Source organism: Panthera leo, chromosome B2 (assembly GCF_018350215.1).
Source record: "Panthera leo isolate Ple1 chromosome B2, P.leo_Ple1_pat1.1, whole genome shotgun sequence".
NCBI lineage: Eukaryota > Metazoa > Chordata > Mammalia > Carnivora > Felidae > Panthera > Panthera leo.
The window spans coordinates 109,310,720-109,382,808 of record NC_056683.1 but is presented as its reverse complement, the minus strand read 5'-3'; the positions used below and the strand labels follow the sequence as shown (position 1 = coordinate 109,382,808).

Here is a 72,089-nt window from a genome sequence, read left to right as displayed (position 1 = left end):
AGGTTAATATCACCTTCTCTAAACAGTAAAATGATCATACAGGCTTAGAGATTGAGGAGAAGATTGTAGGGAGGGGGTGATATTGTGATTTTATTCAACCTATCCTGGATTCCACATGAGTGAACTTTAAAGGGAACAGTGAAATCAGAAAGAATTTAAAGCTAAGGCTTTTATTTATCAAATGTGAAAGAGACAAAATGTTCTGTTTAGACCAATGGCTCTTGCTGATAGGTAATCAAAATATCCAATCTAAAACATGAAAAAAAACCACCCTCTGGTTCATTGCAGCTGTCTTAATGTAGTAGTTCTCCACCCCTCTGTTCCCTGCCTGGCTGCCAATGTACTCCACTGACTGTGGCACCCCTGGGATCGGAGGGGGTCAAGGATACAGGTGGAAGAGAGAACTCATCTTTCTCGACCATCATATGATTAATTATATGAAATGTTGCTATGGCAGCTCATAACACATCTATTTTGGGGGTTAGACTTGTTCTTAAATATTTAAACATTTTTATTTAGAGCACTGGGAGTTTTATGAATGGGAATGATTAACCACATCTAAGCCCCTGCGTCTGTACCTAGAGGAACCAGAACCAGCTTTTCTGACTGTCACTGATAAAACACTCGTTCTGTGTCTCTTCAGTGGGAACTTGCAAACACTCTGACCCAGGTGGGACACATTGCTCAGAAAGACTTCCCATACCTGGTCCTGCCTGAAGGAGGAATTCACATGACAATGAGTTGGGTGAATGAGAGGATCCATCACCTCCATAATATCCTTGTAGCACTGTACCCTAAGGAATTTATTCTTAACTAGCAGCTAAGGTGTTCAATTTAGACTTGGTCTAGAAAAAGAGGATGATGAAGGTGAGGACGAGAGGAGAAAGAGGAAGTGGGGAGAGAGAGGGAAGCAGGAAAAGGAGGACGATTCTAGAAATCAATGCTATGCAAAGGCCAGCTAAGTACTTCTCAGGGTGACTTTCCCATCTTCTGTATTCTGGTGACTGTCGAGATAAGCATCTTAGAATTATGCTCTGTTAGAAGTCAAGCAAAGGTGCAACCTTGGAGCCTGAAGTGCCTCCAAAATCCTCTGCCATTACCCCCTCATTAGTTGTATAAGGAAAGTCCATTCATTTTCCTGAACCTCAGTTTTCTCAACCCACAAAGTGGGATAACTACAGAATTATTGAGAGGATCAAATGCTATATTACTTATAAAAATGATTCACAATCCAAAAAAGCATTGACTGCATGTAATTATAATAATAACATATTGGGAAGGATTCACATTGATGACTTTCATGCATTTGGTAAAAGCACTTTGAGGATATATTTCAACTTCCTAGAAAAATGCAATGACATGACATTGTCTTCCTGTGGTGTGTGACCTAAGAGACTTGGAGGCATTGCTCAAAATAAAGAATAATTCTTGCCACGAGATTGGGCCTCCAGGGTAGAAATCTAAAGGTACTTCCAAATTGAAGTTGATAGGTACTGGAAAGAGAAATTAATCCCATTTTAGATTTATAGCCCCATAATAACAATATTATGACTGAAGTACCAAAGTTTTGAAGGTGAAATGTTTATGCTCTTGAAATGCTTAATGATCTTTCCTGAATAAAATGGAAAGGGGAGCAGCTTAGAGAAAAATAACAAAATGTCCAAAAAGGGATGTGTTAAATATCTCTTGCAGGTGCAATGTTCATGATGTTTCCTGTCATTCATTCAAATATTTCTTATGGAGAAATAATCAGAGAATAAGAGATGACAGTGAAGAATAATAAATGACAATGGGATTCCCAGTCACAGCTTCTTTACTTTACCCTGGATCGGGAAGAAGTTGAATCTTTATTAAAGTTTACAGAGAAAGAAAATAGTATAGGAAATTTTTAAAAGGTATAACTGACACTTCTTTCTTTTAAGACTTCTTGAACAAGCCCAAGACTCAGAGATATTCATGCAGTCCCAAAGTGTTACATGTTTTTTTTTTTATTCAAATGGTTTTAAAGTGTTATGAATACTCTCATTTCCTATTGATTATACTTTTCTGAAGAGGTCTTGAGAGCATCAGCTAATCTCTTTTCTTGAGAGTTTTCTCTTACCCTCAAAAAAATCAGTCTGACCCACTGAAAGCCACAGCAGTCACCCCCTCTATGGTCAGGAGATCAGGGAGCAGCAGGAACATGGAAGTTGTCTTCTGTCAGTGTGGACTCAGAATAAGGCAAGCTAGTCTTACGTGTCTTTGTATCTTCCCTCGAGTCTTTTCAGAAGCAGCTTTGGTTGATAGTCAATTCAGATATCCAAACTAAAGTATGAAAAAGTCACCCACCTGGTTAATTGCGGCTGTCTTGATGTAGCTAGCATCACCACCCCTCTGTTCCCTACCTTTCTGCCAACACACCCCATTGGCTATTGCACCCTGGGATCTTAAGGATGCAGTTGGAAGAGAGAACTCATCTTTTGGGCCCATCTTACTCCACACCTCCCAGAACTGGTAGCCATATCACTCTGGCTGCCCATTCCCTCATGCCCATCCTGTCTTTATCTACCCTGGGCTCTGGACTTACATTGTTCCCCCATCAGCTGTGACCTGGACTGCCTCCCACCCACTCCTGTATTCTCCCCTGTTCAGTAAACTGAAAAGTCAATCATTGCTTTTCAGCAATTTTTGAAAAAAAAAATTATTGAAAAATTACTGGATAATTTTTTGCACTTGGACAAAGGAAATGTTAAGAGAAAGCTCCTTACTATGTAGGAATAAATCTTGCTTAGAAGAATTGCAGGAAGTTTGAGAGTTAGGAGAGATACTGAGTCCTTGAAGTGACACTTTTCGGTGACCATGGAGGCAGGAAGGGCTACCAGAGCCCGGAATTGGAGACAGATTGTGCATGTTCTGGCCTGTGCCACTTCGTCCAGTTTTAAAGGAGAGCTCTCCCTGGTGTGGGAAGGACTAAAAATGAGGAAGGAAAAAATATCAAATTTAACTTCCTATTTGTAGTCCCAGATCATATATGATGTGAACAGTGGTGGCTGATAAACAGACCTCCTACACAGAAGTCTCAGGCTCAGAAAACAACCCTCCGGTGCATGGGCTCTAGTGGCCATTCTCAAAGATGGTCCCAGACCAGCAACATCAGCATCACCTGCAAAGCTGCGAGATGCAGATTCTTGGGCCTTAGCTCAGACCTCTTGTAGCAGAGACTTTGGGGATGGAGCCCAGCAATCTTGTGTTTTGATAAGGCTTCCAGGTTAGCCTGGGAACCACTGACAAAGAGGTAAAGCCCTGTACTTTGCATAGGAAGATATGGTGAAAATCACAGCTGCACCACAATTTATACCCTGAGTTGTTTTAGAAAGATTTTAAGGTGGCTGTCCTGATTTTGAATTACCTTAGGTTACATTTTGAATCTCTTTATTTAGTTATAAAATAGGCTCATGATATCAGATGCAGAGCTGTGAGGGAATGTGAGGTAATATAGGCAGAAAGACTGACATTGAAAAGCAATATTGAAATGATAAATGTTTCCTTCCTAGCTTCCTTCCTTCCTTTCCCCTCTCTTTTCTTACACTTCTCTCTCCCTTCCTTTCTCCATTCTTTGATTCATTCCATCTTCTCTTTTCCCCTTTCTTCCTTACTTCTGTGATTTTGCTATACATGTCTGTTACCTGTAGTTCCTTGGTTTTAAATTAACCCTAAACCCTCCAAGTATTGAATTTATATTCCATTAATGTATTCATGAAAAAAAAATTTAATGTATTCAGTCTTCAAAATATGTTTATTCACAATAACCCTTAGCAAAGAATATTTTTAATTTTTTAAAATATTTTATTTATTCTTGGGGGGGAAGGCGCATGAGTGGGAGTGGGGGAGGGGCAGAGAGAGAGGGAGACACAGAATAGGAAACAGGCTCCAGGCTCTGAGCTGTCATCACAGAGCCCAACACGGGGCTCGAACTCACAAGCCGTGAGATTATAACCTGAGCCAAAGTTGGATGCTCAACCGACTGAACTACCCAGGCGTCCCACCAAAGAATTTTAATAAGCTTGAGTGTAAGTGAGTCAGAAATATTTGGATTAAATTGCCCTATTATCTTTTAAACAAAACATGGTTTTTAAATTATGGGAAAAATTCCTTGGAAAAATAAATTTTAGGTTTGGGGGAAAATGTTGGATGTTCCAATTCCAAACACTGCGGAGTTTATATCACTGTGCTTTTTTGATTTCAGAATACAAATAATATAAGAGAATATCCATAAACTGCTTTTTTTGGTTTATGAAATAGGTAATGCCTGTTTGATACCTTAAAATTTAATGTTATGCCTAACCAAAAAAGAAGAGACGGAACACCAATGATAAATGAATCCCATAAATAACTTATACATATATATGTGTATGTGTGTGTTTATATATAAAACACTACAATTTGACAATTAGTGTCTCACTTCACAAGCCTTTCTTTTCTTTCAGAAAGACACTGTAATATAAGGGAAAGAATATGTAGTTTGGAATTTAATAGGCTCTCATTTGAGTAGCAGCCATGCTTGTGGGCAACTAGCTTGTGGGGAAATTAATTTACCTTAATGATCATCAGTTTTCTCATAAATAATACGGCTGGTAATATGACTCTATAAAACTATAGTAAAAATTAAATTAAAAGTATGTGAATTCTTGTGGCAGCCACATATTAATTTATAGCTTCCTTTTATAGTGATGCAAGTCACTTCTCCCCCCATGAGTAAATGGAATAAATGTAGGTTCAGATACAATCCCAATATATTTCAGAGCAGTGGAGTCACACATATGAAATACAATTCCTGTATTAATAAATATTTATAGATTAGTTATGATTCCTAGTTAATAATAAAAATGTTCATAGAAAAAGGATAATACTGCTTAGAAAATTGGGACTTCCAATTCTATAAAATGCCAAGAAATTTACCTCTCTGAATAAACAAATTATTTAGTAGAGTACAGACATCACTCATATACATTTCATGAATGAAGCAGTAATGACCCATTGGGATATTGCTTGCTCAGTTAGGTTACATTTTAAATTATTACATATACAGAAAAGAAAGTATTCAGTTTCAAAAATACGTAAAGCAATAAAATCAGTTCTAAGTAATGCCATTAACTTATATTGATGTTGAATGCTTCACTGAACTGAGTTAAGGAGCTGCATCCAGTCATGTGAAAGAGATTTTCATTTTTAATTGTTAATGAGCAGTTGTAATCATGGCAAAGCAAGCTTGCTCCTCGTTTAATTGGCTCAAGTCTTGTTTGAGAAATGAAAGTACGACGTCTCTAATTCTATTTCTTATCCTTAGCTTGCCATTAAATTCTCAGCCCCTGAGACCTCTTCATCCTGAGTTTCCCGCCTCAACTTCTATACTCTCACCACCAGTTGAAATCCCCTATAGTCTTGAGAGACTCCTTCAAGAAATCCTTTTATCTCCTCACCCCCTTAAGTTGGGCAGAATGTCTCTGATCTTTGAATCCCCATGAATTTCATAAATGATGCTTTACTCTATTTTGTTTTGTAACTCCTTATGCCTGCTGCCCCGCGAGCCCTCTGAGGAATCTTTCTTTGGCGTCACCTGCAGTGTCTAGAACAGAGCCTCGCATAGTACCAGCTACGTGGAAGTGTGCAGGGTTAAACTGCTCTAGCGAAGTTGGGAGGTGTTGTGAGCAATATGACATGGTTGGGATAATTTCTAGAGCAAGAGCCAGATTCAGCTCACATGTTTGACTGAGTAAGCCATTTTGGCTATAAAGATAAAGCCACACATGCAAACAATTTGCTTCATCACAGATCTATTTCATTTGTTCCATGTATATTTATGCAAAACCTACGCACTTCCTCCTCTATTTTATTTTTTTAATGTTAGGGCCAAATATACATTGGCCTGGGAAGTATATCTTTCATGTGATTTTTTTTTCTGGTACGGACACACTGCTACTGATACGTTACAAAAAAGGCAATTGATAAGATACAAACCATGAAATATAGCATGTTTAAAATGCTGAAATAGAACAATACCACTGTTAATGTGCACCCTTATTATTTTAGTTTTTTCATTTCTATACTTATGAGACAGTTCTAGAATGAAATACTTAATATGATAATCTAATATTTCTCACAATACACACATATATGTTACTTCATTATAACACAAAGTTGAAATAGTTTGATGAGTAATGGTCTTCACAGAACAAATGTTGATTTGAATTGATCCCAGTTTATTATCTGAATAACTAAGTTTTCATTGCTTTCAACCAAGAAAGTCTGAATAAAATTCTTATCTAATGGCTATAAATTCCTCAAAAACATCATCAGAGAAATTCTCAAATTTGATGCAAGTATGTAGTTGAGTGATATTACTTAACCACTCATGAATGCAACCAAACAGTAAAGAAAAAAAAAAAAAACCTTTCCAGTCAGTGTTTTCATTTTCCTTGGGTAGGGGCACCTGGGTGGCTCAGTCGGTTAAGTGTCCGATTTTGGATCAGGTCATGATCTCCCTGTGAGTGGGAGCCCCGCCCATCAGGCTCTATGCTGACAGCTCATGGAGCCTGCTTCGGATTCTGTCTCCCTCGCTCTCTGGCCCTCCAGCACCTGCTCTGTCTCCATCTCTCTCTCTCTCTCTGTCTCTCTCTCTCCAAAATAGATAAATATTTAAAAAATGTTTTTAAATTATAGAAGGTGAATAAAAATTATTTTTAAGTATGAATTGCATTTAATAAAATTACCAGACACTCTTTTAAAATATCTTTTTTCTTTCTTTCTTTTCTTTTCTTTTTTTTTTTAGTTTTTCTTTTAATATTCCAGTCTCGGTTATCCTGATACTAAAGCATTATGATAATTAATTCCAGGAAGATACTGTGGGGTTTTAGATGAGATGCTCTTTTAAAAACGTCTAACATAGAGAAAATTCTGAGTAGTAAAGGGGAGGGCTGTGACCTGATTTTTTATGCTACTAAAATATGGTTTGCTGCTGAGAGATTTACGAGAGTGAACAAGAGATCAAAGATTCCTTCTGAATGTTTGAGGTTCAGTAAACACCAAATTATTACTTTCCAAACAAATTTCTATTTTTAAAAAAGCCCTTAAGATTAGAAAGTGAAATTTAATCTATGTTTGAATTATTGTCATTTGTGTCAGCAAAACATTATTTTACAAAGCTAGTTCATGTTCTTGAAGCAATTTGGGTTGCAGTTTGGGGAAAGGAAAAAGGATGAAAGGAGAGACAACACTGAAATTTTTAAAATAATGTTTAATCTCAGTTTAACAAATGAAAACCAAAAAAAAAACCCATAATAATTTGGTATTATTCTTAATGTCATTCCTTTATTAAAAATGCAAGTAATATTAACTACATTTTATACTACCTTATTTCACCAAGTGTAAATTTATCAACTAGGTGAAAACTTTAAGCATATGTTCTCCCTTTCTGTAAATTGATGATAAAATGCTAAGTATTTAGAATTATATAAAGGAATTAGTCTTCATGTATTTCTTGAATACTTTGGAATCAGTGATAACGGCATATTGACTTGGGATAATAAACTTTAATTTTTGGTGTATTTGAGATATATTGATGAATATTTTTTCTTTTCTTAAAAAAAATGTTTATTTATTTTGAGAGAGGGAGAGAGAGAGTGAGCAGGAAAAAGGCAGAGAAATAGGGAGAGAGGATCCCAAGCCAATTCCGCACTGTCAGCACAGAGCCCCGCGCGGGTCTCCATCCCACAAACCATGAAATCATGACCTGAGCTGTAAGAGTTAGACCCTTAACCCACTAAGCCACCCGGGGTGCCCCTTGATGAATATTTTTTTTCATTCCTCATCTTTATTTACCAGGTGAACAGCTATGTCTATGCATTTAACAACTGCAGAGATGTGATATTGGCATATCAACGTAGATAGTTATGTTTTTATACTGCCTGCAAAATCAAGAACGTCATTTCACCATCTAATTTTTAAAAAAAAAACTTTACTGAAACTAAACAGTGAATCACTCAGTGAATCAGTAACTTCAGTTAAATTAAGACTACTGGATATCTTGATGTACCTTGCTCTGCTTTATAACTGTTCTTGTTAGATAATGTCAGCCACATATATTATGCCTATTTTAATACACATCTGGATGAGTATTCTTTTTTAAAAAAATTTTTTTTTAACGTTTATTTATTTTTTGGGACAGAGAGAGACAGAGCATGAACAGGGGAGGGGCAGAGAGAGAGGGAGACACAGAATCGGAAGCAGGCTCCAGGCTCTGAGCCATCAGCCCAGAGCCGGACACGGGGCTCGAACTCAACGGACCGCGAGATCGTGACCTGAGCTGAGGTCGGACGCTTAACCGACTGAGCCACCCAGGCGCCCCTGGATGAGTATTTTTCTTACTAAACAAAGGTTTTTTCTTTTCTTTTCTTTTCTTTTCTTTTCTTTTCTTTTCTTTTCTTTTCTTTTCTTTTCTCTTTTCTTTTCCTCTCTTCTCTTTTCTTTTTTTGGCAGGAAAACTGGACAGTTCTTTTGAAATAGCTGTTCTTCTGAGTTGGCACTACCATTTTGGATTTATGGCACCCAAAGTAAACACATGTGATCTTCATATTTTTACATTTCACTTCTCGAAATGTTACTGGGACTGCTGTCAAATTTGACTCACTCTGTAGGTGCAAATCTTAGAATTATTGATTTTCAAGAACCACAGTGAGAGTCAACTATAGAGCTGGGATTAGAACGATGGAATATCTTGGCTCCAGTCTGGCCCTCAGACCACATTATCTTCCTTGTAAGTTAATGAATTTACAAGAGTTTCATGAAAGTTCAGACTGAAACCAATAAAAGCAAGGAAATGCCAATTATATCAGTGGGTAATGTAGTACATGTGTCATATAACACATACTGTTTCCAGAAGACATTTTGTACATGATGAGCTGCAGGTTTCATCTCAGCCTTTGTTTTAAAACCATGTTCTGAATATAATAATGCATTTGATTTCATACTTAAATATTAGGAATTTAAGAAGTATTTAAAGTTTCCAGATTAGGGTAAGTAGCATGTGAATGATAGTAAAATTATATTTTGCTAATGAAATATTTATATGCAGAATCAGTGGAGAGCCTTTAAACAAAAATGATGCTTGTGGCCCATCCTTTTATTAATTCAAAGAGAATCTCTTGTTAAGAAGCTTCCAAGGTGATTTTAAGGTTTGGAAAGCATTTGGTACACCTGATATGTCTTACTAGCTTGTTAAAGACTATTAAATAAGATACATTATTCACACACTTGGGTGACTCAGTTGGTTAAGTGCTTGACTTTTGATTTCAGTTCAGGTCATGGTCTCATGGTCATGAGAGAGAGCCCTGTGTTGGGCTCTGAAGTGAGTGTGGAGCCTCCTTGGGATTCTCTCTCTCTCTCTCTCTCTCTCTCTCTCTCTGCCCTTCCCCCACTTGTGCTCTCTTTCTCTCTCTCTCAAAATAAATAAATAAACATTGAAAAAAGATTTATTATTTATATTCAAAGCACTTATTGTAGTGTCCAGCACATAGTAGTTGTTCAGTAAAAGTTCTTTATTGATTTTTATGGTATGTTGTTGAGAATACCTATGTTCTCTCAATGAGAACTGTAACCAAGTTTCTGGCATACAAGACAAAATTACTGTACAAATAAGTAGAATTCAAACAAGCATTGATCCTTAGAGTACTAACCCGACTTCAACCATGCCAGTATACTCAATGCTAGAGGGTCCAAACATTGAAATTACAGATTCGACCTTTGACCTTTAAAAATTCATTATCAGTTGGGCAGACAGTGCATTTTGATTAGAATGAGCTTGAATTAACTCAGAATTTGTGGTAATGAAGGTAACTATTCATGCTGTTTTCACTAGTTTTTTATTTTATTTTATTTTATTTTATTTTATTTTATTTTATTTTATTTTATTTTTATTTATTTATTTATTTATTTATTTATTTGAGAGAGAGAGAGAGCACAAGCAGGGGAGAGGGAGAGGGAGAGAGAGAATATTAAGCAGGCTCCATGCCAAGCACAGACCCTGACACTGGGCTCGATCTCACAAAATGACCTGAGCCGAAGTCAAAAGAGTTACATGCTTAACTGACTGATCCACCAAGGCATCCCTCACTAGTTTTTTTAAAAACTCTTTAGATAATGATTCTTTTAAGATTTTTAAATTTATTTTAAATTGTTCTAATAATACATTCCCATTACAAGTCAAATAATACTAAAAACAATTATATCCTTTTCCCTATGACCAATCTATTTCCCTCCCCAGATGTGTACCCTTTCAGGCTCTTTCAGACCCTCTTCAATGCATATACATACACATGGGTATAATTTTGCTTTTGCTAAATTTATACATAAATTATAAAATATATGGTATGCTCTGTAACTTGCTTTCTTCATTGTGTCATTGACAGTTCAGATGGAGCTACCTTATTCTTCTTAACTTCTGCATAGTATTCCATATATGCATAAGCTATAGTTTGTTTATTTAATTGCTGTCTGATTGATGACCATTTGTGTTGTTACCATGGATTATAATTCTTAGGAAAAGGTAGCAAGAAGGCTGGTCAAAGTGTTAACATATTTTGCATGTAAAAATAGGAAAAATGGAAAAGTTAAATGAGAACATCAAATTAGGTTAATATTTTTTCTTAAAATAATATAAAGTAACTCTTCTAGTAAGGTTGTATGAGTCCATTATTTTAACTCACATGAAGCTAATAAAAACAGAACTTTGAAAAGTTCTGGGTCAGGGTGGAGTGACTGATGGCACTTGATTTCCCTAGTGGCTTTCAATGAGGAGTTTGCAAATGCATCCCATGTGTTATTTGCCTTTGAGGAAAACTGAAGATGGTCCTCTTTTAATGAACTCTGTAGTGATGAAGAAAAATCTTCACTAAATGACCTACTGTTTATTGTTGCCATTAACCCACTGTAAGTATTAAGTTTGGGGTTGTAAAACATGTAAAAGGGGAAAAATAGATACAGACTACACAATGAAAGAGTGTTACCAAAAGTAAGTTTCAAGAGTATTTTCCATGACACAAAGTCATACTTCAATGTTTTCTTTCAAAAAACAATAGATATATGATTTTTATTTTCTTTGTTTCAAATAGTTGTGTGCCAGGAATTTGTAGCAGTGCCTTGAGCTACAAACTAAACATATTTTGAATTTCTTGACATTTCAAATTATTCATTTTCTCTCTCTCGTCTTCCCTCCCCCTGCTTCACAACCTCCTTTTCTCTGTTGCACTTCGTTTGTTATCATGATAGAAAACATAAGCAGTTTTGGAAGTGTCAGCTCCCAAATTATAATGTGTTCATCTGTTTTTGATCTTCTTGATATCCGTTCTTTTGGTGTATGTCTGACCCTCTCCAACACCACCTGAATTTCCTGGGATGGTAATTGTAGGAATCCCTCCCCCTTCATTCCCATCCCTCAGCCCACCCTACAGAAGTTGATGTGTTATTCAGGCTACACCATTCACACTTTCAATGTAGAGATCAGTGTCCTTAGGGGAGAGGAATGAAGGAAAGTAATTGGATTGGGGTCTCCCATCATGCGATCGTAGCACTCTAAAGAGATGGTCTCTGAGATCTTGAAACTATATCCAAAGATTTGGGTTCCTAGGTTTCCCAAAGTTTGTCTATCTTCTGTTAATGTCCTCAGTATCTTTCTGATAAATTTCGTTCTTTACTTAATAGAACCATGTCAGTTTTTTTTGTTTTTTTTTTTTGCACAGAACTCTTAATGATACATGAATTTTGCATTTTATAGACCAGGAACTGAAAGAAGAGTCTTGTTTATTTCTCCACTCTCATCCAAAAATTTTAGCATAAGAACTCAGCTCATCTTAGAGCAGGAAGAGATGACTGGATTTATCAACTGGGACCAAGGAGCGGAGTTACACTGCAACCATGTTGAAAAGAGAAAAATATACAAAATACTTGTCATCCACACCAAGTCTCCTTGCCTCTACCCTAGACCACCTAAACCTCCTCCTCTTTCACCATATTCCCAACACCACCACATACCCATTGTTTCCCAACAAAAACTATTTAGTGTGTACTTCATCCTCTTGTCTTTTCTTCTGATTGGCATATCTACTTCCTACCCATCTATCAAATTTACATCATCTTTGAGTCCTGTATTCCAATGAAGTTGTTCTTCACTCAACAGGCCATTTCATTGTCTCATTTATTTACCCTAACCTGTTAGCATCTTAGCTAACATAGAAGACCAGAGACAAATAAAGATTTAGGAGTAGGATGCAAGTACAAAGTCAAATAAGAAAGGAACACATGGAAAGCAAGAGAAATAGAAATTTAGGATTTCTGACATCCAGTTATACTGTTGTCTTGGTTACATGCTCTGAACTTTTAATTCCATTTGAGTCCATGCAAAGCTCTTTTGGCCCCAGTCATTCATTTCTTGGCTGTGGATGGATGGAGTGTCATTCTAAGTCCTATATTCTTCTTCTCCTTGCAGGGCAGCTGCTGAAGACTACTGCCTTTACATGAACCCCAACTATTCTCCAGCTCATCTCAGGGCCCTTGAGTGTATATCAAAGGGGACTTACTCTGCCCTCAAAGACAGATAAGTTTTCTATTCTTCTCTTTATGGAAGAGAGATGGGGAGAGAACAGTGTTACAGTGCATACTTTACCAACTTTCAGGGAGACGAATATATTGGTTGGTAAGAAATTATGTCCAGTTTTTAATTCATTTCAACCTCATGTAATATTCCCCTCATTTTCTACTGCTTTCCTTATCTCTAGTTAAATGAGAGTGAGTCTAAGTTTCCATTAGCCTTGGTGTAGATTCTGAAAGCAAAACATGAGAAGGAGTCACCATCTTTCTGGGGGCTATCAGGAAAATTGAATACTCAGTTGTGTACTCAGATGCTGAAGAAGCTGTTCCAGCTGAGGTTGGCTCATGTTTGCTCTTGTTGTGCTGCTATAGGTATTGGGGGCTGGGTGTTGGACTCTGCAATTCAGTGGGTTAGTTTTCTCTGGGCCCTGAGGCTACCTGATCTCACCCCATCCTCAGTCCTTGCTTCTCTTGACTAATCCAAGTTGAAGATTACAAAGTTGATCTTGTTTGCCTATCTCTTTTGTGATGCATAATGGCTTACATATGTTAAAGTAGAATATTTATGAATATAAAGCCACCTGGTTTCTCTAAAAATACTAGGAAGAATGCCTCATTTCCACCCCTGATTAGAATGCATAGCATGGCCTTTTTTTGTTTGGGTTTTGTTTAGCCATAGTTCTGCTATTGTGACAAATTTTATGGGGTATTGTGTACCAGGCTAATGTTACATCTATCTCAAATAACCAATACTAAGAATATAAAGAAAAAGCAAGTAAAACTAAAACTTCTTAAAAGAGGAGAAATCCTCCAAGGAAAGGAAAATGAGATGTAAAATATTAATTCAGCACACAGATGCATCTAAAACCTCTCTCAGGAAAGTGGAAAACAGCAAACATCTGGGAGATTTCAGCTGTTGAAATAAAATTACAACCATTGGTTACAGAGACTTTTCTTGCCCCTTGCTTGTAAACAGCCAAATAAGTCCATGGAACAACATATAAATAGGAGAAATCATCAAATCCCAAACTAAATATCCCATGTCAGGATAAAAGACTAACTTTTGGGCAGAAAGTCAGAAAAGTACTGAAAAAACTCGTAAGTTTCCAAAGTTTGAGCTTTAGAATACAACTCATAAATCAGCCCCCACCTACTTCACTGATCTCATACCCTACCCCCCTCCCACGTGGGCCCCCCTGCTGCTGCATGAATTCACTAGCACTTCCCATTTGATGCTCCTTCTCCTGGTGGACTCTTTGTCCAAATACATACGTGACTTTCTCCCTGACTTCCTTCAGATGTCAGCTAAAATACCACTTAACCTGAAGTATTTCTCCTTATAACATTTACAATTTCCTAAGTTACTATACGTGTTTAGCTTCCCTTTCTAGAATGTTGGCCCCTGGAGGTTAAGGGCTCTGTTTTGTTCATTGTTAAATTCCCAGAACTTGCGATGGTGCCTGGCACATAGAAAACACACAGTAAGGTTTTTGAATGATAGAGTGAAAAGTCTAAAAGAAAGAATGAGAAAGACAGAGTGAGAGGTGCAAGATGCAACACCCAGATTTCTCTTTCAGCCTTGAGCCTGTCCAGGATCCCCTCAGCTGCAGACAGCCCCCTTGCCAAGGTCATGCCCTTTTGTGTGTGATCCACAGACAATGGCTGACTGAGGCAGATGTATAAAGTCATGGCTGTTTCAATACAACACGGGAAAACTGATGAGCCATTTCAGTTCCAAAGCTCACATGAGTTGGCTGGGGCTCCCGGGGCCCACATCACAGCTGCGTTTCTCTCTTGGGCAATCCTATGTCTCCCCTCCATCTCCACAGGTATCGATTCCAAAGACACTCCCTGAAAAAAAACCCAAACACAAAGTCTACTTCCTGGAAAACCCAAAGTCCTACAAGATGGAAAAATGGGGAATATCTCTTCTTTACAAGCAACTGCTGTATTTCACAAAACTTCATGTCTACCCAAAAATAAATTTCTTGATTTGGCAGATATTTGTGGAGAAACTAGCATGTGCTTAGCACTGTTTTGTGATGATATAGCAAAGAAAACATGGACAAGTTTTATGAGTTCCATGATCCTTGTATTTTAGTATTATAGTAAGTAAACAAAGGAAAAGATAATTTGCTGTATTGATAAGAGATGTGAGGAAAGTAAAGTAGATTCTGGGCTAAGAGTGGTAAGTGAGGAGCTGCTTGTAACTGGTTCCGGGAGGAGCTCTGGGGCAAACGCTTGAGGCTGAGATTGGATGGTGAGAGGAGTTAGGCATGCCTAAGGCTTGGGGAGGATCACTCATACGTATTCATCATGTGAGGACAATATGCCAGGCACTAATAAAGGTACCAGGGTGACAAAGATTGATCTGGCACAGCCCTGCCTCTGAGAAGGTCATGCTCTAATTCATAGTCATAAATAATTCTAATGTTTTCAGGTAAGGGAATCTGCGTATTTATTGCTCTCTTGATTCGACTAATTATTAAGTCATCATTACCTGATAACAGCTTTATTGAGTACTTATGTGCCAAGTCTTCTTGTAAACAGTTTTCACATGCAGAAGCCTTATTAGGCCGTTATGTTGTTGTTTCTATTATTATTATTATTATTATTATTATTAGATGATTAAAACCAAGGCATAGAGTAAATAATTTCCCCAAATCATAGTTATCAGGCAGGAGAGGCAGAAACAAAACCCCAATAATCTGATGTCAAATCTAACACTCTTGACTTTTTGTGTTGTATTGAAATTGTCCCTTAGTGTGTTAGTAGATATTCCTTCCTATATGGAGTTCAGAATAGGTATATGTAAAAAAATAATAATAATAAAGTAGATGTTTTCATTCTGAGCAACAAGTATTTTTCTATGCCAATATTCAGTTCAACTGTTTTGCAAATGGAAAGTAGTATAGTCCTCATTAAAATAATGTATAACTCAATGATACCATGTGTTTTTTACATTGTTTCTATTAACAATCTCAGAAATTTGAAACCATCATAATCAGTTATTCCTGAAGGCACAAAAGAGATTTTCCTAGATTTTATTCCATCTCTAAAACTTGAGGATGGAGCAAAAAATTGAGCAGTATTTGCCAGGATAAAAACCAAAGTACAAGAAAACATAAAATGCACCATTTTTAAATTTAAAAGTAGAGTACACAACACATAGTGAAATATATGTACAAATGTTCACTTAATCCACAGGGAAGTGAAATGTTCTCATGGTCATGGTTCATGGTTCTCCAGTGTCAGAGTGACTGGTATAATTTTCCATTGGATGAGATACTGTATCATTTGCAATTTAAAGAGCGGTTTTTACATTTTCATCCTCACTCATCACTGATTGAATCACATGGCAACTGGACACTAAAGTTTCAGTCTCATTAACAAACATTTGCTTGCTTCCCTATGCCTGCCTGAAATCTATTGCTAGAGGAAAGACGCATCAAGCTATGGCAGCCTGCATCTGATGTTTTTAAAAGTAGGGGTAATAAAAACAGCAAATTTGGTGATTATATGCCAAGAGCATTTCTGTTATACAACAACAACTTACAAAGTGCATATTATTTTAGAGATGATGAGACTGGGGCTTGGAGAGGTGAAGTACATTGCCTTGGGTCGCACAGCTATTAAATTACAGAGGATTCAAACCCAAACTGCTTTAAATCTTGCACTCATAAATACTATCTTAAATTGAGGTAACACTAAGTGCATATGTGAATACTCATTAGCAGCTATTATATTTTTCAACTATTATTTCTGCCTTTTGGCTTAATGGACAATCTCTGTCAAGAATAAATCTAGTAGGGTTTGCCCAGTTATAATAATACATCAGAGTTCTGGCAATTTATCTTCCTATCACCACTCAAGTGGGATTTTATTTTTTATTATTTTTTTAAATTTTTCAATATATGAAATTTATTGTCAAATTGGTTTCCATACAACACCCAGTGCTCATCCCAAAAGGTGCCCTCCTCAATACCCATCACCCACCCTCCCCTCCCTCCCACCCCCCATCAACCCTCAGTTTGTTCTCAGTTTTTAAGAGTCTCTTATGCTTTGTCTCTTTCCCACTCTAACCTTTTTTTTTTTTCCTTCCCCTCCCCCATGGGTTTCTGTTAAGTTTCTCAGGATCCACATAAGAGTGAAACCATATGGTATCTGTCTTTCTCTGTATGGCTTATTTCATTTAGCATCACACTCTCCAGTTCTATCCACGTTGCTACAAAGGGCCATATTTCATTCTTTCTCATTGCCACGTAGTACTCCATTGTGTATATAAACCACAATTTCTTTTTTTTTTTTTTTTTTTAATTTTTTTTTTAATGTTTATTTATTTTTGAGACAGAGAGAGACAGAGCATGAATGGGGGAGGGGCAGAGAGAGAGGGAGACACAGAATCGGAAGCAGGCTCCAGGCTCTGAGCCATCAGCCCAGAGCCTGACGCGGGGCTCGAACTCACGAACCGTGAGATCGTGACCTGAGCTGAAGTCGGATGCTCAACCGACTGAGCCACCCAGGCGCCCCAAACCACAATTTCTTTATCCATTCATCAGTTGATGGACATTTAGGCTCTTTCCATAATTTGGCTATTGTTGAGAGTGCTGCTATAAACATTGGGGTACAAGTGCCCCTATGCATCAGTACTCCTGTATCCCTTGGGTAAATTCCTAGCAGTGCTATTGCTGGGTCATAGGGTAGGTCTATTTTTAATTTTCTGAGGAACCTCCACACTGCTTTCCAGAGCGGCTGCACCAATTTGCATTCCCACCAACAGTGCAAGAGGGTTCCCGTTTCTCCATATCCTCTCCAGCATCTATAGTCTCCTGATTTGTTCATTTTGGCCACTCTGACTGGCGTGAGGTGATATCTGAGTGTGGTTTTGATTTGTATTTCCCTGATAAGGAGCGACGTTGAGCATCTTTTCATGTGCCTGTTGGCCATCCGGATGTCTTCTTTAGAGAAGTGTCTATTCATGTTTTCTGCCCATTTCTTCTCTGGATTATTTGTTTTTTAGGTGTGGAGTTTGGTGAGCTCTTTATAGATTTTGGATACTAGCCCTTTGTCCGATATGTCATTTGCAAATATTTTTTCCCATTCCGTTGGGTGCCTTTTAGTTTTGTTGGTTGTTTCCTATGCTGTGCAGAAGCGTTTTATCTTCATAAGGTCCCAGTAATTCATTTTTGCTTTTAATTCCCTTGCCTTTGGGGATGTGTCGAGTAAGAAATTGCTACGGCTGAGAGCAATTAGAGAGGTCTTTTCCTGCTTTCTCCTCTAGGGTTTTGATGGTTTCCTGTCTCCCATTCAGGTCCTTTATCCATTTTGAGTTTATGTTTGTGAATGGTGTGAGAAAGTGGTCTAGTTTCAACCTTCTGCATGTTGCTGTCCAGTTCTCCCAGCACCATTTGTTAAAGAGACTGTCTTTTTTCCATTGGATGTTCTTTCCTGCTTTGTCAAAGATTAGTTGGCCATAGGTTTTGGGTCTAGTTCTGGGGTTTCTATTCTATTCCATTGGTCTATGTGTCTGTCAAGTGGGATTTTAAATTCTAAGAACTGGGCCATTCTTTCTATCTGGGTCTTTTAGAAATCACCCCATACTGGGTTTATGTTTCATGATTTAATTAGTAATTGGCTTAACTGCCTATGCACTTCTATTTTAATTTTATGTCATTTTTGGTACACATCTTTTAATCATGATTATATCCTTGACATATTATTCTGCAAGACCAAATATTTTAGCTACCTTATTCTAAAACAACTTTATTTAGATATAATTCATATATCATATAAACCACTGGCTTTTAGTATATAATTTACTGGCTTTCAAAGTACACAAGTCACTGGCTCTTAGTATATTCAGAGTCATGCATCCATTACCACAATCAACTTTAGAACGTTTTCTTTACCCCAAAAAGTAATCTGTACTCCTTAATAGCCATTCCCTAACCTCCCCACACCCTCAGTCCAAGGCAACCATGAATCTGCTTTTTGTTTGCATGTATTTGCTTGTCTGCACATTTCATATAAATGTGTTTTTTGGTGACTCTCTTCTTTCATTTAGCACCGTGCTTTCAAGGTTCATATGTGTTGTAGCATATATCAATACTTTATTTTCTTTTATTGCCAAATATTATTCCACCTTATGTATGTATGCGTGTGTGTGTGTGTGTGTGTGTGTGTGTGTGTATATATATATATATATATATATATATATATATATATATATATAGCTAGATCAAATGGTAACTCTATGTTTAACTTTTTGAGTAACTACCAGACCATGTTCCAAACTAGATGCACAATTTTACTTTCCTACAAGCAGTATATGAGGTTTTTAATTACTCCACATTCTTGTCAACACTTGTTATTATCTGTCTTTTTGATTATAGCCATCTTCATAGGTGTGAAGTGGTATCTCATTGTGGTTTTGATTTTCATTTCTTTGTTAAAACATAACCTCCTAAGATGATAAAAGTACTTATTAAAAGAAGTTCAAAATGTCGTTGTAAGTGGCAACAAACCATTACAAACTAAAGAAAAAATTGCACAGTGGAAAATGTAGCCATATTTTTACATTTTATTTATTTTTATTTTTAAAATATTGTTTGTGGGGCGCCTGGGTGGCGCAGTCGGTTAAGCGTCCGACTTCAGCCAGGTCACGATCTCACGGTCTGTGAGTTCGAGCCCCGCGTCGGGCTCTGGGCTGATGGCTCGGAGCCTGGAGCCTGTTTCCGATTCTGTGTCTCCCTCTCTCTCTGTCCCTCCCCCGTTCATGCTCTGTCTCTCTCTGTCCCAATAAATAAATAAATAAATAAATAAATAAATAAATAAATAAATAAAATATTGTTTGTTTGTTTAGTTTGAGACAGAGAGAGCATGTGCACACATGCACAATAGGGAAAAGGCAGACAGAGAGAGAAAAAGAGAGAATCTCAAGCGGGCTCCACACTGTCAGCACAGAGCCCCTTGCAGGGCTCAATCCCACAAACCAGGAGATCATGATCTGGGCTGAAATTGGATGTTTAACTGACTGAACCACCCAGGCACCCCCAAAATTGACCGTTTAAAAATTAGAATGGAAAATATTAGAGTAGATTTATATTTGAAATACAGTCAAGCCCAAAGAAACAAATACCACATGGTAAACTGGAGTGATAATGATGATAATTCTCTGAATGAACCACATGCTAATCATTCATTAGTTTGTATAAGACACTTTGCCAGAAAGATTACAAGGGACACTGTCAAATAAATTGTGATAATAATTCCAAGCAAACTTGACCTTGGTCAATGTTTTGAATTTATATTACTCTGGCAAATCAGCAGTATCACTCTATTGTTCATTTATTCCTGTTATGTCTTCCCACTCTGTATAAGATAGTATATGTATAATGTACATGTGGTAAATGTAAGATAAATGTATTGCAAAGCTGAGAACTGGCAAGAACTTTGCCAGGGAGCATTTGAAATAAAAGGTAAGGAACAATCATAAAGGAATGAGCTTTAAGTATTGGTAAAGTGTCCACCAAACAGCACTGGACCCAACAGTAAACTTCTTTTCTTTTTTTTCCCTAAAACCCTAGAGGCTTATAATAGGACACTCATACACATTAATTGGCTCATCCAGTCTTTGTTTATGCCTGGTATCCTGGTGTTGTCATTAGTATCTTTCATTTTCACTCTCAAAAGGCTCAGAAGAAAGATGCTAAAATATATTTTCACCCTACTTATAAAGGACCTCCTATTGCAATGAGAGATATATGAAGGAGATACAGCCCCTTTCAAGAATTAAGCAGCTCTTCAAACCAGGGCTCTGTTTCAGATGGAACGACTAAAGAACTAAGGAGAGAAAAACTGCTGATGCCCTCTCCTGAATGCTGTCAGATTTTTCCCAGAATGGGCTTCCCTTGCGTGTCTCTGACTCTATTCGAGGTGTGCTTGGAAACACAGGTGCAGCCACCTGATGGGTAGCATGGAGGTGGTACATGGGAGCATAGCCATCCTAATTGGATCACTGACTCCTGTATGTTGAAACTTATTTCCAAGCTCTGCCTATCATAATTGAAGGCATTGTTAATATCTACCTACCTCTATCAAGATCTGCTCAAAACTGTGGCTGGACCCGGATATATGGGTAAGTCAGTGGATTGGGCTCTAAAGAACTAGAATGGCTGACGTAGCAGCTGACCTTGTTCTTTCCTCCTCGTGACACTAGAAAAGCACTTACTTAGAAGGGGTTTGCTGGTGGGCAGAACACTGATTTTTCTTTTCCCTAATCAGTGGGGATTAGAACTAATGGGTCCAGGGGCACCCGGGTGGCTCAGTCAGTTGAGCTTCTGACTTCGGGTCAGGTCAGGATCTCGCAGTTCACGAGTTCAAGCCTCACGTCAGACTCTGTGCTGACATCTCAGAGCCTGGAGCCTGTTTTGGATTCTGAGTCTCCCTCTCTCTCTGCCCCTCCCCCACTTGCACTCTGTCTCTTTCTCAAAAAATAAATAAACATTAAAAAAAAAAACTAATGGATCCATAGGACTGCTTCTTGACCATATTTAGTGGCAAGTTCTTAGTTGTAATTTTGAACACCTTGCAACATTTCGTCTAAAAAGTGAGTCTTCTAAAAGTTGAGGCACAGGAATCAAATGGAGAATTTACATTTTAGAGCTTTGCTGTCTGCTGCTTAGATAATTGGCTAGAGCCCATTATATGTCACAAATTTAGTCACCTGGTATACAAACAGAAAATAATTGTACATATTTTAACTTCACTTTGAGTTTCCTTCATGGGTTGCATTTGCTAATTTCAGGCATGACCCTGAACAATTACAGAGAATTTGTCTAATAAAGAAGTTATTCCATAAGGAAAAACAAGCATATTAAGAATCCCATCTCTCTCAAAATTTTCACCTGTGTGAAGTTAAACAGAGTCCTCCATATATTTGACTTTGGATTTAGTAAAAGTCATCTTTTAGGAGTAATATCAAATAGGAAAAATAGGACTTCTCTTTCTCAGTCAACGTGATTTTAAAACCATGAGTGATTGTGTACCACATGAAATGGATCGTTGGTATTGCTACTCTTTCTGGAATGACATAGGCACACTCTTTGGTGACATTTTTTCACTAATGGGGCAAGATTTTCCAAATATATACTAAGTTTTCACCTGTTATTTTAAGAAAAAGTCAGAGCTTTAATGGTGGAAAAACGCTTCTGCCTGTATATTAGAGAGCTACTGTCTGAATGTGAAAATGGATTTCTTCAGCCCTGGTGTCAAGTCCCAGAAAACGGCAAATGCTCTGCTTTTATGGAAAATTGTATCTTGTATTCTAAATTTTAAATTTTCCTGGCAAACCATTTGTGCTTAAAAACAAAACAACAAGCTAATCAGTGAAATGTCTTACTTTCTCAGAGTGAATATTCTGCATTGGTTGTCGCTGTTGTTTCTATAAATGCATGTATGATCCAATCTCTCTTTGTTTTTCTCTTTTACTCTCCTTTACCCTTTCTCTCTCTCTCTTTCCCTAAAATTTAGAACCGATCAAATCTAAAGTCAATTTATTAACTCCCAGACTTATAGGAAGCAGTTTATAAATAGCCCACAGATATTGGTTAATCACATAGTAAATGTCTCAGTTTGGGATGCCTGAGGATTGGAAAAGTTCTTGTAGTAGAGAGAATGCAGGAAGAACTGGGAGCATTTTCATACTGGATTATTCTGATTTCACCAGTCACCTGCAAGTGGATAGCATCTAAATGGGTCTAAAACTTCTCACAGTATGTGGTTAAAAAAAAAAGGCCACAGAGCATAAATGCAACCACATAGATGGCAAATAGAGCATTAAACTTAATTCTGAGGTGAAGAGAAAAATGAAGCAGAAAGAGTCATGCTTTCCAAGTCTTCTGATCAAATAATGGAAAGAGAAGGGGTCATCAAATAAGATCCTGGAAACAGAAGATGCTGAGTGTGAACTATTTTGAAATCCGATCCAAACCCCAATATACATGTACAGAGAACAAGTATCTGTGTGTTCTGTTGAATGGTAGTGTGGTTTCGGGATTTGCTCCAGTTGCTGCAGTCAGCTTCTCTGGGATCTATCCTGACTTTGTGCCAAGAGGACATCTCTGTGGAGGCTAGCACTATGCCCTCAGCACGGGTTTCTGTCTTCAGTCCCCAAATCACTTTCAGTGCCATGTACATCCTGAGCACAGCACAACACTTATGAAAGCTCTTTTCTCTGGTGTTTTTGTTATGTTATTACCATTGACATCTTAGCGCTGGTGGATTCTGCTTCCTTAGAACACTAGTTTGACTCATGGAAAAGTGTTGGGGGTATGAGTAGCAGAGAAAACAAGCCATGTTCTGAAACCCTATATGCTCTCATGGTCTCAAGTTAAAGTCAAAGTTGGGTTTTCAGTGCTTTTAGTTTTTTTCCAATTTTAGAAGATGGGAGATGTCAGGACAAAATTTGAGTATGATGATTGGAAATATTTTCCAAAGTGATTTATTTTACTACTGGTTAACACTAAGGTTCTTATTTTGATGTATATTTTTAATATTCTCATATATTTTGTATGAGCTTGTATTATCCTAAAATCAACAACAGTAAAATACCTGGGTCCATTGTAATAATCAAAAGTATCAACCTGACAACTTCCTGCCTTAAATAAGAAGATAGAATGCTCGGGACCATCCCATAAATATTTGAATCCTTTGCTTGCGTAGGACATACTGCACTAAAATGCTACAAAGAATGCAACTATAAACCCATTTGAAAGTAGTATTTAGATGTGATCTAATAGTTGTAGATACACTTTATGTCTTGGGCACAGATACAAACCAACCATGCCTCAGTTCTTAATAATGAAAAAATGAAATAATGAAAAATAATGAAAAAATGAAACAATTAAAAAACTCATTTTCATTGAGTTGACTCTGTTTCATCCTAATTGCCATAAAGCTAAAGATTACATATAATATGGATATATTTCTTTTAGTTCTTGATCCAAAAGTTGGCATTGATGGGAGACATCTTAAAGCAAAATGAGTTGATTTTATATATCATACATTTTTGAGAACAAATCAAGCTTCTGTAACAATCCACAAATAGTTTCAACCTTCTGTTAAAAAGAGAAGAACAAAATAACCTTAATTTAGTATTTCTTCTTTCATTTTTTTAACTTAAAACTATATGTTAGCATTTCCTTCTCCTAAAACTTTACATCAGCTATTTCTCAACTTGCCTTGCTATATGGATTTCATACTTTGTCATTAATCATATTTGTCACATATTTTCCCCAATGGATGGACAACTTTACAGATTGATTTCCACCTCCAAAGTGTTAAATTTCTTTCTATTCCCAGGGTTTAGTTCATGGTGGTGCTCACTGAAAAACACCTGTCAAAATTTTGGGCAAATTGATTGATCTTTTTGGATCTCAACCTTCTCATCTGTAAAACAAAAACAAAAAACAGGAAGATCAAGATAGATGATATATACATTCCTGGTAGCTTTAAATAAGTATAATATAACACGTGACTCATGTAAACACAGATAACAAATATGAGTATTTACTATTCTGAGAAGTCAATTATAGAATTTAGTCAGTAGATGGCACTGTTTATTGTAGTATTAGCATTAAGAAAGCAATCACAGAATGCCAATTACCTTGCCTGATCAGGATGGAGGTAAGAGAGAAGGAGGCTCTGTTCTTACTGAAGAGAAGACATAGATTCCTTAGAGGTTAGAGTGACCTTGAGAAGGAATCCAGCCCATTTTCCTGGCTAATTAGACCTATAAAAGGAAAATTCTATTTCAAGTATTTTTCAGAGTGGTGGATATTTTTAACACACTTCGTCTATCCCTTTCAAATTTGAAGCATTTAAGAAATCTTCTATCCAAATAGCGTCTTTTCTTTCATGTCTCTGTATTCAGTCCTGAGTGGAATTAGAAACAATTCTTCCCATTATTTTCCTGTAAAATCCCTCCAGGTCTATAGAGAGTACTTTATGCATGTACTTTTATTTTTTTTTCTTGGAGTCTTCAGTTCTGGGAAACACTATCAAATTTATGAGAAATGACCATTCATATTCTCATACATGAATTCTAATATTAGGATACTATGTCACATTTTAATGTGTGACTATATTAGCTCACACGTACAGTCTGGAATTTATACAGTATTTAATTATTAAATAATGGAAATATGTAAATATTTATAGTATACAACAGATATACATAGCATTTCCATTAGCCAGAACCAAATCAAACCTTTTGGATTAATTAATAGAGCGAAAATAAATAATACAATTCATAACTATTAGGTACAGAATGTTGCTATAAACTCTCATCTTTTCATCTCTCTCCCATTTTTCTATGTAATTTTCATGAATTTGAAATTTCTAAGTGAAAATAAATTAGAAATTAAAGTGCTATGTAAGTAAATTCTATCAAATAAGTATTCAGAATAGTTTTATTGTAAGTTCAGAGAGTTAACTATCTTGGACCATAAGATCTCATTCCTTTTTCTTTTAGCATTTCAAGGAAATATTAGTGCACTTAAGCTTTTTGTAATTCTGTTTCTCCCTACTATATTTTAAGCCTCTTAAAATCAGAGAATATTTATTTCCCATGAATTCCAAGAGCCTTACACAGTACTTGCTTAATAAAGGTAAACAGTTGGTGCTTAATAAATGTTGGTAGAATGAATATTTTCACCCAAGTAAATTCAATGATTCAGGAGAATTATCAACTGCATTCAAAATATAGCTTCAATAACTATCATGTCGACATTTATTTCCCCTGTGATAAGTCTACTTATCATATAATACCAAGACTTTTTGGTAGCTTTCCTTGTGTTGTTAAGAAGTAAAAACAAGTGTAAAGAAAGCTACTTAAAAAATAATCCTATTTAGAAATATATATTAACTAATTATCCTTTCTCACCTTCTGATTATTATGAATATGTACATTATATCATATCATTCTGTACAAATGCTTTTTTTTCAGACAAAGCATCATTATAAGCCTTTCCTTTGTTCTCTTACAATTATAAGCTTATGTACTGTTTTTAAATTATTTTGAAAACATTGAGTATTTGATTATTTTCTTTGATTCATTTTGTTTGGGGATTTTATATTTTTGTACTTTTTTACTGCTTTGAAAGTATTTTTAAACATTAATTAATGTTTATTAATTATAGGATGGTATATGCACTGTAATTTTATTCTATACAATACCTTGGATTATGTCACAAAGGAGCCTTAGTCAGAAAATTAGCTTTTTTGATTAATAACGACATTTACTATTTGAAGAAATTACTTGGTATCGTGTAATATCGTTTGGTGTCCTATGAATACATTAAAATAAATAGACTTAGGCCTTTTGATGAAATATACAGATGGAAATAAATGCATGAAAAGGTGTTAAAAATCATTAGCATTAGGGAAATGCAGTTTAAGACCCTGATGAGATATAACCACACATCTATTTGTACAGTTACAGTAAAAATAGTGACAATACCAAAAGCAGGAGGGGATACAGAGAAACTGGATCTTGCACAATTACTAGTGAGAATGTACAGCCAGTCCGGAGAGCAGCTTAGTTTTCTTAAAAACTAAACATACTCTTATCATACAACCAGCACTGGCAGTTCTGCATATTTGTTCTAATAAAAAGGAATGAACTATTCATAATGCAACAATTTGGATGAATCTTGAGGGCATCATGCTGAGTGAAAAGAAGAAGAAGGAGGAGGAGGAGAAGAAGAAGAAGAAGAAGAAGAAGAAGAAGAAGAAGAAGAAGAAACCCCAATCTCTAAGTATCACATACTGTATGATTCCATTTATATAACATTCTTGAGATGACAAAATTATAGAGGTGGAGAACAAATTAGTGGTTGTCAGAGATTATGGATGGTGGCAGAAGGGTGCTATAAAAGGATAGCAAGAGAAAGAGATCTTTGTGGTGATGGCATAGTTCTGTGTCTTGATGATGGTGGTCATTACACAAATCTACACATGTGATTAAATGTTATAGAACTACACACACATTGTGCTCATGTCAATTTTTCTGGTTTTCATATTATACTACAGTTATGTCAGTTATAACCATTGGGGGAACTGAGTGAAGGGTACATGATACTTCTCTATTCTATCTTTGCAACTTCCTGTTTATAACTTTTCAAAATCAAAAGCTTTAAAAATTCATTTCCCATCTTGTCTTAAATTTCAGAGCAGACAATATTTTTCCTTTCTTTACTCAATGTAATTTTTAATTATCTTACACTTTACACTTATTCTCGTGGATCTGTTTCAAACTTGCTAGATTAAGCTATTATCACAATTTCTTCTTCTCTTTAGGTTTTTTAAATTTTTTTTGTTTGTTTTTTTGTTTTTTGAGGGAGAGAGAGAGAGAGAGAGAATGTGAGCAGGGAAGGGGTAGAGAAAAAGGGAGACACAGATTCCGAAGCAGGCTCCAGGCTCTGAGCTGTTAACACAGAGCCCTACATGAGGCCTGAACTGACAATCCATGAGATCATGATCTGAACTGAAGTCAGACGCTTAACTGCCTGAGCCACCAAGGAGCCCCTCTTCTTCTCTTTAAATGGTGGTAAAGATTAAGGTATGTAGGAGAAATTTTGCAAGTTTTCTACTCAACAGCAAGGATGGTTAGTATACAGAATAAGACAAAGTTCACTGGGAAAGACATATACTCATGTAAGAGTGTTCATTTTTAAGATAAAAATTTTAATTTCTTTTTAAAAAATGTTTATTCTTGAGAGAAAGAGAGAAAGAGAGAGCAAGTGGGGGAGGGGCAGAGAGAGGGAGAGAATCTGAAGCAGGCTCCAGGCTCTGAACTGTCAGCACAGAGCCTGATGCAGGGCTCAAACCCATCAACTGTGAGATCATGACCTGAGCCAAAGTTGGATGCTTAAGCGACTGAGCCACCCAGGTGCCCCTAAGATAAACATTTTAAATGTTTATCTACTATTAGCTGAACGAGTGATGTCTTCTTCTTCTTCTTCTTCTTCTTCTTCTTCTTCTTCTTCTTCTTCTTCTTCTTTTGGGGGGAGAACTATAGATCACTGCTTTTGGTGATTGTAATGAAAGCAGTACCAAACCAGAACTTCCTTTCCATTTTATCTTATGTATTTAAATGTGAACAGCAAAAGAAACTATTAGGAATAAATCTTCCATTTATTCCCCAATCAAATGATGTACTATGCAATGAAATGCTTTGCATTTTCATTTGGTGCACAGATGTGTCTGGAAAGAACCTGACTTGAAATTTGGGATGTCTAGCCATGAATTATTTTCTGCCTCGTAAGTGTGACACAGACAGTATGAATTTTAACTACTGAGTCTACTGCTATAAGATCTTTTAAAGCACTACTATGAAGGACTTTGAAATAAAGTGAGAGGCTTATCTGGCACCCATAGATACATGGCTTAGGCTTTAAATTTGGAAAACACTATCAATTATGTCATAAAACCTGTAATAATTTGTAGTTATTCCTTACTATCATCCTTAACTTGTCAAAGTGGTCCTGGAAATCACTCACAAAAACTAAAATAACATTAATATTTCCAGCCCAAATTCTAATACCTGGTTTATTAAACGTTTTTGTTCATGAACATTTGGCCTAAAAATAAGTTTTATATTTTTCTTCAAACATGTATAAAATAACTTCATAAGCTTAGATGTAAAAAAAACAACAACTATGTCTTACAAGCCTTTTGCAAAACCCATTGATGCTCTTTTCTATATGTCGATGTAATTTTTTTATATTTTCACTCTTATCTTCTAATTGTCAATACATAATTTCAGAAGTACCTTTATATATGAAGAAATATTTCTTCTTCTTGCTTCAGGTCTATTATACACTTTGCATCAGGCCAAAGATGTTTAATTGCATTTGTACATGTCTAGACTTTAGTCTTCATTTCCATCATATTCTGTGTTGTTGTTTTTTAATTTCTTGAATATTTATTTTTGAGAAAGAGACAGAATATGAGTGGGGGAGGGGCAGAGAGAGAGGGAGACACAGAATTTGAAGCAGACTCCAGGCTCTGAGCTGCCCACTCAGAGCGCAATGTGGGGCTCAAAGTCACAAACTGTGAGATCATGACCTGAGCTGAAGTCGGACGATCCACCGACTGAGCCACCCAGGTGCCCCTCATATTCTGTGTTTTTTAATAAGCTTCATGAGGACAAAGCTCAGGAGCACTGTCCACAGCCCTGAATGTGAAGTGAACTGTGTAGTAGGTGCTGAAGATAATTTTGGTAGTTATAATTTTCTACTTAAGATTTTAATTTATTTCAACTGAATACTTGCAAAGGAATTGAATTTACTTTAATGAACTTCTTTTAAGGGTGCTTTGCTGGCTAAGTTGGTGGATCATGCGACTCTTGATCTCGGGGTTGTGAGTTGGAACCCCACATTGGGGGTAGAGTTAACTTAAAAATATTCTTCCAGAAGTATTAGTCCCATACATTAAAGGAGCAGTATGATAGTGTGCAACAATATTCTACTAGTGACCAAGATGACCTAAGAAGCACAGCCAGGAGACCAGTGTGGCTTAGCTTAACTCACTGTGGTTCAGTCTTCCTCACTGTAACTCCCGGTCACCAGCTCTGTACACTGCAACAATCTGTGCTTCACTTCCACTCCGCCTTGTAGACTGGAAAAAAAACTGCACTTGGTACTATGGTTCTATAAAATGGGAAGTGTGTTCCTCAACTTTTCAGCACATGTCCCTTTCAGTAGGTATAAAAAATCTCATTCCCTTTTTTGAAGTTAATCAAAATAGCCAAATAAATTAAGTATGATCACACACACACACATACACACAAACTCAAATGTCATTAACTACTGAACATGTTTCAACCTTATCCATCACCATTACTCATTGATTCTCATATAGATAGATATAGATATAGATATAGATATAGATATAGATATAGATATAGAAAAGTTAGAGTCACAGGAAGTTGCAAAGATAGAATAGAGAAGTATCATGTACCCTTCACTCAGTTCCCCCAATGGTTATACCTTACATAACTGTATAATACTGTAGTATAATACAGTTAGGTGTCTGACTTCAGCTCAGGTCATGATCTTGAGGTTTGTGAGTTCAAGCCCCACATCAGGCTCTGTGCTGACAGCTGGTCACCTGTAGCCTGCTTCAGATTCTGTGTCTCCCTCTCTCTGCCCCTTCCCTGCTCATGATCTCTCTCTCTCTCTCTCTCTCTCTCTCTCTCTCTCTCTCTCTCAAGAATAAATAATTTTTTTAAAATCTGTTAGAGCTAATAAATTCAGTAAAGCTACAGGATACAAAATCAATACGCAAAAACCTATTGCATTTCTTTACACTGATACCAAACCATAAGAAAAAGAAATTAAGAAAACAATTCATTTATAATTGCTTTAACAAGAATAAAATACCTAGGAATAAGCTTATCTAACAAAGGAGAAGACCTGTGTATTGAAAATTATAAGACATTATTGAAAGAAATTGAGGAATACACAAATAATGGGAAAGATATTGCATGCTCATGGAATAGAAGAATTAATATTGTTAAAATATCTATACTACCAAAGAAATCTACAGATTTAATGCACTTCCTATCAGTATTTCAATGCTATGTTTCACAGAAATAGAACAAATAATCTTAAATTTTTTGTGAAACCACAAAGGATTTGAATAGCCAAAGAAGTCTTATGAAAAAAGAGCAATGCAGGAGGCATCATACTCCCTGATTTCGAACTATATTACAACCCATAATAATAATTTTAAAAAACCCAATAGTAGCATAAAAACAGGCACACAGATCAGTGGAAAATAATAGAAAGCCCAGGTGTAAACTCATGTATATATGGTCAGTTAATTTATGACAACAGATGCAATAATGTATAATGATGAAAAGACCGTCTTCTCAGTAAATGATGTTGGAAAAATTGGACAGCCACATGTGAAAGAATGAAATTGGACTGTTACCCATTTCAAAAGTTAACTCATGTATTAAAAACATGAATGTAAGACCTGAAACTATAAAAATCCTGGAAGAAAACATAGGTGAAAAGCCCCTTTGACATAGGTCTTGGCAGTGATATTTTTGGATCTGCTGAAAACAAAAGCAATAAAAGTAAAAATAAACAAGTGGGCCTACTTCAAACTAAAAGGCTTCTGGGCAGCAAAGAAAGCCATCAACAAAAATAAAAAGGCAACCTAGTGAATGATAGAAAATAATTGCACATCATAAATCTGATAATGGTTAATATCCAAAATATACAAAGAACTCAGAATAGCAAAAAAGTCAATAATCTGACTTAAAAATGGATAGAAAATCTAAATAGACAGTGTTCCTAAGAAGACATACAGATGGCCAATGGATACATGAAAAGATGCTCAACCTCAGGAATCATCAAGGACGGCCAAATCAAAATCACAATGAAATATCGCATCATACCTATTAGAATGGCTAGTATCAAAAGACAAGAAATGCCAAGTATTGGCGAAGATATGGAGAAAAGAGAAACCTTGTGCACTGTTGGTGGGAATGTAAATTGGTGCAACCACTATGGAAAAAAGTATGGAGTTTTCTCAAAAAATTAAAAATAGAGCTACCATTTATCCAGCAATCCCCCTTCTGGATAATTATGCAAAGAAAACAAAATGTTAATTTGAAAAGATACATGCACCCCATGTTCAATGCAGCATTATTTGCATTAGCCAAGAAATAGAAACAATCTAAGTATCTATCAATGGATGAATGGATAAAGAAGATGTGGTATATATATACGTGTATAATATACGTATATAATGTAATATTATTCAGTCATAAAAAAGAAAGAAATCTTGCCATTTGTGACAACACAGATGGACCTTAAGGGCATTATGCTAAGTGAAATAAGTCTGATAAAGACAAATACTGTAAAAAAAAAAAAAAAGACAAATACTGTATATCTCCTATATGTGGAATCTGGGGGGGGGGAGGGGGGACCAGACTTATAGATAGAGAAAACAGATTGGTGTATGTAAAAGGTGGGGTGGGGGTGGGGAAAATGGGTGAACGATTTTTTTTAGATTAAATAAATTTAAAATAAAAATTTTCAAAAATCCATATAATTTTCTAAGTGTATAACAAGTTCTTTCAAGAATTCAGCGAGATTGCTGTTTCTAAAAGCTCTTAAGCTCTGAAATATAAGAAGACTACTTCTCAGCATTGAAACTCTCAGCATTGAAACTCAAAGGCCACCTAGGTACAACATGATGAGTAGATGTGTGATAATCTCTTATGTCAAATCTGAAATACGCTTTTCCCAGCCATATTAAGTCTGTTAGAAAAAAACTTTCAAGTGATCTGGCAACTTAAAGTGAAACATATGCTTTGATATTATGTTATTTTTCTTAGGAGTAAGTAATGCCATGTTGCAAGAAGGTGGGTTTTCATACTGCATTTCTAATTACACTCCTGAAAAAGTTATTCCATACATATTATGCAAGAATCTAACCTCAAAAGAAAAAAAAATCCAATTTAAGAAAGCTGGATAACATTTACATGGTTATGCATTTCACCACACCCCATACCTTCTTATTTCCTCCTTCCTCTAATTTAGAGCATGTGCTTTCTTTATTCATTTTTGGCTTAAAATTTTATGACTTAATAATAATTTGATAAATTTACTTAGAAGAAGAAATTTATCTAATGACTCATGTAACGAATGCTTACAAAATAAAAGTGTGCATTTTATACCATCTAAGTGTTTCCAGAGTTACTTAGTCTTGTCCCAAATGATGCTATAAGCTTTGAAATAAAGCAGAAGGCAGAACTTCTGTGGTTTGTGACCCTTTCCGAACTATAGTTTATAGTCATTGAATGTGAATAAATAACTATACATTATTATAATTTTTTCTTGTAACAAAGTTATGAATGAGCCCAAACACAGAATTGTGAGTCCATTTCTCTATAATACAAGAAAAATAAGAATTTTTAGAGAATAAAGTTGTGTATAATCTGTTCCTCCATTCTATAATCTGTTCCTCCTCTCTCCTCCTCTCCCTTCCTCTCTCTTTCTGTTTCTCTCACTTTGTTTCTTTCTTTCCTGATTCAGCTGTGGCAGGACCAAATCCTGGAGGGGGGTTGGCCATGTATAAAATTTCTCATTGTGTATCTTAGTGTTCCAAGGATTCTTAACTTTTAAAAGTAGGTTAGAAATGCCGCTCGCTATCGTAGGATTTTTGGGAGCTTTGCTTTTGGAGCTCATCAATTCTAAGACACATATATTTTTAACACTAACAAATCTCGAATTGGGATGTATCCTACAATGATGCTACTTAGTATTTTGTCATAGTTTAATTGGTAGGTTTTCTTCCCCCATGCTTTACAACTGACAGCATCCTGAGTTTTGGTGAAATATTGTAGTTGAGATGGAAAAATTGATTTGACTCATTAATTCATTTACATTTATGTTTCTAGTAATCTTTTGTAGTCTGCTCTGTATCTTTCCCTGGTCTCAGCCCATTGTACCTCACCCCCGGGGCCACAGTTTTCCTGCCTATAGATTAAAGAAGGTACATCAAATGGTTTACAAGGCCTCTCTCATCTTGAATGTGTTCTGATTTACTTCTTACTGCCTAGTTAATACCTTTGCCTTCCTGAAGCAGAAAATCACTCAAGACTACAGTGGATCTCTCCATTTCCTTAACTGAATAAAAACAAAAGATAGCAATACAGATTGCAGTGGGGGTTGGTGGTAATAATTAAAGAGTAAGCTCTCACTTAAGTGAAAGAAAGTTTTTATCAGGAGGCACCTTATAATTGCTTAAAGTTAGGTCTGATAGGTTTTTTTTTTTTAATTTGTTTTTAATGTTTATTTATTTTTGAGAGAGAGAGAGAGAAACAACACGAGCAGAGGAAGGGCAGAGAGAGAGGGAGACAGAATCTGAAGCAGGCTCCAGGCTCTGAGCTGTCAGGCCCCAGGCTCTGAACTCACGAACTGTGAGATCATGACCTGAGCAGAAGTTGGACGCTTAACCAACAGAACCACCCAGGCGCCCTTAGGTCTCATAGTTTTAAAGTCTTTACCTGATCCAGAATTCTGGAAAGACCTGTGGGACTTTGTGAAGAAGGTAAAAGTTATTCCATTCTTTTTCTGTTCAGTGAAGAAAATGTCAAAGAACTGACAGTCTTCTTGTGTTCCTTAGTGTCTTTGAGAGAACCAGACACTTGAGGATGAAGAGGGTAAGGACTAGTGACAATGTAGTTCTACCCCATATTCAGGTAACAGACTGCTCTTTATAGGGACTATTGCCAATTTGTAGTACTCAAGCCAGAAACCTTGATTTCCCCCCCTCCTTCTTCATGACTCCTCCCATCAAATCAATACAAAATTCTATTGATTCTAATTAATAAATATCTCCCAAAGCTTCCTGCTTTTCTCTATCACCATGGTCACTATCTTTATTCAGACTACATCATCTCTCTCCTGGCTTATTGCAACAACTTTCCAAATAGTTTCCATTTGTCTAGTCTTGCCTTTTCTTGTTCATTACAAGGAGGCAATCGTATCTGAAACCTTTTAAAGTCTGAAGAGTATCTAAAGTACTTCCTGCTACAGAATGCAAAGCCACGTAGATGCAATTTGATGAGCAGAATCTCTAATGCCCTTTGGTTTTATAAAGTTTAATGATTATTGCCATTAGAAAAAAATCCAGTTCTATTTTTTCTTTTCGAGAGTGCTTCCAACTTTTTTCATATTATGACACATCACAAATCATAATATTTATGTGACTTACAGGGATAAATTGGGGGAGGGGGTTGGGGAGTCTACATTGATCTTGATTTTTTTAAAAAAATACATTTTTAGGTCATATAATTACAGTAAAAAGTAAAATACAGAGTGTTAGGAAAGAAACTAAATAGTTTTGTGTTATACTTTCAAATAAAACACTTTTCAATTTTTTCCAGCTAAGGAATTTGAATTTGCAAACGTGGATATAACTTTTATTTTAGAACTTGTGTTTGAAGTGTCTTCACCAAATTTCTAATCAAAAACTTAAATGACCACCTCTCTGAAATCTTGATAGTGACCAATCTGTAAAGAACTTTGATCTCATAAAAAGTAGCAAATGATAGAAGTGTATTAATCACTCTTTTTATATTTGATGGAAATTCCTTTGTCACCATTAACCAGAATTTGAATAACTTGAACTACTTAAATGGTCCTTAAAAATGCAATCTTTTCTGCATCTAACAGCTCTCATTTTGTCTCTTTCTTTCTTTCTGTTCTTTCAATAACCAGTATCATCTCAACATTTTGATGGTAATGCAGAGATTTCAAAATTTCAAAATAGTGATGAAACTTTTCCTCAAGTATAAATGGTATTGCTCTAACAGAATATACTGAGAACAGTTCCCCAGAGAGACAGAACCAACAGGAGAGAGAGAAATAGAGACAGAAACAGAGATAGAGAGAGAGAGATTTTTATTATGACTGGAGGTTTGGTGAGTCTAAAATCTGATAGGGAAGGACAGCAGGCTGGAAACTCAGGAAATAGTTGCAATTCAAGTCCTGTAGAACCAGGAGGACAATCTGATAGATAATTCTTTCTTGCTAGAGAAGATTGACATTTTCTATTCAAGCCTTCAACTGATTGGATGAGGCCCACCCACCTAATGGTGGACAATCTGAATGTAATTCCATCCGAAGATACCCTCACAGAGACATTCAGAATGATATTTGACCAGATATCTTGGCACATAGGCCAAGAAAAGTCAACATTAACTATCACATACACAGTTTTAATAATTCTTAGGATTCAAATTATGATAACTAACTAAATATCTCTAATTAACCATTTACCTTTCCCAAAGGAAAATTTTTCTTTGTGAGTACACATTACTATAATATTTATATGGTCTTTGCAAGTTTTGATTAAAATTAAGTACTCCAAATTTTTTACTTAAGTAACCTTTTTAGAGGAGCCAATAACTTGCATTTCATTTTACTTTTGTTATTGCTCATGAGTATCAAATACAATCCAGGTCTAATCAGTACAGAGTGAAGTAAATAATTCTCTAATGGAGTAAAATATGCACAAAATTGAGGATTACAGTAAGACTTATGGCTAGACCCTGCTTACCAATGTGATTGAAGTTCATAGAGGTTAATTAAGGTACAGCAGTGTAGAGCCAGAGGGACAAACCACGGGGATGAGGAACACAGGCTCTGCAGTCACAATATTGGAACCAAAGCTTTTCTGAAGCTTAAGTTTCTTGCCTCACAAGCCTGATTGTTATAAAGAGTAAAGGAGAAAAAAAAAAAAAGTAAAACACAGTTCTCACATAGTGGCTGTTGCAGAGTAAGTGTTCAACAAATAGAAGCTACTGTAATTTTTGTTTGTATTTATTTTTTACTTTGTTTATAGTTATGTTATCCTAAAGAAGGAGCTGGGGATTTGAGTTTAGGACTTATTTTTTTTTTTTTGCTAAAACTCCTATTCAATAAACTATTTCTCAAACTGTTATTTTGGTAGAACTGGTCAGGGACTAAATACCCAAGGAGAGTAAAAAGGGAAGAAAATGGAAAAAATAAATCCTAAAAAAATGAATTGTCAATCACCTCATAAAAGCTTCTTATCACCAAGATAAGAGCGAGTGGAGACATTTCCCTAGATTGCTATCAAAACACAGCGACAGCATTTGTATTCAGTGTGCCAGAAAATGGAAATCTTCTTTCCCGTTTACTTACTTGTATTCATCTCTAAGATTATGGGGGGGAAATATTAGTGGATCCCTTCTTGAAAGGCTGACATGAATATTTAAGCCCCTATCAGCACCAGCTGCAGTTCAGAATCCCCCACATTCCATCCGCTGATGAAGAAGTCATCAGCAGCACTAAGTGACTCTTTTCTCCTCTCCAACCATTTCTCTTATTGGCCTATTTAGATTTTTTTTTTAATCACAAGTGCTGAGTTTTTTTGAGGGCAAGACCTATCATATTTTGCTCCAATCTGGTTGTGGTTACAGTGGTTCCTGCTCCTGTTGCTGAAATTGCATTTCTGATCATTCAAATTAGGCCTCTGGAAATGGCTCATTCTGACCGCGCTAGTGGTTATTTCATATTTCAATCTGAGAGATATAACTATCTGCTCTCTTCAAAACCAACAACCAAAATAAAATCACATTTATTTCCCTTCTTTTAGGTGTTTCTGGAATATTCTGGGAACCGTAGAGAAATGAAACATGAAATATAAGACAAAGCCCCTTCTCTCGAAGGGCTTTATTCTAGAACACAGTGATAGCATACATATATGCTTAAGGACAAATATGTCCCTACACTCATCAGATATATTTTACTTACAAGATGCGGAGCATTATGGTAGAGACTTTAAACAACAAAAAGCTGTGTTATATATGTTTCCTGTTGTTGAAGCCTTAGAATTGAATAGGGTCACTCATTTAAGAAAATGATACATACTCTGAGTCTTACATTATAGGTTCAATGCCAATCAGCAATGACTGTGGGGGAAAAAAATCTCATATGGAAGGAGACAGGGTAAGAAAGGACAAGGCAGAAGCAGGGAGCTCTTAGTCATGTAGCTTTGCTGTAACACAGAGTAAGAATTAAAATCATTAGAGATAAGTCTACAAACATAAACTGATAACTACTACAAAAGGTATTGAGTTTGAATATGGGAGAATGTTTAAAGTGTTTTTTTAAAAGAATGATCATAATCAAAGAAATACTCCAGGCACGTTTATAGAAAGATTAATGTATCATTAGTGACAACAAAATATTGGGAGTAGAGATTTGGACTGAGATGCTCTTCAGTCTGTTAAATTGCCTGAGTGTGAATGCTTACAGTCAAACTAGTAAGGTGATATTGAGAATTTAGAAAAGGACATGAGTGTGTTAGATATTTTGAATATAGATCCTCTAAGACCCAGTGACTTTTAAAAGTGAGAACAAAGAAAGTTATCTCTGACATTTTGAGAATGATCAAAATAAATGACCCGGACTATAAAAAGTTGGAGGATTTGCGCAGAAGTTGGGGGTAGTGATATGTGGACAAGAGCAGGGAAAGGAAGAATTGAGATTAATAGCCGGTCATTCAGCAGATAGGTAGGAACAGAAAAGTAGATCTGAGGAGAGAAGTCAGTAGAAAACAGAAGTTTAAGCCTCATCTATATGGAAGTGATTACTGAAGTCAGGAACACTGATGACATCACTGGGAAAAGAAGTGTCAGAGAACAAAGGGAACTTACATTTGTTGACCACTTTTCATATATCAGATACTGGGGTTGGTGTTTCACAGTATCGCATTTATCTAGTGTAAAAAAACCTTGGAAAATGTCCAAGAAGCGGTGGGGAAGAAAGAAAAAAAATACCATGCAAGGAGAAAGAAGAGTGGGAGGAGAAATGAATAAAGGAAAAAAATCCATATGCTGTCATACTCTCTAAGCAAAAGGAATGGAGAGAGGTGGAGGTCAAACTATTTTGTCAAATACTGAATGGGAAACAAGGAGAGGGGGACATTGAAGATGAAACCAGAGAAAGGGTTGATTTGTAATGATCACTGAGTTTCATGAGATAAGTGTGGGGGGAAAAAACAAGATATCAAGGCATGAAGATCAAGTTTGTAAAATGTTCAGGGCAGCACATCACAAAGATTAGTGTTTTTTTTCCTTTTTTTTTTTTTTTTTGCCCTTAGCACTACAGAAAAAAATACAATTTCCTGTTCTTTATTCCTTGCATCTTCTTCCTTGTGGTCTTTTGCTTAAATTCCTTCCATTCTTGTCTCTGTGAAAGAGATGGCTCTACGTACACTGGAACTTTCAGTATATATTTATAAAGCCCAATTTACAAAACTATTACTAGAAATACACCAGTGAATTATTTTCCTTCCTGATGGCTTTGTGCATTTTCTCACTGTCAGGTACTATTGCTTTGTGTATACTACCTAATTTAATTTCTAAATGACCTTATTGTATTATTGTTATATCGTTATTTTTATTTGTCAGTGAGGCACACAGAGGCACAGATAGATTAGCTAACTTTTCTGATAGAAAGAAACTCTCCAAATAGAAATTAGAGGCATCTTTTATGCATGGATTATATGTCTTTTGCATGTGTGATTTAAATAGATAAATATTTAGCTGCAGACCCATGATCTTAATTGCCATTTTATCCTTGTTTCTATTTGTTTCCAACAAACCTAATGAATACTATTCATATGTGCCCCACATAGGGAAGATACAGTGGTCTTCTTTATACTGGGAATGAATACCTTCAAAAGAGAATAAAATTCAAACAGATGAATGAAATAAATTTACAAAAGCAGTATTTTAGGAAAACAAAATATAAGTTATTTTAATTCAATATGAGGAAAATTAAGTTAAGACAATTGCTAATTCTTATATTGTAAGCTTTTTGGTATATTTTATTGTAATAATTGAGGTGTTTGGTTTTACATGAGACACTCAAAGGTATTTCAGTTTCTCCTTTTATGTGTTTATTTCAAAGGTTTTGTCATCTCATATTTTTCTTAGTGGGTATATTTTATATTGATATTTTAAACATTACTGAGGTTTTTCTTTCTGAAATTTTGTAATTTATTAGGTTCTAGATTTTTATGCCTTTTCTTTATTGCTTCTATTGCAAAACTATTAGAAAACTTGCTAAGTAAAAATAATGCTGTAATAAGGGTGGAGTGAATCTATTTTTTTATAAAAATCTTTCCAAGTTGTTCTCTTCATTTTTGTTTTAATATTCAGCTGCAGAAACTAAATAAACAAATCCCCTCTAGGGATGATAAGAATGTAAACACACTCTTTCTCTCTGTCTCTGTCTCTGTCTCTGTCTCTGTCTCTCTCTTTCTCCCTCTCTCTCTCTCTCTCTCTCTCTCTCTCTCTCACACACACACACACACACACACACACACACACACACACACATCATGTTCATCTCCTTATGAGACACATTTAGGATATTAGGCAGGTGCATAAAGGTCTTAAAGACAACTACTTATTTTCTCACTCTAGTCTTAGTGAGTAAGGCAAAGCTATCTCTTATTTTGTTTCTAGAATACTCAAGTGTTCCATCAGTTCAATTACAGATGTCACCAATCATCCAGATATTTGATCTAATTATTCAGATGTTTATCAGCTTTATGTGACAAAACTGGCCCAAATTGACTTGAGCTGTTATTTTAATGCATGGCAGTTTAGACTGAGGAAAGTATTAAATGTAGCCCATCCACATGGCCTTAATGGAGAAATAAAAACTGGCACTTATATGTTCCCATTAAATCCTGTGGTCATGTCTATTCACTTTGGTAAATTGACTCAATAAAATTTGTTAGAGAGGTTCTGCCCCAAGAATCTAAAGACCTAGTCTGCAGGGATATCTTTGAGTGTTTATTTAGCTATTTAAATTTTTTTGAGTCTAAATTGATAATCACATTTTATATTTGCCTTACTTATCTAAGTTTAAAGCTGAAAATATCACTTTATTTCCTTAAAATAAATTGCTTTCAAAATAAAATTAATACTATTTCTTAGACTACCAAATGTTACCTAATGGTGCATAGAATGATAACGTAAAGAAAGGACAAGTTTTAGAAAGAAACACATCTGGTTTTGAATCCTAGCTCTGCTATTATGGATAACTCAATCTTGAATAAGTTAGTTAATTTCCCAAATCTTCAATTTACTCCCCTGTACATGTAAGTGTTATTATAAAGATTAGCTATAATGAATATAAAATGCCTAGCACTTTATAACTCGTAGCTTTTATGATTTTCTTAAGTTCTCAGAGTAAGTACATCTCTTTAAGATGGAATGCATCCTATGTGGAATTTTAACCTTATTAGTACTTGTGATCCTTCCTCAATCTTAAATGTGCTACTATTTAAGGGCAATATGCACCCATTCATTCAACAAACATTCTTCTGATACTATATTGCTGGTCCTGTCTCTGCATAGAAATATAGTGAGGAACAAATGGATATAGTCTCTGTACAATTAGGGTTTGAAACTAATTGGGAAGAAGAAATAAACAAGTAAACAATCAGATTTTTTAAAATATATGATTTGGGGGGTGCCTGCATGACTCAGTCGGTTGAGCATCTGACTCTGATTTCAGCTCAGGTCTGACTCTTGATTCGGCTTGGTTGTGGGATAGAGCCCTGTGTTGGTCATTAATGGTGAACATGGAGCCTGCTTAAGATTCTCTCTCTCTTCCCACCCCCCCTCTAAAAAAGAATAAGATTTTGAAATATACTACTGAAAAAAGTGTAGGTACTGGAAGAAAGTAGAACTGAGTTATATTAGATTATCCAGCAAGTTTCTGAGTAAGTGCCATTGAACCCGATTCCTGAAGGATAGGTATGGTTAATAGGTAAATTATAGAGCAAATGGAAATTCTAGGCAGAGAAAATCAACGTGTAAAAGTCTTGTGTCTGGAAAGAGCTTTCTGTGTTGAGAAACCGAAACAAGATTGGTGGCATTGCAAAGTTGGGACAAGGAGTGGCATGATCAGAGGGGAGCCTGGAGTAATGGAAGAGAAAGGCCATCAAAGGCATTTTAGAGTAACTCTTGAACTCGATCTTGAAAGGATTGAAATGAACGGATGCTTTATTTAGCCTCTCCTTCCACATCTTTCACCAAATCCATATGAAAGCTAAAAACCAACTTTATACATGTGTAATGCTCAAAACCAAGAAAAGACTCTCAGGGAACTAGAACATATAAAGAAATCCTGAAAGAAAAAGAATGCAAAATGTGCAAGAGAACTTCTGTCACTGAATATGAGAAGGAGCAAGCCTGCTTCATCACCTCAGTCATAGATATTACGGCCCACAGGCGTGGGCAACCAACAAGTTGGTTAGCTGGAGCACCACAAAGGGGACTATGTAAAGCAAACACCAATAGCCCTACAGAGTAAAGTGGGCAAATTCATAATCACAGTGAGAGACTGAACATCCTTCTCACGGAAACCAACCAAGAAACCACCCACTAATAAGAAGGGGTATGGAGGGGTTGTGTAATGCACTTAACCAGCCTGAGTAGCTGAACAAAGAAGCCTGTACCATGCATGCAAAACTAATATCATTTTCAAGCACACAGACTACAGCCACAAAAATTTATCATGCGTTACACCACAATGAAAATGTCAGCAAATTCCATAAAGGTGATATTATACAGGCTGCATTTACTTATTCATCAACAATTACAAGAAATTCAGCTACTCAAAAAATCTCCATATATGAGGAAATTAAACACATACGTGTGTACAAACACATACACACAACCAAATAACTATGAGGTTAAAGTGCAAATCAATATGGAACTTGTAAACTATTCAGAGCTAAATAAATAAGTGAAGTGTTATATAACAAATCTACTGGAATATGAAGCAAAATTGAGAAGAAAATGTATGAACTTAAGTGTATCTATCTATCTATCTATCTATCTATCTATCTATCTATCTATCTATTTATTTTTATATTTGAGAGACAGAGAAAGAAAGAGACAGACAGAGTGTGAGCAGGGTAGGGGCAGAGAGATGGAGACAGAATCTGAAGCAGGCTGTAGTAGGTTACCAGCTGTCAGCACAGAGCCTCAAACTCATGAACTGTGAGATCTGACCTGAGCCGAAGTTGGACGCTTAACTGACTGAGCCACCCATGTGCTCCAAGTGTATCTATTTAAAAAGAGTATTAAAAATAAATAATCTATGCTTTTAAGACAAGTATCCAGGAAAACAGAACAAAATGAACAGAATAGAAAAAAGGATTAATGTAAATGAAAGCATAAACCAACTAACTAGAAAATAAAAAATGAAAAATTGAATAAAAACAAAAAATAGTAGTTTGAAAAGATTAATATGATACTTTAGTAAATATGATCAAGATAAAAAGGTACAGATAATTGTAGACATGAAAAGGGAAACAAGGACAATACATAACACATTGACAAATTATAGGAAAAAAATCAACTTCAGAGCAATAAATTTGTAAATCTAGATTAAATAGATAATTAATTTTTAAAAATATGTACACCAAAAACTGTAGAAATTTTTGGAAAGAAATTGAAGAAAACACAAAGAAAAACATTCTATGCTCATGAATTTGAAGAACAAATATTGTTAAAATGTCTATACTACCCAGAGCAATCTACACATTCAATGCACTCCCTGGCAAAACAACTCCAGCATTCTTCACAGAGCTAGAATAAACAATTCCAAAATTTGTATGGAATCAGAAAAAAACCTGAATAGCCAAAGTAATGTTGAAAAAGAAAACCAAAGCTGGAGATATCACAATTCCAGACTTCAAGCTGTAATACAATGCTGTAATTATCAAGACAGTATGGTACTGGCACAAAAACAGACACACTGATCAATGGAACAAAATACAGAACCCAGAAATGGACCCAGAAATGTATGGCCAACCAATCTTTGACAAAGCAGGAAAGAGTATCTAATGGAAAAAAGACAGTCTCTTCAGCAAATAGTGTTAAGAAACCTGGGCAGAGACATGCAGAAGAATGAAACTGGACCACTTTCTTACACCATACACAAGAATGAATTCAAAATGGAAGAAAGCCATAAATGTGAAATAGGAAGCCATCAAAATCCTAGAGGAGAAAGCAGGCAGGAACCTCTGACCTCAGCTGCAGCAACTTCTTACTTGACATGTCCCCAGAGGCAAGGGAAATAAAAGCAAAAATGAACTATTGGGACCTCATCAAGATAAAAAACTTCTACACAGCAAAGGAAACAATCAACAAAACTAAAAGGCAACCAACGGAATGGGAGAAGATATTTGCAAATGACATATCAGATAAAGGGTTAGTATCCAAAATCTATAAAGAACTTATCAAACTCAACACCCAAAAAACAAATAATCCAGTGAATAAATGGACAGAAGACACGAATAAACTTTTCCAAGGAAGACATCCAGATGGCTAACAGACACATGAAAAGATGTTCAATGTCACTCAACACCAGAGAAATACAAATCAAAACCACAATGAGATACCACCTCATACCTGTCAGAATGGCTAAAATTAATAACTCAGGAAACAACAGATGTTGGCAAGGATGAGGAGAAAAGGGAATACTTTTGCACTGTTGGTGAGAATGCAAACTGGTGTAGCCACTCTGGAAACAGCATGGAGGTTCCTCAAATAATTGAAAATAGAATTATCCTACGACCCAGCAACTGCACTACTAGGTGTTTATCCAAAGGATGCAAAATGCTGATGCAAAGGGGCACATGCACCCCAGTGTTTATAGCAGTGCTATCGACAATAGGCAAATTATGGAAAAAGCCCAAATGTCCACCGTCTGATGAATATATATATGAATATGTATATACACACACATATATACACACATATGTATATCATATACTCGGCAATCAAAAAGAATGATATCTTGCTATTTGCAACAACGTGGATGGAGCTAGAGGATATTATGCTAAGTGACATAAGTCAGGCAGAGAAAGACAGACATCATATGATTTCACTCATATGTGGAATTTAAGAAACAAATGAACCTAGGGGAAGGGAAGGAAAAATAATATAAAAATAGAGAGGGAGGCAAACCATGAGACTCTTAAATACAGAAAACAGACTGAGGGTTGTTGTAGGGGAGGTGGGTGAGGGGATGGGTAAAGGGTGATGGGCATTAAGAAGGACACTTGTTGGGATGAGGACTGGGTGTTATATGTAAGTGATTGATCATTGAGTTCTACTCCTGATTCCAGTACTACATTGTATGTTAACTAACTTGAATGAATAAATAAATTAAAAAATTAAAAAAAAAATAAATTTTGAATGTTTGTACTTTTATGGTCTATTATAACTCAAAAAAGTGTGTAATTAATAATAATTAAAAACATACTCTCCAGGAAAATTTTTAAAAAGGAGAGGAAAAAAAATTTTTTTAATTTAAAAAGGAGAGGAAAGGAGCTAAAATGTTCCAGGCAAGTGAAAGCAACAGAGGCACACATGTACACACACACGTGCACACTCACACACACATGCACAGTGTTTCCTTTCGGGCATGTTTCAGAACTGTACTGTATTCTGTGCCTTGCAAGTAAGTTATCAGGGACAGAGGGTAGGAGTTGAAACCTCTGCCAAGGAAGAGGCAGGAGAAGCAGTAGTTGTTCATAGTGAGCAGGGGGGCTTGACATAGAAAAAATAAGCAGTATAATATTATCTATTAATAATATTTTTCGTCAAAGAAGCCTCTGAATTCTAAGCAGATATATTTTGTACTTTCTGTGCAGGCCCAAATCTCAGAATCTAGGCTATGAGAATGTTTAATTTGAAGACTCTGAGAGTCCAAGGTAAACAAGAATGACCTTTAATTGCTCCCTCCTGCCCCAGTAGGTGCTCCGAATTAAAAAATAATTCTAATAATAGTTTATGTGATTTTGGGTTCTATACAATCTTTCTTAAAGTATTTATTTTCCTGGTCTGTGCCACTCTAACAACTAATTGTAATGTTTTAGAAAAATGCACACAGTCTTCAAAATCATAGGAACTACCATTAAGAATAGAGTGGAAAAGGACAGGAGACCATCTGGTTTCTTTTCCCAACTCTTAAATAAATGCTCTCTTATGGTGTGTGAATTTTATCTATTTGTTATTTACACTTTTTAAAGGACAAATAAGCTTTTGTTTCTACCATCAGGGCTGGGACGATACATCTAGAGGTGATGTATCACCTGTGACTCTAACTGCCCTTTCCATGGGAGTGGGTTAAGGTCACTTAATGTATTGATGGCCTGGTAATGCCATTATGGGGTCTCATTTTCGTCCCTTCAATTTTAATTTTTAAATGCTATGTCCTTTTTATAAAGGGTTATTTCAAAAATACAAGACATAGGGGCTCCTGGGTGGCTCAGTAGGTTAGAAGTCCTACTTTGGCTTAGGTCATGATCTCACAGTTTGTGGGTTCGAGCCCCACTCTGGGCTCTGTGCTGATGGCTTGGAGCCTGGAGTCTGCTTTGGATTCTGTGTCTCCCTCTCTCTCTGCTCCTCCCCTGCTTGCTCTCTCTCTCCCTCTCTCAAAATAATAAATAAAAACATTTTAAAATACAAGACATAAATAAAATAGCAGTAAATATGATGAAAAGTCATGTTAGAAACATATACAACTTAGTCTGATCAGCCTGCCTTAACAAGGCATCACAGATTGGGTGGCCTAAACAATACGAATTTATTTTCTCATGGTTCTGGAGGCTACAAAGCAAAGATCAAAGTGTCAGCAAAGCTAGTTTCATCTGAGGTCTCTCTTCCTGGCTTGTAGGTAGCAATCTTCTCTGTACCCGTCTGTGACCAAATATTCTCTTCCTATAAGGACACTTGTTAATGTTGGATAAGGGCCCACTTTAATGACCTCAGATTAAGTTAATTACCTCTTTAAAGGCCCTATCTCTAAATAGAATCACTGGGGGTTAGGATTTCCATATGAATATTTTGGACAGGGACTCTATTCAGCCCATAGCAGGAGATTTTAGTGAACTATACATTTAAAGGGGGGGGGGGGAAGAAAAATGTGGCATAAACATAGCTAATAAGACCATTGTGTGAAGGAATGAAAGAAAAATGGTTTGAGAACCCTTTAAAATGCCTACGAACTTGGCCAATTAGTCAAACAGTTGAAATTAATTTCTATCTCCCATACCATAACTTCAGAGTACTTTGTTGTTTCCTGTAGTTGTATTAATTGAGTTAATTGTGTGAGGATCTGTTAGAAAATGCCTTGCACATAATAAGGACTTAGTATTAGTGCTCGATATCCTCATTGTTAGCTCGCATTTATCTGTCTGCCTTTAGTGAAATAAGGTATTCATGTGACCGGCTCCACAATCATGATTTCCTGAAAGGTAGAGATTTGCTTCCTTTTCTGTCAACACATAGCGCTTGACCAATAGAATGTGGTAAACCAATGTTAAACTTCACAGGAAAAATAAAAACAAGAATTTACCATTTCTTAATCTTTTTTTTCCTTAAAAGCCTGGACTATATAAATGTTCTAATACATGCTGAATGACATACAAATAATATTTACTTAAGTAAACAATTTTTTTGAAACAACAGAAGAAAACCCATTTGCTGAGGCATTTTAGAGGCTCATGAGAAAAATAAGAAGGAGCTAATTTTAAACCATAAAGAATTCCAATTTGGTAGTGTTTGTAAAATGCTTTGAAGACACAGAGTAGTGCATGTGCCTTTTTTTTTTTTTTTGAACTTGGCAAAAAGGAAAAGGACATTGAATACATAGAACCAGATGGAGTGTGAAAAACATGAAGAAACAAGTGAAAACTAAATCATGAAAAATACAGTTTTTTGGAAATAATTGACATTTTTGTTGTCATCTGGAATAAACAAAGCTCCAAGTTCACAAAAAGAAGAAAATTATTTTTAAAATGTACAATTTGTAAATGTATTTTTATTTTTTGTTGTCATCTGGAATAAACAAAGCTCTGAGTCCACTAATAGAAAAATATTGTTTTTAAAATGTACAATTGGTAAATGTATTTTTATTTTGAAGATGTTTAATTAGGAAGATATTAATAGTTTTATCATTTTACTTTCTTCCAGAAAATAAAAAGGGGGTGTCTCTGTCTTCACGGGCTAAACAGGAAAGCTCTCCTTGACCTGCATGCCTCATCCTTGCGTGTGAGACTTGTGTTTTGGTGTGGGCTGCAGGTACTGTAGGCACTGTGGGTGGCTTCTTCATCACAGGTTGTTTCTATTGTCTTGTGTTTTGTTTCCTTGCTTCATAGAACTCGATTACAAAACACTTACCTTTATTGGTGCAATTCACTAGTCATTTTTGTGCTGCCATTCCAACAATTCACATTCATATTGCAGTTTTTTAAGTAATTCAAAGTGTGTATTTTGGAAGGAGTCTGGCATGGTTTGAAGAGCTCTGAATTCGGACTTGGCTGGGAATAAGGTTCTGCCTGGCTAGGCATTAGATATAAGACAATGGGCAAATCATTTAATTTCTCTAATCTTCTCTTTTCTTATTTGAAAGGTGAAGGAAATATTTATTCTTGCTAGCCAATGTACTTGTAATGAGGATTGTATGTGAAAATGTATATAAAAATGCTTCTTAAATGAAATGTGGCTTATTTCTATTTGTTTAGCAGGACTCGTAATTGGCTTTTCTCAGATTGCCAGCTCCCACACTTTAGATCCTATCAATGGCAAGAGATACCTGTTCTCTGCATATACTGCTCAGAGAAATTTTAGCAAGCAACCTTTATTCTTGATAAGTTTGACTGCATGATAGGAGTTGGTGTATGATAAGACATAAGCAAAATTCAGAGTTGAAAAAACATTCAAGAATATCTAATTACGTTTCCATTATAATTTTCAAATCAGGAGGCTAAAGCCCAGAGATGGTTAATAATTTCCTTAAGATCAGTGTGCTCTGATATTTAATTTAATGCTTACTATGTCTCATGCATGATGTTACTGGAAAAAAAATCACTAGGTTATGTTTACCTGGAGTGCAGGGCCTTGTCTCAATTTTTTTAGATCAGGGTTCAGCAAATGAAAAATGGACTATGACCTGTTTTTGTAAATAAAGTTTGTTTGGAACATAGCCACACCTATTTCTCTAAGTATTGTCTATGGCTGCTTTCACAAAGCAGACACCATATGGCCTACAAAGCCTAAAATATTTACTGTTTGGACTTACAGAAAAAATTTGTCAAGCTCTGTTTTATGATGACATGATTGCTTTTTATAAAAGTTCTTTTAGGGGAGCCTGGGTGGCTCAGTCGGTTGAGCGTCCGGCTTCAGCTCAGGTCATGATCTCACAGTCCGTGAGTTCGAGCCCCGTGTCAGGTTCTGTGCTGACCGCTCAGAGCCTGGAGCCTGTTTCGGATTCTGTGTCTCCCTCTCTCTCTGACCCTCCCCTGTTCATGCTCTGTCTCTGTCTCAAAAATAAATAAACATTAAAAACAATTTAAAAAAAAAGTTCTTTTAGGATACCTTAAAGAAAGTGATACTTGTTAGAAGAAACTTAAATTTTAGGAGTGTACAAAGTGAAATATAAGAGAGAAAACTTTTCATTCATTTGGATTCTTTTTCTCTCACCTTTGGAGCCTAGCACAACCACCTGGCACAGAGTAAGTGGTCATCAATGAATATTTGTCAAGGGAAGGAAGGAAGGAGGGAGATTAGAAGGGAGAGGCAGGAACAGGAAGGCTAGGTGACAGGCAGAAGGTCAAATTGGTTGAATTTAAGGTTAGTTCAGTCATGATGATGAGAAAAAAAAACCTGATTTTTTTCAGACCTTCACCTTGTTCTAAAACTTGATATCCATTTCTGCCACAGTGTGAGTATTTTGAAGAAGATAATAGATTTTATCTTCGAGCACTACTTTTTCTTTCATTCTAACATTGGAGACATGCTACCCAAGAAGCAGATTTGGCGAGGGGTGTGGTTCTGGGCTACTACCTATACATAAGAAAATAAATCTCATAAATGCTAATTTGCTTTGGCAAAAGGAAAAGAGTTTGTTTCCCTCTTTTTGAGCAAGAAAATATGAACCTCATGGTTTGCACGTAGAGTGGGGCTTCTGAGACAGAGAAAAAATTTCACATTAAGCAATAGATTTTCCCATAATAAACAAGAGAAAGCAATGGATACTTCTGGAATACTCTCCACCCTTATTTCCTAGAGGATTACAGACCAAGGGTTGCCTTGGCAGGCACTTAACCACACTGTTTTACTGAAAGATTGCTCTCAGGTCACTAAACACAAATTACACATGCTTCTGTCATGCTATTTTAAAAGCAGGTTATTATAAAACAGTGCTGACCTATGAATGCTCAAGAGAAATGTGTCATGAGAAAGTAACCATAGGAAGTTTACCTATTTCCTTCTTATATTCCCATTTCTTCTCGTCACTTTTGCCTGGTGAGGTAATACAATACAGAAACCTTCGGCTTATTGTTTTAAGCAGAGTTCATCTAGTTCGTTTTGGGTTCCTGGGTGGTGAATTGCTCAAAGACCTCCCATGGGTAGCAAACCTTTGCATTGTAATCTCATTACACAACAGTGAAGATCTGTGGAATGAGTTGTTTTTGGTTTTTTTTTTTTTTTTTTGCCCTCTCGCTGCAGTTTGTTTCTACCACATAACAATGTGATACGGAGTGAAGCTGGCACAAGTCTCTGTATGTGATATTAACTTGGAACTGCTTTTTGGTTGTCATCATTGACCATGTCACCACTTTGTCACCTGCCTCCTAGATTTTGTCAGCTCTAGCTGGGTGTCTCAGATCACTTTCATCCCTGTGGAATGTGCCTGCACCATTGGCATGAGGGCCAGTCCACTCAGACCCCCACACAAGGCTATCACCGCTGAATGGGTTGTTTTACTTGTGTTCTCCGGATTTGTGAGATTAATTCAAAGCCCTCCCCTCCGATGGGATTGGGGGGATGGGGAGAACTCCCAAGAACATCAGAGGAGGAAGCACTCTTTCTAGTTATTTGCTTGCGAGATTGATTTTATGAAATAAAATATGTAGTGGCCCCTTTACCCACAGCCTTTTCTCTCTCCAGTATGGTGGCTGAGTTTTCCTCAGCCTGTTTTTTTTTCATTCAACAAAGAAAAAAAATGTTTATTGAGCCCCAGAACTCCAGTTCTCAGCATCTGTTTACACTCATGGAATGACTGAGTATGTGTGAAAAGAAACTGGCAGAAACCAAGAGGATAAGTAAGGAATGGCCCCGTTCCTAAACTCTTTTGAGGATATTTGATTTCTTTTCTCCTTTATTCCCCTCTTCCCTAGTTTCCCCCTGCCTCTTCAACTTTACTCTTTGTGCACAAAAGGTTGCCATTTGGTGTTCAAGTATTAATTTTAATACTTAAATGTTTCAGCCAGTAGTTCTTCAACAGCCCCCATATTGTCTCTGCACTTTAAATATACAATGGACACAGCGTAAACAGTAAGATTCATTTTTATCTACACTCATAATCACAGATTTTTGTATATGCTTTAGAGTAATAACACCCCAAAATGGAAACTTTTAAAATGTTTTATTCATTTCGTTAAAACCATTGGGTCATATCACAAAACGTGACTGAACAAAGAAACATGGAGAGGCAATATGGGGAAGAAAGGACTCAGAATTCTGATGGAGGACTGATAAAGAGAATAAAAATGATAATGTTAATATCTTATACATTTCCCTTCTCTATTTAAAAGAATTTTAAATAAGCAGGCTAGCCTGTAGCATCATTCTTCCAGGCTTCTTGCTCTGTTCCTGTTTAACTGCATTAAAACCTGTCTGTAAGACCCCCACTGGGAGAGGGAAAACATTCCCTTTGCTGGCAGGTGGTCTTTTTGCAAGCACTTTCCAATTGAAAACATATGCTCCTGGGTGTGAGGAGGCTTCTGGTAAGTAGGGGGAGCTCGTGCCAGGGAATGATTGAATTATATAGGCAAATTCAAGATAAACATGTTTAGTCCTCCCTTTTTTTCCAAAATAAAGGTGAAGGCTTTTGATATCATGTAGAAACTCTCTATTGTACTCACCTTCACCTACGAGTTGAAAGTCTTCCTTAACTGTCTTACAACATAATTCAGCACTTAAATCCTCTGTCTTATTAGTCTTAAACTAGTCTTAAACTAAGCAAGACCCCCTTACTTCTCCTTCCTTTTCCAGGTCCTTGCCACAAAAGACCAGTTAGGCTACCAGCAACATGGGATTGGTGTTCTTAGGGATAAGATCCCTTCCTCAGATCTGAGATTTCTTTACAGTTAATTGAAGAGAGGAGAGTTGCCAAAAAAAAAAAAATCTTTTGATGAAGAGCCAAAAGAAGATCCCTCCTCCATATTCAAAGTGGAAGAAAAAGTCTTTTGGCAAAGATATTTTAAAACGATAAATTTGATTCAGGAAGGGCAATGTGTAAATGACCATTTGATAAGGAGTCAATGAAAAAAGTTCAAGAAAATAACCATAATGAAATATATCTTAATAAAACATCTTTTACTCACTTCAGACATTTATTATGTCCCTTTCCCTGTCTGGCACATTTTGATAAAGGCTCAATATGGCTAAAACTCTGAAAACTTTGTGTTATATTGCCTAGCATGAAGAAAGTAAGCTTGTCTCATGAAAATTAGAATGTAATTGAATTTTGTAAAGTACGAAGCCCATAACAACGTTTTCCACAATATCTCAAACTTTAAAAATAATTGAGGATTGCACAGAAGCCAGTGAATAACTCCATAATGTGGACAAACATTCCTTACTGCAACCCGAAAGTACTTTATAAATAGTACTGTATTTCAGTGAAAAGAAGAGGTCAAACTAATGCTATTAAGCAACTGGTTATTTAGCTAAGATTTGCTGCATCAATATACAACTGCTTTCCCCATGTCAATGCTTTGTATGAAATTTTTATTACTTCAAAGATCAGAGGTTTCTTTATTGGCTCAGAGAAAGTAGTATCACCCTTTTGTTCTTCCCTGACAAGAGATTTTCAAATATTTGCTACATAAAGTGAATCTAAACATGTTAAAGGAGCAAATCATGCTGCTTAGCTTGAAAATATTGAAAGTGAAGCATATTCCTCTCATTTTCTTTGTAGCAGAAATATCTTGTGCTGTACTTAAAAACCAATGGTTTATGCGTGAACTCGTTTACAATACATGTAGTGTTATGCGTGTACATTAGCATTCCTAGGAGCTGCATGAGTAACCCAGGAAAAGGGGTCAAGAAAATATTGGACTGTCCTTCAGTTATTACAGACTAGTTAGAAACTGGAAAACAAGCTAATTCTGATTTAAAAAAAACATAATAATACTTTGTTTTTATATAGCGCTTTTCAGACATGACTTCATTATTTAACAGAACATTCTTCTGAGCGTAGGTAGCAAGAGCTTTCTTCAGTTTATAGAGGCATAAACTTGGGCATAAAAAGATTAATTGATTTCTGCTGGGCAGAGAAAATCCATGCTGAAGGAAAAGAGAGACCAAGTTTCTACAAAGGACTCCAGGGCCTGCTGTTTCTCCAGTAAATAGAAATCACATCATCATTAACCTTTGTAACAAGTTCTTAGAGTCTTTGCCACAACACCAATATGAACCACCTTCATGGCGTTGATTAAAAAGGTTTCCGGGTTTTGTTTATTGTTTTATGCTGACACACTACACTCACATACCATACAGTCATGGATTGAGCAACGGGTTGCTTACATGGTAATAGAGAAAAGATGAAAATCAGTAATGACACCCAAATCTTAATTCAAGAGTGCACAAAGAGTACAACTAAGAATTGTCATTACGTACTCTCAGCAAGTACTACTTAAGGCCAAAAAAATCACATAATTAGAGGAATTTTAGAAGCCCATGATTTTAAGAAAATTCCAAACATAATTATAATACTCTTATTAAAAAATCTCTCTGAAATTGCTTTACTTATGTCATTTTCCCAGTCTGAATGTGCTTTCTCCACTGTCACTAGTCTTTTTTCAGTTCATTCGTTCATTCATTCATTCAAAAAGTATTTACCCAGTGCCTGTATTTTGCCTAGGAACTTTGCTTGCTATTGCAAATCTGAAGGTAACTAAGTTAGGCATGATTCTTAGTCCCGAGGAATTTACAAACTATAATCACAAACATTAATTTCTACAATGACCAGATATCATATAGAAAGAAACTAGTTTTATCAGGGAGAAAAACAGAAGCAGAGATCATAGAAAACATGGGCCCCTGTGAAGAAGAATCTATGACTTTTTCAAGAGCAGCTCAAGTTTTTGGGTTTTGTTGTTGTTGTTTTGCTTTATGAATTGTGAAATTATTTACAATTAAAGCAAAAATTTTTGTGAAATGTGTGTGTAAACTGCTGTGTTCTCTCACAGATGTTATAGGAGTTAAGAGCAGGGTTTCTGGCCTCAAATACCTATTCTACCACTTCTGAGATTTGTAATTATTTTACTTCTCTGTGCTTTACTTTTTTCCACTATGAACCAAGATGAAAGTAGTACGTACCTCATTAGGTTTTGTGAGCATCGAATGAGTTAATTTGTGTATCAAGCTTAGAGCAGAGCGTGGTCCGTAGTAATCACTCATTTAATGTTTACTATTATGACAGTCTTGTGGGAAAGATGTGCTGAAACAACTACAGGAAAAGTGTTGTAATTACCCTCATAGAGGAGTTACAGAGGGCTGTGGAAATGCTAAGCAAGAGTATCTGACTTCAGTGTGTGGAGTAGGGTGTGTGTTTGGCAGGAGGCTGTAATATGGAAGTCGGGGTTATCTTCTCTGAGGAAATTATACTGGAACGCAGTAGAATTCAGCCTGTCACACTGTAGGTTCTAAAAGCAATTCAGTCTGGTATACCCCAACTTGCAAGGGAGAGAATAGGGAGAGTAGAGACTGAGAGCATAGGCAGGTGCCAGGTCACAGATGGCCTTTTAAATGTAAAGAGGCTTGAACTTTATGTTGGCAATAATGAGAAATCACTGAAGTACAAGGGCAACACAATCAATTCACACTTTTGTAAGTTCATCTTGGCTGAAACGTGGAGAATATGGAGGTCAATGATTGAGACATGGGTGATCAGTTAGGAGGCTTTGGTGAGAATCCAGGTGAAAACGTTGGCATTAATTAGAGCGGTGTTAGTGGTGATGGAAAGGAGTAGGTGGATATAAAAAATGTTTACCGGGTAAACCTGATGTTTGATCGGTTTCTGGAGCTGAGGGAAAGAATGTCTCCCAGGATTTGGGGTTTGTTTTGTTTCAGTTAGTGATGCTGGTGGCATTATTTGTGATTGGGATTAGCACAAGGTAATAGATTGGGTCTGGGGGAGAAGAAGTGTCAGCTTTTGACATGATGACTTTGAGGTGCATGGGAGATAGAAACATGGGCAGTTGGATGTGTGGCTACGGAGTTCAGCCTTGGTGTATATCCTCTATAAAATCTTCCATTATCACTTCAGTGGGAAGTCATATTTAGATTCCGGATGCCTCTTCAGGTCTAGAAATTTGAGCAGTGGTCTTGATTTATCTCACAATGTCTTGATTTATAATTAAAAACAACAATGACCAAAAAAAAAAAAAACTACCTAGTTTTTCAGTGGCTTATAGTCTAAGAGCTCAAATTTATAAAGTAAATTTAAAAGCAATGATTTTTTCTGAATTTGTAAGATATTTTCCTTAATTCTGCTCCAGGAAGATATTACACTCATTTGCATATACCCGTCATACTTCTTAGCATTCAGCACTTCCTTGGTATTATGCAATCCAACTTCTGTTTTTATAAACAGCAGGTGTTTGACTGGGGAGATGATTCCTATGATTTTATGTCCAGAGCTCTAATGAGTGTTCTAGGTTTTCAGATATGATAACCTTTCATTCAACAGGCATTATTCTAGGTGCTAGAGATTGAGCAGTGAACAAAACAGATAAACGTATTTTTGCTTGGAGAGATTACAATCAGTGGAGAAAACAGTAAAGAAAGGATAATAAAACATAATAAAACATCCAACGTATATTGGATGGCTATGAGTTATTTGGAGAAAAATTAAAGCTGAGAAGATGGAAAGGAAATGATTGTAGAGAGGTGTTTTCAATTTTCAGTGAGGTAGTTGGGGGGAAGTTTCACTAGAAACACGACATTTAAGAACGAAGAAAATGAGGGATGAAACCAAGCCACTACATGGAGCAAGAATGTGTCCAGAGAGGGTACAGAAAGTACAAAGGTCCTGGGTAGTCATGTCTCCACTCCACAGAGGCCAATGTGACTAGAGTAGAGTAAGCAAGAGGGAAAGCTGTAATAGATGAAACTGGAAAAGGAAGGAGGTGGAGTTGCCAGATTGTTTGAGTCTTTTAGGCCATCACAGGTGAAACTCATGGAAGATTTTAGGCAGAGGATGAAATGTTCTGATTTGTATTTTTTAAAAAAATTTAACATTTATTTATTTTTTGAGAGACAGAGACAGAACACGAGCGGCGGAGGGGCAGAGAGAGAGAGAGAGGGAGTCACAGATTCCAAATTGCACTCCACGGTCTGAGCTGTCCGCACAGAGCCTGGTGCAGGGCTCAAATCCATGAACTGCAAGATCATGACCTGAGCTGGAGTCGGATGCCTAACCGACTGAGCCACCCGGGTGCCCCATGATTTGTATTTTTAAATGATCACTCTGGTTATGTTAAAAAAAATAGGTGGTCAAGGATTGAAATAGAAGAAAGGAAAATTGGAATAATTCAAGATAAAATCAATGGAAGTTATGATGTGATGGTTAATTGTAGGAGGCTTGAAATAGGACTGAAATGTATTGTTCAAGTAAGAGATGTATCTGGATGGTGCTAACCTCTAGTCAAGGCATGAAATAACAGTTGGCGCTTGAACGACATAGGTTTGAATTGCATGAGTCCAGTTACGTGCTGTCTACTTACAGATTTTTTCAATAAATATACATACAGTACTGTAAAAATATTTTCTTTTCCTAAAATTTTCTTAATAACCCTTTCTTTTCTCTAGATTACTTTATTATAAGAGTATAGTATATAATTCATATAATATTCAAATATATGTTAATCAACTGTTTATGTCATTAGTAAGGCTTCTGGTCAACAGTAAGATCTTCATAATTAAGTTTCGGAGAAGTCAAAAGTTATACATAGGTTTATGAGTACCCAGGGAGTCAGTACCCCCTAACCTCCACATTTTCTAAGAGTCAACTGTATACTGAATAATAGTGTTGTTTTGTAACCATGAGTCCAGGTCAAATTTCAGGATGTTTTTTATCAGCTTGTTGGCATCATTTATTTTGTTTATAGACAGCAGTGAGCTTGATGACTGTATTTGGTATCAGTGAGACCTCAAGTGGGCTCTGACACCTAGCAAAAAATATGCCTGCATGACCAGCAAGATATAAAAAGTACCAGTCAAAAATCCATTTTGGGCTCCCTGGTTTCAGTGTGTTCCATGCAGTGCACGTATCCCTGGTTCCTGATCTTTGAGAGAAAACAATAGGACCCTGAAGAGGGAAAGTTGTTGAAGCCTGGGCTCAGCCTCTCTAGACCCTTGCTATGAGACAGCCTTTGTCTAGAATGCATCCTTACGCTAATGCTGTTGCCTTATTACATTCTTTTCCAACAATAAACCTTACAAATATAGGCACTTTCATTTTGACTTCTGAGAGTCTTCTTTAATGGTTGGACCCTGTCTAACTCTTACCATTAGTGCAGGGACTTAGGCAAGGGTGGTAGCAATGGAAGCAGGGAGTCAGTCAGTTGGATCCTGGATAACATTTAAAAGAAGAATTGACATGATTTTCTGATAGATTGGACATGGCATGTGAGAAGTAGAGCAGAGTCAAAGATTACTCTGATATTTTCATCGGAGGCAAATGGTAGGAATGAAGACTGAGGTGGAGCCAAATTCATGTCCTTTTAATAGAAAAAGGAAAGAAATTAATTGAAGTCATTGAACATAGACAACTCTTCTGGAAAAAAAACTGATATAAACAAAGCAGAGAAAAGAGGACTTTGTTGAAAAAAGAGCAAAATTACAAATATTTAAGATATCTAAGGATATAGGCATAAAAGGGAAATTATTTTGTTTTTAAATGCTTGAAAAGTTTTTCAGAGAAACACTTTCCTTCCTCCATACTAGCTATTTAAATTTTATTTAACACAAAAATCATGGGAGTAAACACCAATGTAACATTTAATTCTCTTGTGGGACTTGTCTTATAAACCATACCATTCTATCTCTAAGATATTTTCATTCCGTAATGATATTTCACTTAATTAAAACAAAAGCATAATAAAATCAAAAGTTGAAATATAGAGAAAATGTAGAATATTGACTCAGTTTCCTATCTGGAATATTATATTTAAGCAAAATATTATTTCCTGTGATTCTGGACTTAATATTAATCTTAGAAGTATGTGGATTTTATATAAGTCCAAGAAAAGATCATTATTTCTAAGCTAAAATGAATTAAACCTGCCACTAATGTTGCTGTTGGCCTTTAATATTTATTCTGCTCTGTATTTACATTTCATCTGGAAGCCTTTTGCAGAAAATCTGGAATGATTATTACTTGGTTACAAAGTGAGAAACTTTGGAAACACCCTTAACATCTATGTAGTAGATGCTGAATAAATGTTTGTTAAGTGGATGAATATATACATGAATAAATATATAAGTAAATGAAGATTCACATGAATGGTTTATGAATATATGAATTTATAGTTGCATATATAAGGCAAAAAATGTTTTATGTTGTGTCAACAGAGAGGAAGTCATGAATCTTTTGTGATTCTCTTCATTTGTTGATAGGAACCATACTGAGGCCTACTTGCAGAATCAAGGTAGTGGAAGAGAGCATCATTGTTGACCTTTAAAGGATAAACTGAGGTCTGGAATACAAAGGCAGAGTGGGGGGCATGGCTCACAGCTAACATAAGTGGTTTCAGTGTTCGATGACTCTGTGTTCAGGGGGGCATCCTATACCCTGAAATGGAGATTGGGTAGAATTGCCTCATTGGAGAAAAGGGTGGAGCTTATTTCTTTCCTTTTCTGTGTGATGAACTCATGACCTCCCTCTCTTTCCTACACACACACACACACACACACACACACACACTACTGCCCAAGGCATCCATGAATTGAAAGATTTATATGAGCTCTCACAAAGGATGTGACTGTTCCCAAGGGTGTTTTCAGACAAGCAGTTTCTCCACCCACTCATCTCCCAAAGTCATTCCTTAACCAGGTAGTTAATTGATGTGTGGGATTGAGACAAATACTATACAGTCATTTCAGAAAGATTAACTCCAGAATTATTTAGTAAAGGAAAAGCAAATAATTCCAAATTCCTATGTCCTTACATGTACGTATAGATAGATAATAAATAGAAAAACAAGAGATGACAGATAGATGATAGCTAGGTGATAGATAGATAATAGAGCAATTATAGACAAGGCTTCCAACACAATTTCTTTTTTACTTTCAAGCTATTTAAAAAATGTCTTTCTACTTCCTCTTTCCCTACTTAACATGTGCTAATTCTCACAGGATTTTTTTAAAAAAATAAAGTGTATATAGTAGTGCAGTTTGGTAGAAATTAATCAAAGAAACAAGCTCTTCTAAAAGCCAAACTGCCATACTATCAAACAGTACAACAAATGGGGATTTCCATTCAAATAGTTGCAAAATATTCTTTGATACTTCAGACTGCCTACTGATGATGGTAGGCATGTCCCTTCTTTTCTAATGAAAAGAAAATTAAATTTTAAAAGAAGACAGTTTGTTGTTTGTCTTTAGACAATAGACACTAGACACCAGGAAAGTAATGAAATAAATGCAAAGAGGAAAGATGTGTGTCACAATTTCTCAAGTTTTTCCCACAGATCTCTTAGTCCAACCAGATGCTCTGAGCAGTGTGCTCCATGGCAGAACACATTTCTGCAGCGCTCCATATGCTGTCCTCTCTAGGGGATGCACAATACTTATTAAAATAGTAAAGGCACCAAAATCCTGAAATAAAGAAATCTTTTTAGCTTCCCTTACTCCAGTGTTTCCAAAATTTATGAGTCCACAAAGGCTTTTTAAATGTAACACACATCAAGATCCTGCAGAGCTAGCAGTGTGGAATATGGTTGGTGCCTGCCTATACAATGCAAACATACTCAACTTTACAGAGAGCCAGGCCCCAGGGAAATGGAATCACTTAGAGGTAATCAAAGCCTTCATAGAAAAACATAACATTTTGATACTCAGAGCATGGAAAAAAGAAAATATATAGCCTGGGAACCATGCATTGCACCACTTAGGGATAGTGGGGATTAGAAAGAATTAAGAAGAAGCCAAGAGTCTGAGAACAAAAGCCTAATAATTAAATCCACTAGACTGTATTTTTAATTAATTCTTCTGGTGGTATTGGACAAACTTTCTAAGATGAAGAATACTAAGGGCACTGTATTTTTTATTAAACCAGTGTCTTCTGAATTCTGAGATCCATTTGCTTTTGGAAAACCCCACTTCCCCGGGGTTCTGATGGGTCGTGGAAGTTTTCAAATGCTCATAAAAAGACTCATAGGCTTCTTGGACATCAAATTCTCTTACAAAACAGTAATTTGTCAAATAAGTGCCAATGAAACAGACGGATTACATTTTCCTCACAATGCGCACAAATTAAGAAATTAAAGAGAAAAAGTACTTGGTAAGACCAGCTTTGTATTTTGCTGGACCTAAAACATCTAGAAAAATGGTCTGAGATGTTTGGCTAAAGCCCAGTGCCACCAGGCATGTCTGGCTCCAGACACCAGCCTCATTGACTGAAATATTCTATTAAGCAAACAGATGGGTGAGTGGTTTGTCACTGACTTCTCTGAAAAAATGAAACAAAAAATGCAGTATTCCTGGAAGGATAAAATATGTGTGCTTCATACTTTTACAGAGGTAGGTTGAGATCCATCTCAGAAGAGTTCAAAGATAACATAAACTGAGGGAATTAAGTTTTTAAAAAGATTTATTGTATCAGTATGCGATAATTGAGAAAATACCTAAAGAAACAGGTAAACAAGAAAAATTGGGAGTGTAAGTTTTGCGAATAGCTAGAATTTCTGCCACTATGAATATAGTTACTGGGATGCTTTTCAGAACAATATGTAATTTTGTGAAACATCGTTATGTGTATGCTGTTTTTAAAATAAATAAACTTTAGTTTTTAGAGCAGTTTTAGGTTTACTGCAAAATTGAGTGGAAAATCAAAAGTTCTCATATACTCTCTGTTCCCCCTACACACACACACACACACACACACACACACACACACACACTACCCCTCACTATCAACATCCCGCATCACAGTTACAATCAATTAATCTACAATGGACACATCATTATGACCCAAAGTCCATAGTTTACATTAGGGTTCACTTTTTAAATGTTTGTTTATTTATTTTGAGAGAGAGAGCAGGGGTGGGGCAGAGAGAGAGAGAGAGAGAGAGAGACAGGGAATCCCAAGCAAGCTCTGTGCTATCAGCTCAAACTCACAAGCTGTAAGATCATGACCTGAGCCAAAACTAAGAGTTGGATGCTTAACCTACTGAGGCACCCACGCATGGGTTCACTTTTTATGTGCTTTTAGTAAGGAGAGACCTTGGTGTTACAGATTATTCACTTGTCAACAAATAATGCTGCCTAAAACATATTATTGGTGCATGTTTGGAGGTAAAGAACCATAGAACTGGGCTTTTGCTTGTTTTGAAAGAAATAATTTATAATCACATATTTAGTTTATTTGGTTTCAAGAAGTAAATTGTAAGAAAATGTTTTTTATACTTAACTCTAATGTTCATCACAAGAAACAGATTAACAAATGACATTTCTTTCTTTCTTTCTTTTTCTTTCTTTCTTTCTTTCTTCTTTCTTTCTTTCTTTCTTTCTTTTAGCAAATACAGTTTCTATTTTGCAATGTAGAAATAATATTTTTTCCTTGACCTATTTGTTCTTAACACAACTACCTTTGGAAAGATATTTAACAGAAAGTCAGCTTTGCTTATAAAATCATTATATGGCTATGCTTTGCATATAAAGTCATTATAATAGAAAAATGAAACCCATATTCATTTCTAATAAACCTATTTTTGTAAGTGCTTCCTTTTCAATATCATGTTGAAACCTTGAGTGCACCAACCATGTTTCTTCACTTTTACAGGGACTCTGAGATATACTCATGGAACAAATTTGATGTTGAGGTTCTGACTCCAAAGATTGATTTTCTGTTTCTTGAACTACCAGCACCTCTTGATCCATTCACTGAGCAGACTAAAATCCCCAGGGGGGTGTTAGAAACCCCAAGATCAATTTGGATTCTGAGAATGTTCTTGCCTAAGGCCTGATACACACATTTCTGGTATTAACTTTCATCCAAATATATTTCTTTCTTTCAGACATATTCCTGAGGAAGGTGACCAGAGCATGGCCTTACTTTCAACCCAAAGAAACATTATTATATTCAACAATGCCCAGAAATTCTGGATGTAATGACTTTTAAAGAGTTGATTGAGCTAGGAATTCATCTTATCTGGAACCCAAGTTTTCCGTACATGATAGTACTTTGGGTTTTAGTACTAATTTAATTCTCTATATGAGCTTCCCAGTAAGAATAAATGCAAATATTTTAGTATTTTTCACATCAGAGAATATATATTTTAAAAAAAGAACAAAATTAAATTGAATTGCAATCCCCAGCTATCCACTGAAAACTGCTCTGCTGTTTTCTTTTTTATTTTTTTTCCTCTTTTTTCTCTCTCTATTTTTGTTCATACTTTCCCAAATTTTTTTCCCTTATCCTGAAGCAAACTTCATTCTCCAGTTTTGGCTCAGATATCCACATCCTTCTTCCTTTAGTCTGGGGTTCCAGGGATAGAGCACTTAGTCCAGATTTGGCCAGTTAAGTACCTTAATGTCTCCTTCTACCTGTTTATCCACCCACACCCACCCATACCCATCCATCTATAGTGATGAGCTGGGAATTAGTCTGTGACCAAACCTCATTCAAATTGGATTTTCAGTTGCACAAACCAATACATTCTTTTCTGTTTAAGTTGATTTGATTTCTCATTTGAAACAAGAAAAAATAGTCTTGGTACACCCTTTCAGATATTTTATTGATGATACTCATACACACATTTTTTATTCAATGAGTTTTGTGAATTAAATTTTCCAACAGATTAGTAAGAAAGCTTTTGTTTGGTGATTTTAATTCTATAATAAAATTCAGAGACTCAGAATGAACTTTAATTAGCATGGCGTTAAGAAGTCAGGAATAACTTTATAGCTTTCTTAGATTAATTGATTTTTCTAGATTAGTTTTTATAATTAGATTAATTGATTTATCTGCTGTAAAATCCTGTACTTTCAATAGATTTTCTGTTTTGATGTACAACATTGCAATACAAAGAAGATACTTAGCTTTTTATTTTTTAATTATAGTCTTTCTGTGTCCTCTTAATTGCTTCTCATATTTGAGTAGCATTTATTTAGAATATAACTCACCAATCTTAGCCTCAACTTCTTCTTAAAATGATCTCAGATTAATTAGTAGGACAAATGCACATGGATTACAAAAAAATCACACATCCTGTTTTAAATAGCTTTGTCCTGTAAATTCATAATTTCTTCTTGATTTTGTATGAGAGTCATAGCCCCCTACTTTCTGCTTCAACTAGAATGGTGAGCAATAATTTCTAAGCAAGCTACTGTAGGTGTGAAATATGATAATATGCAGAGAGTAGCTTTCTAGAGATTAAGGTTTAAATAAACATGAACTTGAAGAATTTCCAAAATTTCCCCTTATTTCTCTCCTGTAACCCACCTCACCCATGCTGGAGTGAGGGTTAGTTACAGAACCTGGGGGAAAGAGTGAGATAGCATTTTCTGGACTTTCTTTTAATTTCATGTTACTTCACTGAATATTTATTGTTTGACAACTTTTAATCTTTAATGGGAAAAAAAGTAGTTCCTCTTCACTCCTAAGAAATAGGAATGATTTGATCAAGAGAATCCACATGGGTGTAATGAAAGTAAGCTTAGCAAAAACTGGAGTCTTCTATAATAAGAATCTTATCTTGACTGAAATGTTTTCAAAGATCGCCATTTTAAAATTTACTTTAATATAGAAACAATGTTGACTACTATGTGAGACCACATGTACAAATGTTTAATTGCATGTAAGTAAAATAAAATCAGTAACACAATACATTCTCAGTTGATATCGGTTTTAATATATTTTCTAGAGAGAAACACAACCTTAACCATTTAACATTCACAAATAGTATTTATAATACTTAAGCTTCTTTTTGGCAGACTTTAGGGTTACACAGGAGGCTGATGGGCTTGCCCAAGCATTCTAGAAAACCGAATGAAATTTTCCCAAATCTCTTAGTGATTGAAAACAAAGTTTTACTAATGGGAAAGGGACTGCCTCAAATGCATCGTCCATTTCCCTCATAAGACTTTTCCCAGAATTTCAAACATGCGTGGAGTGGAAGTCTAAAGAGCTAAGCTCAAACCTCTAATGAAAACAATTCAATCTCCTTCTGTCTTAGAAGGCTGAATAAACAGAGACTGCATAAGGGTCTCAATTAAAATCTGGGAAGGACTGTTCCTAAAGAGCACTGACAAACCCCAAGGTAGATTGAGGCTTAGTAAAACTAAAAATCAGCCTGACCCGTGAATTAAAGTAATCACACTTTTACTTTATCTACCTAATAGAGTAAAGGACCAGATAGAATTGGTAGAAAATAACGTTTGGAACCAAAGTTCTTTTCCACATAATACAACTACAAACATAGAAAAAGACAGAAAACGTAACTGATTATAAAGAGAATAATAGAAAAAGTGGACCAACAGACAATCCAGACACTGTAGATGGCAGACAATGGGTTTAAAACAAGTACAAATAGTGTGTTCACATAGAGAAAAACAAATCCCAAAAGGATGAAGACAGGGAGAATTTCAACAGAGAAATGGGATCAATCTATAGAAAAACAATGGGTATCCTAGAACTAAAATTTTCAATATTAGACATTAATATTTCATTGGATGAGCTCAATGGAAGATGGGCCATAGCAGAAGACAGGGTTAGTGAACCTGAAGAGAGGTTAATAGAACATAGTCGGATAGAAACACATAAAAAAAAAGAATGGAAAAGTAAGGAGAGTGTAAGAGAATTTGGGGCATAGTTAAATGGTCTAATAAACATGTCTTTTGTATCTGAGAAGCAGAAAGGGATGGGACCAAAGCAATTTTTGATGAAATAATGGCCAGTATTACCTAAAACTAATGAAAGAAACCAATCTCCATGTTTATTAAGGTCGGCAAACCCTAACCAGGATAGATACAAAGAAAACATTAGATACTGACATCAGCAAGATAATGATATAGTAGTTACCAGCATTGTCCCCTTGTAGAAACATCAATTTGAACAAGTATCCATGGATGGAAATACCTTCATAAGAGCTAAAGGTTCTAGGTGAGAGATTACAGCACCTGGGTGGAACACTGAAATAAGAAGGTGGAAAGAACAACTTTAGACTATTTCTGTCACCACTCCTCTAAGCCTGAACGGACCAGCACAGAGGGAGATGAGGAAGAGAGTTAAGTGATCAGCTGACTTCACAATAGACTCTAGCTCCAGGCCCACCCCGGTGAATCCTGGTACCAGGCTACACTTGCTAGTCTCATGAATTCTGCCACAAGGCCCACTCCAGCACCAAGTAACTCAGCCCCTGCTGACTCAGTCTCCAAGCCAGTTCCCATGGACCCAGGCTCCTCAACTGCCCAGGCTTTGTATATTGATTATATACAATAGGAAAGCAACAAAAGCAAAGAGGTCTTTTTAAAATTTGCTATATATTGCACATACCATTATTATTAATGATGTAGGGTTGACCAAAGCTGTGTTTGTAAAAGATGAATAGAATTGACAAGTTCTGAATAAGAATGATGCAAAAAGCAAAAGAGAAAACACAAATTACCAATATCAAAAATAAGGGCATCAGTAAAGATTTTAGAGACGTTGAAAAGATAAGAACATTATGGACCACTTTATGCTGATAACTTTGACAATTAGAATGAAATGAGAAAATTTCTTTTAAAAATGTTTCTTATGTTTGTTTTTAACAGAGAGAGAGAGAGAGAGAGAGAGAGAGAGACAGAGAGCAGGAAGAGGGAAAGAGAAATCCCAAGCAGTCTTCATGAGCCTGACGCAGGACTTGAACTCACGAATCGTGAGATTGTGACCTGAGTTGAAACCAAGATTTGGACACTTAACCGACTGAACCACCCAGGCACCCCTCTTCTAAAAATGCATCTTAATGAAACTGACACAAAAAGAAATAGAAATTCTGAATTTGGATCTGTAATTAAAATCTTTGCCACAAAAGTGCTCTGGTCCAGATGGCTTTACTGATAAATTATTCCAAACATTTAAGGAAGAAAAAAAAATTTATTCTTAAACAATATTTTTCAGAGAATAGGAAAAAGGGAAGACATTTTCTACCTTATTTTATGAGGCTCACATGACTTCAAAAGTAAAACCTAATTAACACATTATAAAGAAAATAAAATTACAAGGCAATGATTCTCATGAACACATATGTAAAAGTATTAAAAATTATACTAATTAAATCTAGTTATTTATCAAAATGATGACACATGATGAGAAAGTTGGTTTTATTCTAGAATGGAATCAAAGTTGGTTTAGCATTAAAAATCAATTGAATGTAATTTACTACATTAACAGAATTCAGAAGAAAATCCCAATGATATAAACAGATGCTGAAAAGCATTTGATAAAACAACACTCATTATACTGAATTTTAAATAAAAGCTAAGAAAAGTCACAAAATTTTCCTGAGGTGCTTTACAAAATAAACTATTTAATGGTTTTGAATAGTAGTATGCTTTGAACAATTTTGCTGAGTGAAAAAGAATATTTGTTGCTCTTTTCCAAGATTGTCAATTATTTGTTTTGCATCTACATAAATGGAAAGCTATGACGTTGTTCAAATATGAGATACTAGAAAAAAGCATAGGCAGTAATTTCTCTGATGTTGGCAATAGCAACTTTTTTCTAGATAGGTCCCCTGAAGCGAGGGAAACAAAAGCAAAAATAAACTATTCAGACTACATCAAAATAAAAACTTCTGCACAGTGAAGGAAACAATCAACAAAACTAAATGCCAACCTACTGAATGGAGAAGATATTTGCAAATGACATATCCAATAAAGGGTTAGTATCCAAAATATATTAAGAACTTATAAAACTCAACACAGAGAAACAAATAGTCCAATTAAAAAATGGGCAGAAGACATGAACAGACATTTCTCCAAAGAAAACATACAGATGGCTAATAGACACATGAAAAGATGCTTAACATCACTCATCATCAGGGAAATTTAAATCAAAACTACAATGAGATACTACCTCACATCTGTCAGAATAGCTAAAATCAACAACACAAGAAACAACAGGTGTTGGTGAGGATGTGGCGAAAAATGAACCCTCATGCAATGTCGATGGGAATGTAAAATGGGTCAGCCACTGTGGAAGACAGCGTAGAGGTTCCTCAATAAGTTAAAAATAGAGGGGTGCCTGGGTGGCTCAGTTAGTTAAGCATCTGACTCTTGATTTCAGCTCAGGTCATGATATCAAGAGTCATAGGATCAAACTCTGTCAGGCTCCATGTTATTAGCATGGGATTCTCTCTCTCCCTCTCTCTCTGCCCCTCCACCATTTGCACACACTCTCTCTCTTTCAAAATAAATAAATAAGCTTTTTTTTAAGTTAAAAATAGAGATACCCTGTGATCCAGCAATTGCACTTCTGGGTATTTGCTCAAACAATACAAAAACACTAGTTCAAAGGGATATGTGCACTACTATGTTTATAGAAGCATTATTTACAATAGCCAAGATATGGAAGCAGACCAAGTGTCTATCCATTGATGAATGGATTAAGAAGAAGTGATATATATATATATATATATATGTATAATAGATATACTTATAATATAAAATATTATTCAGCCATAGAAAATAATGAAATCTTGCCATTTGCAATGACATGGATGGAGCTAGAGAGTATAAGGCAAAGTGAAATCATACTGATTTCACTCATGTGGAATTTAAGAAACAAAACAAATGAGCAAAGGGGAAAAAAAAACCAAAAAGATACACAAACCAAGAAACAGACTCTTAACTGTAGAAAACAAACTGATGGTTACCAGAAGGGAGGTGGGTTGGGGGATGGGTGAAATGGGTGATGGGGATTAAGGAGTATACTTGTAATGAGCACTAGGTGATTAAAATAAAAATTTTAAAAAAAGAAGTCAAGTATGAGTTAAAAACAACAAAATGACAAATTTCAACACATACTGTGAAATCACTGAAATGTATTCCTATTTATCAATTAAGAGTTAGTTTTCTTCCTTTCTTTACCTCAATACTGTTGATCCCGTACAATGGATATATATCATGAGTCAATCCTTCTTTAATGTTATCAGTTGGATAGAGTGATAGACTGAAATTTGAGAGAATATGAGGTTATAATGTTTTTACCATGTACTAGTCATCTGAGGGCAAGGTTTTAAATCCATGTTAGTGAGGTAATAAGTTTGCTAATTTTTAAAATCTATACATATACATATAATTCTATATATTTGTCAAATATTAATTTCAAACTGCCTGACTCAAATAACAGGTATTGTTAACCTCAAAAATTAAGTCATGTGTTTTTATTTTTAAGTGTTTTTTCTTTGTTTCGTTTTTTTCTTTTAAGCATCTGACACAAAATTTTATTCTTTGCTGCTTAATGCCAGATGGTTGGATGTGTGTAAGTCTATTGGTTTTTTTAGATAAATCATTATTGTAGTTAAATAGTTTATAGTAGTAAGGAAAGACCCTATTAAAAGCAACTTCTTTGTATAGAAAGGGAAGTGGAAATACAAGTAACAGCTTTTCCACTAGATGATGTAAACAAACTTCAATAATACTGAAGAAGATCTTCTTGTGTCACGAACATATTTCAAAGGTTAAAATGAGTTAAATATAATTAAATGTTGGTAAAGTCTGAGAGCCTTGTTTTCAGAAAAATTATGTTTTTTTTTCTTAAAAAGGGTTGGAGTAATCTATATACATTGCCTGTAAGATGTTTTGCCATTTTATAGTACTATAAACATCTTTCTAGTCAATGCACACACATACAGACACACACAGACAAACACAGTTAAAATTATTTTTAATTGGTGCTAAGTATCATAGTATTGGTAGGACATAATTTGGCCAATTTTGTATTTTAGGAAATGTGTATTTTTCCAATATATTATATTTTCAATTTGTTAAATTATAAATCATACTGTAATTAATGCATTTAGAATGAAATACTTTCCTAGACCTATGATGACCTTAGAGAAAATTACTTAGTTTTGGGCATGTGCATTTTAATGGGTAAGTTCTTTTAAACATACTTTGCCCAAACAAGATTATTATATTACTTTATTCTATAACAAAGAATATTAAACTTCTTTCACATATATGTATATTTTTTCTTAGCTTATCATTTTATTTTTTAATTAAAACAATTTTTAATGTTTACTTACTTTTGAGAGAGACAGACACAGGGTGTGAGTGGGGGAGGGGCAGAGAGGGAGAGAGAGAGAGAGACAGAATCCGAAGCAGGTTTTAGGCTCTGAGCTGTCAGCACAAAGCCTGATGTGGGGCTTGAACTTACTAGCTGTAAGATCATGACCTGAGCCAAAGTCGGACGCTTAACCGACTGAGCCACCCAGGGGCCCCATTGGTTTTTAATTTTTGATGTTAGTTTTTAATTTACAAAGACCTAGTTTTATTTCGGAGAAAATAGTGGTTGAAAATCAAAATTTTTCATCTTTTCTTGATGATTTCTCCCTTAGATATTATGCTTAGAAAAAGGTCTTTCTTACTGCAATATGTATATTCACCTAAATTTTATTTTGGTGCTTATATGGTATTCTTTATTTCTTTTTTTTAATGTTTATTTTTGAGAGAGAGAGAGAGAGAGCAAGTGGGGGAAAGAAGAGAGAGAGGGAGACACAGCACAGAATCCAAAGCAGGCTCTAGGCTCCCAGCTGTCAGCCTAGAGCCCAACATGGGGCTCGAACTCACGAACTGTTGAGATTATGACCTGAGCCAAAGTCAGACGCTTAACTGACTGAGCTACCCAGGTGCCCCTATATGGTATTATTTCTAACTAATGAATTATATTCAAGAACATGGTATATATCTACCCATGTATTAAGTATTCTCTTTTTCCCTCCATAAGTATTTGCATTTAGGTTCTACAAGTTTCTCAGTAAGTCTCTTATGTGGTCAGTTAAATGAGAGTTAAAAAAGAAAGAACATTTGTAATAGCTAGATGGTCTGACAATGTAAATATAGTACAGCTGTTTTTAAAAAGTGGAGATGACTAGAAAGAACATGTAGAAAATAATTAACTGCTCTCAATAATCATATAGAGTATTGTTATTCTGAGGATATCATGTGTGTAATGTAAAATAAAACAATTTAATTCTAATGAGATACTATTATCCCCCATGTCCTTGAAAGCAAGGACACTTGGTGTGGAAGAACAAAAAAATGGGTATACTTCAGCAGAAATTAAGTAAAAATTCAGTAGTACTAAATATGAGTTGAAAGTATTGATATGAAGTCATGAGAGATTTTATATATATACAACTAAATATATGTGTAAACATGTATATGTGGATTTTCTGGTCTTGTCCACTGAAAAGACCTAGAAAGAAGTCACAAGCTCTTAGCGCCCAGATTGTGGTTTGAAATATCATTTCCCCTTTAAAGAAACCAAGATTTCAAAGAGAAATGGATAATTCCAAGTCCAAAGGAGGAAATTAGATGAACCTGAAACTATCAAAGACTACCAAGATCACATCAAAAGATTTAGGAACCAGTGGGTCATGTCTACATGGAACAATGTGGGCTTCAACCAGGGGTGCCTGGGTGGTTCAGTTGGTTAAGCACCTGGCTCTTGATTTTGGCTCAGGTCATGATCTCACAGTTCAGGAGTTCTAGCCCTGCATCAAGCTAGTCAGCACAGAGCCTGCTTGGGACTATCTCTCTCTCTCTCTCTCTCTCTCTCTCTCTCCCTCCCTTGTGCTCTCTCTCTCTGTCTCTCAAAATAAATAAACTTTAAAAAAAGAAAGAAAAAAGGAAAGAACCATACACTGATGAATAAACCCAACATTGACCATAGTCTTGCCAAAAGAATAAACATTCTGATCAAGCATCTGGATCCAGCTGCCAATTTGCAGGAAACCCAAAGGACAGGGAAACTTACTGATTATACCATGAGTGTATAATCAACGAAATTCAGACTGTGGGAAATGTCCAGTATGAATTACTTGGAATCTTCAACAGGAAGAAAGAGAAAGAAATACAGGAGGGAACTGGTAGATTTATAGAGGCTTAAAAGACATATTGCTTTTTTAAAGAAATAAATGCAATGCAAGTATAGAGTCTAGTAATGGACACTTGGTGATAAAACTATAAAGAAATCCAAGCAAATGATCACTATAAAAATTAAAGTACTGATTATTTTGGGGGGAGGACACAAAAATGTATTATTAGGATTAGGCACATAGAGGAGCTTCTGGGGTATCTAGTAAAGTTCTATTTCTTGATCTGGGTGGTGTTTACAAGGGTGTTCCCTTTATAATAATACATTAAGTTATATACTTATTTTGTGAGGTTTTCTTTATTTGTGCTTTGTTTTATAATAAAAAAATTAAGAGAGCATGGTGGGGCATGGAAGGCATTTGTTTTCTATCTGAATACTCATATACGCCCCTTAAATAAGAATACCTCTCATCTTACGGTACTTAATGGTTTGTAAATCACTGGCATATACTTATCTCATGTGATATTTATAATTAACTGGTGACATTTAGAGAGAAATTGTTATTACCTGCTTTTAAATATGAGGAAACCACAATTAAGGGACTAGATCACAGAACAAGTAAGTTGGGGTTGAGGCTTCCTGAATCCTAGCAATTCACCGACACACCCACATCTTCACACACCCACACCACACACACATGTTTTCATGCACATACTCGCCAATCAGTACATAAGCAGATGAAAGATTCAACAACTACATCCACCCTACCACTCAGCCCCAAGGTTATACTGATCATTAAAGGAATAACATCTGCTGTTTCCTACCTTATAGACATTACAAGTTATCCTACATGAGGGAGAGAGTTACTGTTTCTAAAGGATGTTTTCATGGATCTTTTATGACATAAATTATGTGTCTTTTCATTGCTGCTTTAATTGCTTTTGCTCAGCTCTTTACAAGTCAGTCTCATTTAAATAGTCTGAGGTAAAGACATAAGATAACTATAATTTAGTTAGCCACTGTTCTTTGCCCTATTTTATATGTGAGGAAACTGTGGCTGAGAAAGTTTAAGCAACTTGTCCTCATAGCAAAAATATTTCAAAAATAGAATTTTTAACATGGGATTGTATGATGACAAATCTACTTGCACCTCACTGACTCCCCTGGGGCCTTTAGTACTTGGTAAATGATAGAAAATATAGAGCTGTGAATGCTAAGAATATAAGAATACCATTGCCATCTTTTTATGATAGAAGATATCAGCATGTGGCAATGTTACATACAAGTGGATGGCCATCAAAAATATAATTCTGAGAAGAAAGCATTCAAAGAATTCTTGTGAATTATTTTCCAGAATCTCTAAATTTAGGTCTTACATGAACTTTGAAAACAAAATTGTTTTGTAGTTTCGAGCTATGAGAGACTACACAAAACTCTCAGAAGTTGGGCAATAGTTCCTGACTAGCCAAATTCAGCAAGCTCACCTTATATAACATA

At 35.8% G+C, this 72,089-nt stretch overlaps 1 long non-coding RNA gene across 1 annotated transcript; it reads right to left on the bottom strand.

Annotated features, from left to right (window-relative positions):
* Window positions 1-23,632: 23,632 nt before the first annotated feature.
* LOC122219156 lies at window positions 23,633-49,647 on the bottom strand. The gene is made up of 3 exons (XR_006202281.1): window positions 49,535-49,647; window positions 24,284-24,409; window positions 23,633-24,066 (listed from the first exon to the last, which is right to left on the bottom strand). It is a non-coding gene; the product is annotated as an uncharacterized LOC122219156 (long non-coding RNA).
* Between the last annotated feature and the right edge of the window lie 22,442 nt (window positions 49,648-72,089).